This window comes from Abrus precatorius, unplaced genomic scaffold (assembly GCF_003935025.1).
Source record: "Abrus precatorius isolate BTA unplaced genomic scaffold, Abrus_2018 Scaffold10, whole genome shotgun sequence".
Classification (NCBI taxonomy): Eukaryota; Viridiplantae; Streptophyta; class Magnoliopsida; order Fabales; family Fabaceae; genus Abrus; species Abrus precatorius.
The window spans coordinates 7,775,438-7,843,908 of record NW_020874292.1 but is presented as its reverse complement, the minus strand read 5'-3'; the positions used below and the strand labels follow the sequence as shown (position 1 = coordinate 7,843,908).

At 32.1% G+C, this 68,471-nt stretch overlaps 9 protein-coding genes across 31 annotated transcripts; 3 read left to right on the top strand and 6 right to left on the bottom strand.

Moving 5' to 3' along the window:
• Window positions 1-6,698: 6,698 nt before the first annotated feature.
• On the top strand, window positions 6,699-11,257 carry LOC113872008 (protein ABIL2-like). Of its 6 annotated transcripts, none has more exons than XM_027509170.1 (10): window positions 6,699-6,834; window positions 7,902-8,036; window positions 8,239-8,321; window positions 8,431-8,581; window positions 9,807-9,906; window positions 10,049-10,141; window positions 10,238-10,280; window positions 10,370-10,455; window positions 10,609-10,754; window positions 10,844-11,255. In XM_027509170.1, exons 2-10 carry the CDS (start codon window positions 7,929-7,931, stop codon window positions 11,012-11,014), a joined length of 981 nt encoding a protein of 326 aa, XP_027364971.1. In that variant the 5' UTR covers window positions 6,699-6,834; window positions 7,902-7,928; the 3' UTR covers window positions 11,015-11,255. The 6 variants fall into 6 exon arrangements, with proteins under 6 accessions (XP_027364971.1, XP_027364962.1, XP_027364996.1 ...); XM_027509161.1 differs by having other exon boundaries at window positions 6,772-7,184; window positions 10,844-11,257; XM_027509195.1 differs by lacking the exon at window positions 6,699-6,834 and adding an exon at window positions 6,860-7,184 and having other exon boundaries at window positions 10,373-10,455; window positions 10,844-11,218.
• A 1,747-nt stretch (window positions 11,258-13,004) lies between these two features.
• Window positions 13,005-16,990, bottom strand: LOC113871991. 4 transcript variants are annotated; one of them, XM_027509126.1, is made up of 3 exons: window positions 16,887-16,990; window positions 14,824-15,792; window positions 13,005-13,557 (listed from the first exon to the last, which is right to left on the bottom strand). In XM_027509126.1, the coding sequence occupies exons 2-3, from the start codon at window positions 15,726-15,728 to the stop codon at window positions 13,083-13,085; spliced, it is 1,380 nt and encodes a 459-aa protein (XP_027364927.1). In that variant the 5' UTR covers window positions 15,729-15,792; window positions 16,887-16,990; the 3' UTR covers window positions 13,005-13,082. The 4 variants fall into 4 exon arrangements, with proteins under 4 accessions (XP_027364927.1, XP_027364953.1, XP_027364937.1 ...); XM_027509152.1 differs by having other exon boundaries at window positions 14,824-15,781; window positions 16,887-16,987; XM_027509136.1 differs by lacking the exon at window positions 16,887-16,990 and adding an exon at window positions 16,766-16,861.
• Window positions 16,991-18,304: 1,314 nt separating this feature from the next.
• On the bottom strand, window positions 18,305-23,281 carry LOC113852595 (nephrocystin-3). Of its 2 annotated transcripts, none has more exons than XM_027482910.1 (9): window positions 23,117-23,281; window positions 22,116-22,349; window positions 21,664-21,895; window positions 20,718-20,868; window positions 20,221-20,443; window positions 20,035-20,126; window positions 19,551-19,686; window positions 18,952-19,283; window positions 18,305-18,749 (listed from the first exon to the last, which is right to left on the bottom strand). In XM_027482910.1, the coding sequence occupies exons 1-9, from the start codon at window positions 23,161-23,163 to the stop codon at window positions 18,499-18,501; spliced, it is 1,698 nt and encodes a 565-aa protein (XP_027338711.1). In that variant the 5' UTR covers window positions 23,164-23,281; the 3' UTR covers window positions 18,305-18,498. The 2 variants fall into 2 exon arrangements, with proteins under 2 accessions (XP_027338711.1, XP_027338710.1); XM_027482909.1 differs by having other exon boundaries at window positions 21,664-21,939; window positions 22,115-22,349; window positions 23,117-23,238.
• Window positions 23,282-25,188: 1,907 nt separating this feature from the next.
• On the bottom strand, window positions 25,189-30,645 carry LOC113872693 (RNA-binding KH domain-containing protein RCF3). 5 transcript variants are annotated; one of them, XM_027510453.1, is made up of 8 exons: window positions 29,689-30,631; window positions 28,439-28,912; window positions 27,975-28,193; window positions 27,261-27,479; window positions 26,714-26,793; window positions 26,429-26,537; window positions 25,891-26,017; window positions 25,189-25,702 (listed from the first exon to the last, which is right to left on the bottom strand). In XM_027510453.1, exons 1-8 carry the CDS (start codon window positions 30,376-30,378, stop codon window positions 25,683-25,685), a joined length of 1,938 nt encoding a protein of 645 aa, XP_027366254.1. In that variant the 5' UTR covers window positions 30,379-30,631; the 3' UTR covers window positions 25,189-25,682. The 5 variants fall into 5 exon arrangements, 4 of the variants coding, with proteins under 4 accessions (XP_027366254.1, XP_027366246.1, XP_027366275.1 ...); XM_027510445.1 differs by having other exon boundaries at window positions 25,370-25,702; window positions 27,975-28,223; window positions 29,689-30,645; XR_003505908.1 differs by lacking the exons at window positions 25,189-25,702; window positions 25,891-26,017; window positions 26,429-26,537; window positions 26,714-26,793 and adding an exon at window positions 27,652-27,746 and having other exon boundaries at window positions 27,353-27,479; window positions 27,975-28,223.
• Window positions 30,646-33,046: 2,401 nt separating this feature from the next.
• Window positions 33,047-34,893, top strand: LOC113852596 (protein PLASTID TRANSCRIPTIONALLY ACTIVE 7). Its single transcript, XM_027482911.1, has 4 exons — window positions 33,047-33,170; window positions 33,300-33,356; window positions 33,424-33,483; window positions 34,394-34,893. Exons 1-4 carry the CDS (start codon window positions 33,126-33,128, stop codon window positions 34,727-34,729), a joined length of 498 nt encoding a protein of 165 aa, XP_027338712.1. The 5' UTR covers window positions 33,047-33,125; the 3' UTR covers window positions 34,730-34,893.
• An 800-nt stretch (window positions 34,894-35,693) lies between these two features.
• On the top strand, window positions 35,694-40,629 carry LOC113853236 (protein phosphatase 2C 57). 8 transcript variants are annotated; one of them, XR_003502490.1, is made up of 12 exons: window positions 35,833-36,263; window positions 37,043-37,183; window positions 37,310-37,412; window positions 37,609-37,719; window positions 38,286-38,365; window positions 38,496-38,549; window positions 39,164-39,280; window positions 39,361-39,415; window positions 39,507-39,535; window positions 39,617-39,663; window positions 40,054-40,152; window positions 40,445-40,570. XR_003502490.1 is itself a non-coding variant. In XM_027483752.1 (12 exons), the coding sequence occupies exons 1-12, from the start codon at window positions 35,956-35,958 to the stop codon at window positions 40,455-40,457; spliced, it is 1,149 nt and encodes a 382-aa protein (XP_027339553.1). In that variant the 5' UTR covers window positions 35,833-35,955; the 3' UTR covers window positions 40,458-40,629. The 8 variants fall into 8 exon arrangements, 7 of the variants coding, with proteins under 7 accessions (XP_027339549.1, XP_027339553.1, XP_027339548.1 ...); XM_027483752.1 differs by having other exon boundaries at window positions 37,055-37,183; window positions 39,503-39,535; window positions 40,445-40,629; XM_027483747.1 differs by having other exon boundaries at window positions 39,503-39,535; window positions 40,432-40,625.
• Window positions 40,630-43,598: 2,969 nt separating this feature from the next.
• LOC113853269 lies at window positions 43,599-44,408 on the bottom strand. The gene is made up of 3 exons (XM_027483819.1): window positions 44,264-44,408; window positions 44,129-44,184; window positions 43,599-43,725 (listed from the first exon to the last, which is right to left on the bottom strand). Exons 1-3 carry the CDS (start codon window positions 44,325-44,327, stop codon window positions 43,615-43,617), a joined length of 231 nt encoding a protein of 76 aa, XP_027339620.1. The 5' UTR covers window positions 44,328-44,408; the 3' UTR covers window positions 43,599-43,614.
• A 5,846-nt stretch (window positions 44,409-50,254) lies between these two features.
• Window positions 50,255-55,086, bottom strand: LOC113872115 (importin subunit beta-1-like). Of its 2 annotated transcripts, none has more exons than XM_027509397.1 (3): window positions 54,937-55,086; window positions 51,772-54,198; window positions 50,255-51,683 (listed from the first exon to the last, which is right to left on the bottom strand). In XM_027509397.1, the coding sequence occupies exons 2-3, from the start codon at window positions 54,186-54,188 to the stop codon at window positions 51,485-51,487; spliced, it is 2,616 nt and encodes an 871-aa protein (XP_027365198.1). In that variant the 5' UTR covers window positions 54,189-54,198; window positions 54,937-55,086; the 3' UTR covers window positions 50,255-51,484. The 2 variants fall into 2 exon arrangements, with proteins under 2 accessions (XP_027365198.1, XP_027365207.1); XM_027509406.1 differs by having other exon boundaries at window positions 50,305-51,683; window positions 51,772-54,221; window positions 54,937-55,043.
• Window positions 55,087-56,920: 1,834 nt separating this feature from the next.
• LOC113846811 (acyl-CoA-binding domain-containing protein 1) lies at window positions 56,921-62,938 on the bottom strand. 2 transcript variants are annotated; one of them, XM_027475470.1, is made up of 6 exons: window positions 62,217-62,938; window positions 61,649-61,754; window positions 61,376-61,479; window positions 59,902-59,993; window positions 57,761-57,858; window positions 56,921-57,343 (listed from the first exon to the last, which is right to left on the bottom strand). In XM_027475470.1, the coding sequence occupies exons 1-6, from the start codon at window positions 62,684-62,686 to the stop codon at window positions 57,167-57,169; spliced, it is 1,047 nt and encodes a 348-aa protein (XP_027331271.1). In that variant the 5' UTR covers window positions 62,687-62,938; the 3' UTR covers window positions 56,921-57,166. The 2 variants fall into 2 exon arrangements, with proteins under 2 accessions (XP_027331271.1, XP_027331281.1); XM_027475480.1 differs by having other exon boundaries at window positions 57,028-57,343; window positions 61,376-61,493; window positions 61,645-61,754.
• Window positions 62,939-68,471: the final 5,533 nt, after the last annotated feature.

The window sequence follows — 68,471 nt, the reverse complement described above, 5'->3', positions numbered from 1 at the left end:
TACTCATCGAAAATGGTACATAAATATTAAATACACTTCATTGAATAATTTATTTTTTAAAATTAATAAATATTTTTATTATATTTAGGATTTTACTAATTAGATTTTTTTCATCAAATAACTAATTAAAAATAATTAATACAAAATAATATAAATCACAGTTGAGAATGCATTAAAAATCAGACAAAAATTATCACATTTTCTAAAAAAATTTACTTTCAATTTATACTTTTATTATCCTTTGTAAAAACAGTTGAGTTTAAGCAAATAATAATATCATATTTTTAAATTAATTACATTTTTTTTCTATACCTCAACCTAAATGCAATATTAAGTCCTGCTAAATTTAATTAATTGTATTTAGCCTTCTATTTTTTTTAATTATTTTAATTAATTTTATCACCCTATGATTTTATTTAATAATTAACAAAAATTATTAAAAATGTGGCATATTATTATTTATATAAATTAGTAAAAATAATTAAGTTATTTAAATAATCAGATTAAATAAAATATATAAAATATAATTATTTTGTATATTTTTATTTATTAGTTGATATAAATCAATGATATATCACATGTTCGTGAAACTCTTATTAATTATTGAATAACATTTTAAAATAAAAAACTTAATTTGAACAATCGATAAATTATAAAGATTAAATATAAATAATTAAAATTTAAAAAACAAAAATAATGCATAAGCTAAATTATGGAACTGATAATGCGTTGAGCCTGTGTTTTTATTGATCAACAAATGTTACATTTTTATATCTCTAACATAATAAGTAGTTTATTTTATTTTAATATATTTTTTAAAGTATTTTTAGAATGTTTAATCTCGGTTCTAAAATCGTAATATTATTAGTTATATAGATCTAAATCTTCTCATTTTGTTGAATAACACGACATTTTATGTTCAAAGGAGAAAAAACTATTTAAAAGAGAGATACAAATTGTTATTTTTAATATTTATAAAACAAAATATAATTAAGCATATTTTTAACTTCTTATCAAATGCTCATGAAACTTATTATTAAAATATGTTAATTTATTATATTATATCTCTCTTTCCTCTCTTCTTTTTCTGTCTACTCTTTATTTTTATATATTTTAAAAATAAAAATATATTAAATTATTTATATATTAAAAATAAATAACTTATATAAAATTAAAAAATAAAATTTAATTTAATAAATACAAATAAAATGATATACTTATTATTTTTTTGCATATTTATATTATATATTTATTAAATTCATATTAAATATTAAATATGATAAAACTTGTATTTTTATTTTTTTTGTTCTCATAAACAGAGCTCAAAGGGTCAAACATACAACAATCCTTAGACTACAGTTTTAGGTTAGAAAGTGTTCCTTCTTGGGAAACAACTGTCTTCAAACCTCTGATCAGGAGTCCTTCTAATGATTGGCGGATAGGGAGAATACCTGCAAAAGGCACTCCGATGATAAAGTCAGGATTCGGTTCTGAGCAATAAATGTTATTTAATGATGGGAAGTCAACCCCTTACCTGTATTTCTTACCTTCTTTTTATAGACATTCTATTGGGCTAATGGGCTTGAGTCAGCTTTTATACTGTGGCCCATAGTATTTTGACTATTATCTTTAATTGGATTATTTACCTTTTAATTCTGACGAGGGATACCCGGTCTAGTATGCCGAGTATGTATTTGGTTTCTTTTTCCTGAGGGTAGAACCGAGTTGATTCCTTTCCTAGTACAAAAAGAACTAAAAAAAATTAAGCCTTAACAAATGTTTTAAAGATGAGGGAGTTCTATCAAAATTGCAAGAAAGTTCCTTCATCTTAGACCTATACTTAGCCAACTAATTCACATATTGGTTGACTTTACATAGTAAAATATGATTAAATTTAACAAATGTAATTTTTTGAAATAACAATTTAATTTCATTATTATAAAATATAAAATATGCTGACAACTCTGAATATTAATAATCAAAGAAATTACTTTTTTAGAATGAAATTCTACTCAAATAATATAAATATTATTATGAATAACAAGTATTCTTATTTTATTCTACTCTTTTCCTATCCATTTTATTCTATTTTAGTTATCAAATAACCATTAGAGTATAATATTATAACAAACTTAAACCGAAAACTTTGAAAGCATATTTGATGAGTTTAGCTGCGGATTATAAAAGTATGAAAGGTAAATGTGAACATACTTACAACATTAGACGCGAAAAAGCAGTGTAAATAGGACTACGAAAGATTTAAAAAAAAAAATAATCAAATTTTATTCCGAGGAAGTTTACAAGACGGAGAGATTTTAGGTTGCTAAATTTCAACTCTTCTTACTACACACTCGCATAAATATGAGAAATTAAAACAATTAATTGTCAAGTGGAATGAAGAAAAATAAATATTACTCAAGAAATTATCAATTGCTACGATTCAAAATTGGTGGAAGTGCTCTTTTATGCATTAATCAAAATGAATAATTCAAATAAACTAAAAATATCTCATAAATAAATATTTGGACGAGTAGGTACATGTAAGCAATAGAAAAATGTTGGATATGGATCCTCTCATGTTCTGGCGGGAACATGACCCTCCTGTCGTCATTCGCTTAAGCGAATTTAAGTGAATTTTCGCTTAAGCGGCAGAATTATGGGATCCAAGTTTTAAAGCAAGTCCAAGCGAGGTTGATGAATCATCGCTTAAGCGAAAATTCATGGCTTAAGCAAATATAAAATCACTCTGCTCAGTCCAAGCAAATATATTTAATCTTAAGCAAATTTTGGATAGAGGATCAGAATTTTCAGGCAACTTTATCGCTTAAGTCATTTTAAAATTGCTCAAGCAAAATGTTATTAGCTTGAAGCGGAAGCAAGCGAATTTAGGACAAAGAGCACTGATGCACAGGCCTTAAATTAACACAAACTAGAAATAACTCTAATGAACTTAAAGTTAAGAAAGAAAGGAACTAAATGTAGTAAAATAAAGAATTATAAAGTAAATGATAAAATAAAAAATAATTAAGTAAAAATTATCTGATAAATAAAACTTCACTGAGAAGTTTTAATATAGTGGTTTTTAAAATATATAAAGTGTTTTATTTTTAGAGATTTTATAAAAAGTAGAAGTAACTTTTTGTTTGGTTATAAAGTAGTTTTTATTTTAGTGATAGTTATAATTTTAACTTTTTCCCATAAATTTTTCAAAACAACTTTTCTAAAAAGTTAAAATCGAACTATTTTTAACTTCTGATGTTTGTCATTATTTCAACCAAATAGTGTAAAAAAATTAAAAAAATAGTTAACATTTTTATTCAAAAAGGACTTAAACAAACGACCTCTAACTACCAACTAAAGTAAAAACAACTAAATAAAAAGTAATTGTTAATATTTATAAATTTTTAAAATGAATAATTCAAATAAACCAAAAATATCTCATGAATAAATATTTGGACGAGTAGGTACATGTAAGCAATAGAAAAATGTTGGATATGGATTCTCTCATGTTCTGGCGCGAACATGACCCTCTTGTCGTTATTCGCTTAAGCGAATTTAAGTGAATTTTTGCTTAAGTGGTGATTTATGGCTTAAGCGGCAGAATTATGGGATCCAGGTTTCAAAGCGAGTCCAAGCGAGGTTGGTGAATCCTTGCTTAAGCAAAAATTCATGGCTTAAGCGAATATAAAATCACTCCGCTCAGCCCAAACGAATATATTTAATCTTAAGCGAATTTTGGACAGAGGATTAGGATTTTCAGGCAACTTTATCGCTTAAGCCATTTTAAAATCGCTCAAGCAAAATGTTATTAGCTTGAAGCGGAAGCAAGCGAATTTAGGACAGAGAGCACTGATGCACAGGCCTTGAATTCGCTTAAGCTAATATGTATTCGCTTAAACTAAATGCGAATGGCTTGAGCCTATTTTTGGATGGTTAAGTGAAATGTGAATGACTTAAGCGAAAATAAGGACTTAAGCGAATTATGCAGAGAAAAGAAAAATTATGCAGAAACTAACAGCATATTATGAAAAGAGTAAAATTGCTCAAGCAAAATGTTATTAGCTTGAAGCGGAAGTAAGCGAATTTATTTAAAATGAAACAAGTTTGGAACAGAGAGTACTGATGCACAGGCCTTGAATTAACACAAACTAAAAATAACTCCAATGAACTTAAAGTTAAGAAAGAAAGGAACTAAATGTAGTAAAATAAAGAATTATAAAGTAAATGATAAAATAAAAAATAATTAAGTAAAAAAATTAATAAAAAAAATCTGATAAATAAAAATTCACTGAGAAGTTTTAATATAGTGGTTTTTAAAATATATAAAGTGTTTTATTTTTAGAGATTTTATAAAAAGTAGAAGTAACTTTTTGTTTGGTTATAAAGTAGTTTTTATTTTAGTGATAGTTATAATTTTAACTTTTTCCCATAAATTTTTCAAAACAACTTTTCTAAAAAGTTAAAATCGAACTATTTTTAACTTCTGATGTTTGTCATTATTTCAACCAAATAGTGTAAAAAAATTAAAAAAATAGTTAACATTTTTATTCAAAAAGGACTTAAACAAACTACCTCTAACTACCAACTAAAGTAAAAACAACTAAATAAAAAGTAATTGTTAATATTTATAAATTTTTAAAAAATAAATCACTTCTTATACATCCTAAAAATAATTTTTTCAAAAGTCGAAACAAGCGGCTCTATAACGTGTTAAATAACGCTACCGAATTTCGAGTAGCACACTATATAATGATATGTTCTTATTTTATTTTATAATAAAAGGTAAAATATTTCATCGAAAGAAATAATAAAATTTAATGAACACGAATCTAACAAACCTGGGCTACAGAAAAACGTCGTAAGAATCATGGGCCCTCTAATTGAAGGAAACCAAATCAAGGCAAGATTGGGCTTCTGTTTTGGATTGGGCTCATATCCCATAGCATCCGCTGAAACTTAACTGACAACAAAAATAAAAATAAAAAAGAAAAAAGTGTTTTTGTGAAGGACCCACCATAATTCCTTAAATCGCGCCGCTGATTATCACATCTCATAAAGATCATCTACTAAACTATTTTTTAATTATCATAATGCTGTCGCTAAGATCGTGAATACGATGAATTGGAAAAGTTCGTGGCATAATTATTTTGTATCATAAGAGAAGCGAGAGAGACCATGAATTCGAGGTTATATCTATATATGTTAATGTATTTAAATAAATTATAATTTGTTTTGTATATATATGCATTTTATCATACATTAAAAGTTAACTTTTCATCAATAATTTATGTCATTATATTAGAATTACTTTTAAAATAAATATTTTACAAATAAAATTAAAGAAAATGTAAAACTCTATTTTGATTAGATGAAAATAAAAAACCCAAGTTGTGTTGCTGAACAGCTTTATCTTTGCATGGGTTGGAACCATGAAATTGAATTGGAGCTTTTGTTGTTGCTGTGTACTGCACGACAAAACGACCAGAAGCTGCACTCTCTTGTCCTTTTGGTTGCCCACTCGTCCACCACCGCCGTACGCACCCCGCTCCAACACCTTTTCTATACCATTACTACTTCTCTTTAACTTCGTTTTTTGGTACATCCTCGTTTCTTTTAAAATAAAATATATATATATATATATATATATATATATAGTTTTTACAAGGAGATTTTAAATATTTTAAAATAACATTCATTTTTTTTATTTTTTTAACTTCAACTCTAAAAACATTGGTTAGAATTTTTTTGTTTATCTCTACTTTAACAAGTTCGGTAATGGAAATTGGAGGAGATCTATTAAATTACTAATTATGAAGAGACTCTGGATCAGTGAGCAAAATAAAATTACTCGACTTTCAAGTTTAGAAATTATAATAAGTGCTTTTACCCTGTTATATGCTATAAAAAATCAAATTAGAGAATTGTATCAAAAAATTATTATATAAAAAGGACAAATATCATTTATCAATTATATCTTAGCTTAAGCGATAAACTTTAGCAAGCACTGCGCTGCAGCATGTGGCAGTGGGCTAAGTTTATGGGAGGGCGTGGCGGTGGAGCGGTGAACTGTGCTGGGAGGTTCCGTTCGGAACGCCTGCTTCCGCCGTAAAATACAAAATTATAAATAGCGATCTTTTTCCTTTGTTTTTTTTTTTTACTTTTAAATATAAAAATTAATTTATTTTTAAAAGTTTTCTTACGAAAAATGAAAATAATAAAATGTTGATGGATAATTTTAAAATTTAACTAAAGAATTTTTTTAAAAAAATATGAAAAAGGATCAGACAAATGCACAAGGCTGATGGTTAGTAAATTAAAAGTGAAATATTAATGTACCTAATTATAATTTTTATTTGTAATAAGATTCAAAGGGTAAACATCCCTGATGACTAGCAGAAGGAAGTGGGTGTGTGTGAAAAACTCAGAAAAAATATTAAATCATATTTGAAATTGTAAGATGAGAGTTTTATTTATCATTAAGATAATAATTGAAATTTAGAGTGGGAGACACATTACATTAAAAAAAAAAAAAAAAGTTTTGGAAGAACAGTAGAAATTGCATGTGGAATAATAGTATATTTAAAAATCTGCATTATTCCTGTCAGTCTCACCTCATCCGCTTTGGAGAAATACAAGTCAGAACGCCCCAAGAGAGATAAAAGTAAAACCTTGTGTGTACTTGTTACTCCTTTTTGAAAAATCAAACATGCAATTCCAAATTCAAATTAAAAAAATACCAAATAAAAATTAAAAATAGAGCCATGAGATGACAATCATGAGAGGTGGGCTTTTCCTGGTCACCACCACTCACTCTGTTTCAGCTTCCCAAAACGGGTAACACATTTTTTTTTAATTTTATTTGTGAATTTATTATATATTTAAAGAAGAAGCAAATAAAAAAATTCTCCGGATTCCTCTGGCAAAGTTCCGACGTGCTGTCTTCTCCCTCTCTTCTACACTCTCCAACTGTACACGTTGCAAAACTTGACCTGTCCCTTTCCTTTGCGTTGGTCAAAAACCCATCACCTAACTGTTTTGGTGAGTGCTGGAGTGAAGGCACACCACACAGTGTGATTTTCTTCACATTTTGTTTGCAATTGGAACTCGGTTTTCACACTTTCAGCTCCTATATTTCCTACTTCTCTCTCCTCACTACCCAGAAACGGCTTCAAAAGGATCACCAGGTTCGTTTCTGCGTTTTTCCTTGTATACCGATTACTCATTTTGTTATCTTAACTGCTTAAAGGAGGCAACTTGGTTTCTTGGAACTGGTTTTTGGGAGCTTTTTTTTTGGAGAAGGGTTAATTGGTGGAGCCATGGAAAAAACCGCCTTCACTTACCCGTGTTTACTTCCTTGTTGTTTTACATTTGTTTGTTGAAAATTTCTCAACTTTTGATGTTTTTAAGGATTGGGTCGGGTTTGATTTAGAGGGTTAGTTTGGATTTTAATACAATGTGAGTATTGGTGAAGATTAAGCAAAAATTGTGGAGTTTTACTTTTTCGTTTAATTTTTTGTCTTCTGAGGTTGTAGGATTGTCTCCGAGTAGTTTATTTTATATGCAGCTGATTTTCTTAAAGCACTATATGTATGCTGATATATACTATTTCAGACAACTATGCTTTTTAAGATAATTAGCTTTCGGTATCTTATTAGTTGTTAGTGAAGAGGCTGTCTCCTTCTTTATCTGTCTTCTTAACTTCGGTTGTTGTCATTGTATGTTTTGTTAAGAGCTTTTAGTTTTCACTATCTTGGTCTAAAAGGGGGTACTGATTCTGGTTTTGATCTATTTCTTTTTCTTGGGCAACACTTTTTTTTACCCTCTTCACTGTCGCAACTTGAATTTGAATTAACTAACAATTTTTTTTTTTTATTTTTATAATTTGTGCTTTTATGAATAAGGTGGTCCTTCTTCCTTTACTTTCATTCATGGGGAAGATCACAACTTCTGCAACCCCCCAGCCTGTATCTCAACAAGCTTCCAATTATGATGAGGTTTTTATGCAGCAAAGCTTGCTCTTTGATGATAGTCTGAAGGTACTTATGGTCTTGTACTTGCTGTCTGGTTGGGGGTATTTGTTTCTTTTTAGACTATAACTCTCCTGATTCGAGAACCCTTGCTTTCACTGTTAAGATCACTGTCTAATGCATTTGTGACTTTAGTTTAGAATAGAATTCTTAATTAATTACGCCCTGTTATTGGAAGTGTTGTGATTTTTTAATTCATCTCTGTTCCTAGGATTTGAAAAATCTGAGAACACAATTATATTCAGCGGCCGAATATTTTGAACTCTCGTACAACAATGATGACCAAAAACAAATGTGAGTTGCTGTGCTAAAATGGCTCTATATTTATGCTGACATTGTGATATCTCATATCCTTTATATCCTCTCTTTATTGTTGCTTTCTCTTTCTATGTTATGTCTGCAGAGTTGTAGAAACATTGAAGGATTATGCTATCAAAGCTCTTGTAAATACAGTGGACCATTTAGGTTCTGTGACCTATAAAGTAAGTGACTTGTTAGATGAGAAGGTTGTTGAAGTTTCTATAGCAGAGCTACGAGTTTCTTGTATTGAACAGGTATACCTAAGAGCTTCAGATAAAGAATGTCCACCGAAGTAATGCTGAAAGTAATTTCGAAGATGAAAAATTGATACTGCTATCATATATTAAATAATTAAAATGATTAACATGACTTGTTAGTGACATAATTTGCCGAGATAGGAAAAATAATCTTTATTGCTTGTCGAACTGAGAATTAATATTTTATAGGTGTGCTAAAAGTTATTTCATGTTTAGCTTTTTTTTTTCCTCTTTTTGACTCATAAGACTCCAGGAATTCATAAAATACTAGTTATCTAAATGTTTTTACTGCTCAATGTTTAGTGTAATCATCAAAGAAACTTATTTCAAGTGTTTTCTGCATTATATACAAACTCTTCGACCTTTTCATTCAATTACACAAAAATTGATAAATAAAAAGGTATGGAAAGTGCTAGCTTTTTAGAGACAACAATTTTAGGTCTTAACTGAGAGGCTCTTAAGAAGTTCCATTTGATATACTGTTTAATTTTATCATGACAGTATTGCTGAATGATCTTGATGGATATGTTTGATTTGCAGCATCCATAGATTTTTCTTGTGTAAAAGGTAAAAAGTATCCATAAATTTGGCTAAATCTCATCAACACCAATTGAGAACAACCAGTGAAGCCTAGTCAGGTTGTACCCAGTCCATTCAAAATTTTGCTTGTGTTGTGCATCAAACACCACACACCAAACAAACAAGTTATACTACAACCCAGCTTCTTGTACTGTTCCTCCTCAGTGTGCGTCACACTCACACTCTTTATAATCTAGACAAAGTACATTCTTGTTGTTTACCAAATAGCAAGTACAATAACAACTTGCAGAGTAGTTTGGTTTTATTACATCAGACTGGTTGTTGGTGAACGTCCCTTTGGAAAACTGTATTTTTCAAAAGTATAGTTGTATGAATACAAAAGATCAATGGAACTGTCATCCTTAGTTATTGTGGTTGTTGGCTGGTTGTGATGACCATTTGCCTGTCTAAGAATTACCTGTATTTTATTTACAAATTTTGAGTAAAAGACTCAATTTGTGTTCCTGTTTAGGGCTTCATTAAAATACCTGGCCCCACTCATTTGTAAGCAGGATTTTGCATCTCCAGCTATGGCTTTGAACACTATTCGTTCTTGATATTAGTGAAATTTAAATTATCATATTAGGGAAGAGAAATTTTATGAAGATCACTAAGGTTGTTTTTCTGTAATATGGTACATTAGAGAATAAAGACATGCCAAGAGTATATGGATCATGAGGGGCGTACCCAACAGTCATTGGTGATCAGTACTCCAAAATATCATAAGCGGTATATCTTGCCAGGCAAGTATCTTACATTTTTCTCTACTCCATATTTTTGTGGTGCTGCTTTCTTTTTCCATTTATATTATATTTTTTTCCCGTTACTACTAAAAAGTATGTTTACGGTGTTGAATGATCACATTCCTTGAATTCATAAGTTCAGTTGGGGAGACCATGCATGGTGCCAACCGCACAAAGTCAAAATATGTTGGTTGCAACCTAGATGACGAAGATGACTGGCCTCACTTTAGGAATGGTATCTCTTTCTATCCTAATTTTTTTAATTCCACCTATCTAGGGACTAAACTTAGATATAAACTTATATTCCTTTTATTATGTTTGTATTACAAAGCTGTTCGAGCTACAATTAGAGAAACGCCAACATCTATGCCAAGGTAACAAACTAACTCTACACATTATTTATATGATTAAGTTGGGCATTGTCTCAATGAGGATCTTGATGTAATTCTTTATTTTGATGCAGAAGAGGGCGTTCCCCATCACCTTCTTTACAACCTCAGAGACCTGGAGCTTTTTCATTCACTTCAACCATGCCTAAAAAGGATTTAGGTTGTATACACATCATAATATGATATCTCGAGTTTATTTGGTTATTACTAATGTCTTCCTTTTGGTACCTCATATTTCTTTACATTTTCACATAAGGATGAAGATATAGATCTCATTACATTTCTACTTACAATCTTCTTACATGTACTGAAGAGAGGCGATCAGTTTCACCTTACCGGTTCCCACTTTTACGCACTGGATCTCGGGCAAGTAGGTCTACAACACCTAAGACGAGCAGACCAACCACTCCGAATCCAAGTAGACCAATCACGCCGAATCTTTCTAATGCAAGACAAAGGGTGAGTCATACAAATCTTGGTTGTATTCTCAGCATTTCACCAATAAATTCTGTATTTTCTTAACTGCATTCCATTTATGTTTCTACCAGTACCCTTCTGAACCGCGTAAATCATCTTCAATGCGACTATCTGCTGAGAGAGACAACGGCAAGGACGTAGAACAATACCCCAGTAAAAGTAAACGTCTCTTGAAGGCCTTACTAAGCAGGCGCAAGTCAAAGAAGGATGACATGCTATACACATACTTGGACGAATACTGATACAGTAGAACCTGTAGAAAGCAAGGGAAAGATGTCATAGAATCTTGGAAACAAGTAAATTTTGCTTGCTAGTTTGATAGGTTGCACTTCTTTGTCATTTAAAATGAACATTTATACGGTAATTTTCCTTGTTCCGTATTTCGATTAATGTAAGCAACAAAATTATTTTGTGTGATAGTGTTATAGTTCAAGCTTTATTTTTAACGATGGATCAAGCTGTTATATAATCAAGTAAATTTGGCTACATTTGTCTTTCTTTTTGTGCTATGACTAGATAAAGCAGGCTCAAATTCAGGTTTTTGAACCACGTATTAAACCTTGTTTAAGCTGTTTGATTGTTCCCTACAATTATTTTGGCCAAAGTGACCAAAACATTAAACAAAACAAAGCCAGGACACAGCAAAATGAATGGAAACATGGTTTCATATGCGTTGTTTTTATAATTTTTATTCTCACCCTTCAAAATATGGTAGTAGGATTTACACAAGTAATAAGTAGCGAGTTGTTCTACAAGAAAATTTGTGAGCTTTTGAAGAATACTACACTGACAGTTCTTAAGGAAAATGTGATGTTATATAATAAAATTAGTCATAATTTGAGCAAGTTTAAGATAAGATGAAAAAAAAAATTGTCACTACGTCCTTGTCAATGCTCATAATTTCTCGCACCTAAAGTCGATGGGCATCAATTCTAAGTCATAACCTATAGCCAACTACTTAAACCTACTATCATTTTCTTTCGAAATAAATGCATCTAGAAGCGATCATAATTTTTTTAAAATAATTTTCAACGCTTCTCTGTCTTTTACCAACCTATATTTCACAACTTTTATCTAGGTCACTTATAAGTAAAATCTAAATACTGTTTATAAGTTGGATCTATTACCCTTAAAAAAAACAGCCAATACTACTTGAGATTCTTTTCTTGGATTATAGTATTTTCAATATTATACTTAACTAGACTCTGGATCACAAAATGAAATAAAATTGGGCACATGATGAGTTATCACAAATTTGAAGTGGATTATACAAAAGATTTTAACTACTACACTACTCTAATCATCTTAAATATATGAAACATTTTTACTTTCTGGAATCCCCATTTTTACTTAAATATAATTGACTATCCTTAATGTTTCAAGTTGTTAAGTCAAGGCAAAGACTGATTTTGTAACTCTAAGACTGACATTCTGCATTGTTAAATAAGATCAAAGGGTAGAAAAGAGGAAGAACATAGAAAAGTACACTTGAAAATTTTCAACATGTGAGGGATTGGACGATTAGAGTTATGCAATTCATTTCTCACGTGTTTTAACGTCACAAGTCACAGCAAAGAGATATTCCTGGAAAAGCACCGAGTTGGTGAATAAAAGAAGACGGTAATCAAACTTTTCAGTTTTGATTAACAAACAGCACGAATACCCTTAAACCTGAAACGTAGAAAATCTATACACCAAGATTTCATGCTTGACAGAATTAGCAGAAAACAACAAAAACACATGATGAGCTAAAAAAAATCTATTTTTTCAGATGAACATGATAATAACCTGAAATGTCAAGGCTAAGGATAATAAAGGCATAGTTGAAAGAAGAATATAAAGCGTCTTCTATGGCAATGGAAGCCATCTCTGAACCATATACCTTATATTGCAACAAATCCTAATGACTATGGCCTTTTACACATGACATATTGGAAGAAGCTAAGTACATTTGATATTTAGAGCAAACATTATACTTGTCCCTACCAATTACCTTATTTTTGTACTTCAACAACAACTTTGGAAACACATTAAAATGCCTGTAAATTTTAGAAGTTATAACCAGTAACGTGGATCTATATACATGCTAATGCAAAACCAAACACGCTATTAGTGGATCTTTCTACACTATTTATTCTTAAATATATACAACTAACAGATCTCGAATGTAAGTAGGAATATTTACATATGATGGAATTGGAAACCATGGATACCATCATATATACATTCTTGCAAATCTTATCAGCACAACTGAATTCAAATTCCAGAAGAGCATAGAATTGTTAGTCAACATCTGAACCAAGATATTGTTTATAATGGAGGAAACATCCATCCCATGGTCCAACCAAGAAGCAAACCAGCACCTGCAAGGCCTAAACCCATAGCAAAAGCAATGGCACATTTTCTAATTCCGCATCTTCTTCTATTAATCTTCTTAGCTCTGCTACGAGCCTTCTTAAGCAGCATTCCACTGCAAGGGTTCCATGGTAAGTATGCTGGAAAGAGATTTAGCAATGGCTGGTTTTTGTTTCTGAGTTGAAGGCAAAGGTTCTCAAGCTGCAGCACGTGGAACCACTGCTTGTAAGCAAAGAGTTGTGCCGCCTGTCTAAAAAAGAGACTAAGGATGTGCTCCTTCTCACTGTAAGCTCGCTGTGCTGCTTTCTCAGCCTCCCTGGCTCTTGTTTGAGAATGACACAGTGCTTTCAACAGCTCAGCCATGCTACTGTTCTCAGAATTTATTTGCCAACCTTTGTTGCTTGAACTAGAATCTTTGCTCTCGTCAGAACTGTACATATGGAGCATAGTTTGGTAATGACTTGATCATGGAATAATCAAGAAATTTCAACTCACCAGTGTAAAAGTTGTCAAACTCTTTAAAAAAAAAAAACTCCCCAAGGAAGTGTTTGGTATGCATCATAAATTCCTACTTAATTAAAAATATTGTCTCATATGCCAGAAATTTAATAATCTAGTACAACAATTAAATTCTATCATTGTATCTTAAATTTCCAAGAATGTGTAGCATCTAAGCAACCACAGAATTATCTACAAAATGTTTTACAATAATATGCATGTCTAAAATATCATAGAATCTATGCACTTCATTTAAGATGATGGCATACAAAATAAAACAAATGGTTTGTAACTCAAATCAGGGTGATGTCAGAAAACTGTGGTTAAAAATCAGCAAGTGCAATGCAAAGAGTAAAAAAGGGGGATGACAAGTCAGAAGCAAAAACATATCCTTCAAACAATTTTAATCTTAGCTTGAAAAGATTGTAGGAAGCATCAGCATATATTTCTAAAAGCTTTAAAAAATCATCACATGTTGGTAGCTTCATACATCTATACAACTTAATCAATCATAGCTACTAAAGAAGGTTTAAATTCAGTTAAATAAGTAAGTCATCAACTTCCTTGTTAGCATGAGATGGATAACCAAAACTACTTTTAGAAAATCTGAAAAGGGCAAGCAGTCAGAGCCAAAAGTCTGTCAAATAAAGTGGGATGGATCTAGAATGAAGTGGGTCTAGGAACCCTTCCCACTTGGTGGTGCATGGTATAAAAATTACGATAATACTACTCTGATCAAGGTATCACGGGAATTCACCGACACATTACAACTAGCAAAGTGATGGAAAGAACCATCATCACAAATCACAACTCCAATAATCCTGGAGTTATAAAGAAAATAAAATAACTTTGGAATCTGTGCAAGTTAACAATAATGAAGAGGTATCCTCGTGATACTCGAACACTGCAATTCATTTGCGTTTAAACTAATGGATACAGAATCATCTGAGTTATAAAAGAATGTATACTATCTCAGACAGAAATAAACGGAGGTTTTGACACTGATCACTGTAAACAACATACATATAAGGTATCATAATGTTGTTAGCATCTATAAATAACAACCCTTAATCCTAGTAAAAAGATTTGACTTGGAAGTTCAATACTTCAAACATGACGAGATTACAATTAATAAATGATGGCAAAGACCGCAGAAAACATTTAATAAAAGTTGTAAAGTATCCCTCTATGGCGATACCTTAAATGCTTATTTGCATCCTGAAATGAACAGCCAGAAAAGGATGTGCTAGATGGATAACCATCCCCAAGGGAAGAACCAGTCTTGGTTTTGTGGTTGAAAGATGATGGTTGAGTCTTATCATTATCAACACCCTTTGGGTAGGGGGGTCTCTGTCTAATGTGCTTAGTCTGGGGATGAGGGAGATCACAATTCTCTATATGCTCAAGCGATTTCTGAGCAACCAAGGAAGCTAACTCATCTTTTCCAGCAGTGCGCCACCAAGGCTCAATTTTCTCATCTTCCATCAAATGTGATTTTAGATCAGATGATGTCATTTTACCTAGTTCAGAGATCAAGAAACCTGAAATATCGCAATCCATAAAATGACTATCTGAAAAACATAATTCCCCCTGATCTTTCTTCTTAGGAGTAAAATGTAAATCTGTATTCAGTGAAGTTTCAATTTTTGGCATTCTGGTATTGTTGTTTTTCATACACGTAGGAGAGGCATGCCATGGCTGCTCAACAGATAAATTAGCACTTTCAAAATTAGAAAGAGCATCAAAGTCTTTGACAGATTGATCTCCCCTACTCTTAACATTTTCATCAAGAAATTCAGTAGAGATTGCACCAAGCTCAGACTCGTAGGAATTCAGATGTTGAGATGTATAATTTACCTCACCCCCCAATTCACTTTTCACATGTAGCCACCATTTCATGTTTGGTAGCTTATCAGAATTTAAATTATGTAGTTTGCTAACTGAATTGGCATGAATTTGATCGCTAATAGAATTACCAGAAGCCAAATCAGATACTAATTTTTTTGAAACTGATGATGGATGATCCAGAGAATTCAGGGGAATCCGGCAATCTTGAGTAAAACAATTAGCTGTATAGGGTGTCCTCTTTTCTGCTGATGCCATTACTAATTGGTATCAGAGTGATGACCTATTTTAAGAAGCAACTTTTGATGGACCTGGCAAGCATCTGTTGAATTAGTAAAACATAAATTAAGAACATCGCATGCAACCTATGCATATTGCAAACAATATAAATGGAAGTGTTAATCCCAAATCTCTAGCAAATAAACATAGTAGAAGCAAACTGTTACCAGACCAACAAATTTCCAATCCTCAAATTTACCTGAAAAAGCATGAAAGCTAAAGGAATACAGGAAAAGTAGGGCCACCAGGTCCAACAGTTGTTACCAGAGTCGTCTCAAAAATCATTGTAGAATGTCAAACCTTAACCATATTTCTTTTTCCCAATCAATCAATCAATCAATCAATCCATGGGAAAAAAAGTTATCTTTTCTCATTATTAAAAACATTTTTTCCACATACCCCCTTCCCAAACACAAGGAACATTCATCTTCAAACATGAATCATGCAGAAGTGCAAGATCAAAAGGACAATAGTTATATTTCTTATGAATAAGATAGAAGATCACGAATCCATTAAGAGCAAACTTCTTTGCCTTTTTTTCCCAGAGAGATCAAGTTGCAAGTAACTTATGTGTGTTAAGAAACATTGAAAGACTTATAAACATGAATCCAACGCAAAAGTTACGTATTGAAGTAAACGTGGATCTATGCCAATTTAAACTTGAATCAAAACACGTACTTAGTGAGAAAAATTAATGTCAACGCATCATGGAGTCATGAAAACCCAAGATAAATAAACAGCCTTTGATGAGTCAATATAGCAAATGCAATAGCCAAAATAAAAACTTCGGGTGTCCATATGCAAGAAAAGGAACATAACATGTCCATTCTGGGGGTGCAAAATTTCCATATAGAAATTCACATTGTTGTTTGGAAGAAGTGAGTGTGTGAGAACAAATATCCCAGCGAAGTCAACTTTCTTAATTTCTCTTGACAGTTACACGACCAACAGAAAAGGAATGCAGAGAAGAGCACTATTTTGGCAACGAAAAAGTTAACAGAGAAACTTGATAGTACAGAAGTTGTTCAGGCTCAGCACCATCATTCAACAATTGAACAAGAAAGAGACATGAGATCACAAAGAAGCAGGGAAGGACAAGAATATTCAGAGAGAGAGAGAGAGAGAGAGAGAACTTGCCTTGCTTATCATCTGAACTTCATTCCCTCTAACTCTGAAACATGTCAGGGATTTGTTTGTACACCTGTCCAAGAGAATAATAGAGTGCGTTGTGTTGCTATTGCTAGGACTTGTGTAAAAGCATGGTCGTTGTTATGACACCCATGTCAAATAAATAAATAAATAAATAAAATAAGGAAAATGTTACCATACTCATAAAGAACTGATAATAAAAATAATTAAATTTTATTTAAAAAATATTATTATACTTTTATAACTTTAATATAATTTTTTTCTATACAAAATTTTACTTATAAATGTTTAAATTCAACCTAAAAGTTGAAGTTAACGAAACCTAATAAATAATTATGTTGCGCTGATATGCCAAAAAAAAACTATCTAGTCCCATGCTTTCTGAGTTATAATTTCCTGTATTTTATTCTTTGCCTTTTTAATTTTTGGTCAATATATTTTATTCTTTGTCTAAGACAAGTCGTTGTCGTCCCAAAAAAATATCTACTTTTTTTTTCTTATCTTCATCTCACTATAATTATGATGTTACAAGTCATATTGTTATTATATGAGAATTAACGTAATGAGTTTAACTATAAATTTATTAAAAAAATATAAGAAAAAGCTTATAAAAGGCAAACATTATTTTTATAAATTTTACATGAACTCTACTAAACGTCCTTATTTATTCATTTAGCATATGTTTAATTTTTTTGTTGGGATAAAGTATAAAAACTTTGCCATAAAATAACTAATAATGATTCTCTTCCGTGTCCTACTGTCCCAATTCTCGGGAGGTTTGTGTCGTCATCGCTCTAATGAGGCCTTGAAAGGAAAGGGACTAATGGTGACACCATGGCAATCTCTTTGTGACTCGTTTTTTCAACACTTTCTTTTTTTATTAAATAATAATTTACTCATTACTTGTTTTCTTAATTCTGTCCAGTGTTGGCTGTGAGAGAAGTGCACGGTTTGATTCCCTTTGGTCGTGTAATATATAATTAATTAGCCATCCTTTTTCCCTATTAGAAAGAAAACGACACTTAAATTTGCTTCCAAAGCATCCATTTATTTAGTTAGTTACTTGCAAGTCACTCTCATACAAGTAATAAATAACTTTCACTCATCACTTCTCACCTACTTGCATGGAAGCAATAATTTGAGAGGATGGGTCACAGCCTTAATATATTTAGTGCATGTTTAATAATATTTATGTTTGAAGAAATAAATTTTTTAAGCTCTCTTGAAAATGCTTTTGAAATATTATTGTTTAGAAAATTTTTAAGATATGGTGTAATAACTTCATCTGGGATGATTATCCACGCTAATGCAATTGATACACCAAATTTCCTCCATTTTTTATTTTTATTTGAGTATATTACTAATTAAGAAAAAAGTTAAAACATTCCCCAATTCGTCTAGTTATTATGAACCTGAAATTCCTCGTTATCATTTTACGATAGTTCTAATTGGCACCCCCATATACTAATGTGAACGCAAAGAAATAGTCATAGCCTCTCACTGGGAAGTAACACAAGGAAACATTTGGAGAAATGCTTAAAAAAAGCATGAAGGAAGGATAAAGATCACAAACATCATAATGATATATTATGATACCCCTTTAGTGATGAACCATCTGCTTATATTTCTTCCTAAGCAGAGACAACCTTCTCTGTAGGGGAAGCTTTTCATCTTTTCTCCCTAATTTATCCAAGTAGTATACAATTTTGTTCAGGGTAACCAAAACCTCCTCACTCTCATATCCAAATTCTTTCTCTTGGATATTCAGGATCCTTCTAAGCAGCTTGAGTAACTCATTGTCATCCTTACCAAGTCTGGTTTGTATAGACACCAAACAGTCCAAAGCCTCTCCTGCCATGCATACTATATATCAATTTTCATCCCAAAGAGAAATAAATGAAAAAGTTGGGCTCACGGTATTTCCCTTCCGTATAAGAATTTGATTACTGCTCATCAGTGAAATGCAACTCAATTGAATTGACAGAATAATGACTATCTAGATCATATTAAGTTGAGCCAGACTATATTTTCAAGGAAGAAAGGGAAATCTTACCAACAGGAAGAGAATCTTCTCCAAATGCCTTCTCACGGAGGTGCAAAACTTCCAGAGCAAATTTCTCAGCTTCTTCATCTTGTTTCAAATGGTAGAGTGTAACTGCAAGGTGCAACATAGGAAAGCTGATGGACGGGTCATCAGTTCCCTTATGCTTTATCATAATTTGCAAACTTCTTCTCAGCAAGTGCTCAGCCTCCGCATAATTCTTTGACCGTGAATATGAAGTTGCAAGATTTACCATGTGTGTCACTAAACTGGGGTGCTCCTTTCCTTTGTACCTCTCAGTGATCAATAAGCACTCCTCTAAAAGCTCTCTGCCTTCTTTCCCTCTTGAAGTAAAGCAATAGAAACCGATCACAGTAAGTATTGAGTTACCAACTTACCATATACAAAGCTTCAATTCAATAACCTTCAGTTTTTTAATCTTGGTTTCCTTTATTTTTGGTTCTTCCATCCTTATTTTTGGACCATTAGGTTGTCTAAATATACAAAAATTCAGCAAAAAAATTATTTTAAGTTGCAATCCTTCATTCTTAAATGACAAAAGATACTTAAAATTTTCATTCCAAATAGTGAGGTTGCATGGAAAAGCTTACCTCCCCACAGCATGAAGTAAATCAGCTAGATCTACCCTCATCTTTTCCAATATACTGTCATCTGGTGGCAAGTAATTTGAATCCTTCATGACCTGAAGAGCGTGTTTAAACAAATGAATTGCTTCATCTGATTTCCCTGCAAAATATAATGCAAATCAATACATACCCAGACTTTGTAACCCACAAAAAAAAGAAAGGAAAGGAGAAACCAGGGCCCAGTAATTGGAGACCATTTAAAGAAAAGAACGAAAAAAATCACTGAAGTAATTTCCATATATGACAAAAGACCAAACAACAATTTGGATAGAAATAGATGTTTATTCCACCATTCTTCTGAATGACACAAAATCTATCATACATTAAAGAACTTCTAATCAATATTCACATTAACTGTGCAACCAGGAAAGAAAGAAAGAATAAAGGGTATAAAATGAAACATGAAACAACAAGAGAAACTGCATGAGCAAGATTATTATAAAGTTACCTTGAGCACACTTCACTTGGGCTAAGGAACTCATAGCCATTCCAATCTTTCCATCATTTTGTCCATACAATTTGGTGTATATATTTAGAACCCTGGAAAACAAAAATAAATAAAAGTATTATTGAAGAAATCAAAGTATAACATGCATGGAATACGGAAGGAGAAAACAAAAATAGGAAGCTTAACCTAGTAAAATGACTTTCGGCGTCATTGGCTCTTTTTTCTTTCAGTAAAAGATTGCCAAGACTAAGTAAAGGTACGACCAAATCCTTACTTTCAGCACCTCTTCTTGATTCCAAGAGAGTGATTACACGCTGGTATATATCTATTGCTGTTGTTGCTTTTCCAATGGAACCAAGAACTTTTGCCATACCCAAACAGGGTGTAACAAGAAAAGTGCTATCCTTACCTAGAAGAAGAAATTATGTTGAGAATATCAAAATTTTGAAAAAGGAACACAGCAATTAAAAGCTAAGATGGCTTCACCAAGGATCATTTTGTGAAGGAATATGGAGATTGAAAACAGTTAAAAGTAGCTTCTAATTAGACATGACAATTGAAAAATAGCTCCAATTTTCTAATCAAACAGATAAGCTATCCAACATAATGACAGCCATTCACCATAGGTAAATAAGATTAAATATTAAATAAAACTAACGTTACTAACTGAAAAATGCACTCACCATATGTCCTCTCCATAATGTAGACAGCCCTTTGATATGTGTCCAATGATTTTTCAAACTTGCTCAATGTTGCATACATACTTCCCATGTGCATAAGTATTGAATCTAGATGTGGTGCATCATCCTTCAAATTGTCAACAACTTCTTTCATCTGGCATTAATGAAAATATAAGAATGCACTCCAAGAGAAAAGGGAGTGAATCACTAAATTTTAGCAGGAACAACAGCAGAAAGAGGTGTGCATTTGACTTCAGCATTTCAACAGACTTGCAGCACATATAATAATTTGCAATTATTAGTTACATGTATACATGTGATACTAATAGAAAGTCACTGACCCCTAACCAGACAGATGGAAACACTCAGCTCATGCAAGAAAATGTGTGTAGTCAAGACTAGAGTGAGCAGATAATTTGACAGCATCCATTTTTGGTGGCCATTTAGGGTGCATTTGGGTAAGCAACCTCATTAAGCATTTAATCAATAAGCTTTTTTCACATGAGGACTTATAGCATCAATTTGATCATGAAACTTATTTGAATAAGCTAAAAAGAGCTTATTTTGATAAGCTATACCAAGAAGGTTATTTAAATAAGTCATAAGCTCTTCCAAACGGCTCCTTGTTCATTCTAACCTCACAACCATGACAAATTTGTGGATTCATGATAAAAAACAAAAATAAAACTGACATTTGATTTCCTCATTGTACTCCAATCTCATTATAGTAATTAGTGAAAGCTGGTGCCAGTATCATCTCGTAAATTGATACTCCTACATCTTAATCTAGACAGTAAAAGAGGCATGCAAATTCTGAGAGTTCAACAAATGACATACCATGCACACATAAATTTAAGTTACTCTGAATCCAGAGAATCTCAACTTTAATTGTACAAGATCTCAAAATGATCGAAGAATTCACAAGAGTGGAAGGAGAAGGGTAAATTACCATATTCAACAGAGAATCAACAAATTTTAAGTCTCCAACAGCCATGTAACCCAGTGCTATGATGTCCAAAATAGCAGCTTCTTCTATGCCTTTAGTGCCTGTGTTCAGTCGCTCTTTTACCACTTCATAATTTGCATTAAGCAGATCTATTGCATCATTTTTGTTTCCCATCCTAATCATTCTTTTCACTTCATCAAATAATTCTTCCAACTCTCTCTCAAAATCTCTGATTCTGTGCAATGTGTCACTTGCAGAGTCAAGGGACATTGTAAATCCAAGATTAACAATTTAAGTTATAATGATGATACAAAGATGCTTTACCTATAGAGGATAAAATTATAATGCAATGGTCAGAAAATTTAAGTGCAAAATTGAAATTCAGAATACTTCAAAAAACAACAGGCACAAGCAGTGGAAGAAAAGAAGTCAATATCATTTGAACCAATTCCCACCTCTGATGGTCATTTGAAGCTGAAAATCCTGAATAAGCATTGCTAGGCGGACCTGTCCCACCAAATTCTAACGACCCAACTGAAGATCTTGCGATGCAAAGCCGAGCACAAACAGTCCTAATGGGTATAATGTACATCTTTCGATTGTAATCTTGCTTTTGACTACAAACTGAGAAGCATGTTATGCTTTTCAACTCAAACAGTGATGGCATATGGAGAAGCTCTTTGCTTGTCCTAACAATAGACGACAAAAGACATTAGGCCAATCCATCACAAAATGTTCTGATCAGATGTGTAAATTAAAATAAAGACTAGACGACTGAAAACACAATAGGAATCCCCAGAAGCAATTATTTGCACTCACAGATTAAACATGTTTCTTAATCAAAGACTTGCACAATTGCAGCTAAATTATTAAAAGAATTTAGGCACTTCACCATATGCATTAAGTGCCAGTGTCCAGTTCTTGTCAAATATAATCTGATGATTCAATCCACAAACAAGGCGGTTAATTTTCCACAATACGGTAAAAGCATCACAAGAACTCACGTTAACTCAAATCCATAGAATCCGAATTTAGAACATAATATAGGTAGAGATGGTTTCTCACAGTGATGAACATAACTTCATTTCCATACTTGCACCAAATATTGTCTGCCCAAGTCTCAGAAAACGACAGCCAAACCCACCCAAATTAACAAATTTCTTTGGTACATTGCTACTTCATCCATGAAGCAAATTTTAATGGTTTTTTATCAACTCCTTTTCAACTATTCAATACTTAAAAAACAAAATAAAATCAAATAGGACGAGGTGAGTTATAAATGTCATTCCGAATTCCGAAAAGGTATAAATACCACCAAATATGAGCGTTAGTAAAGCACATAAGTTTCAATTAAGTTAATAAAGTTGCTATTACTATCCTAAGGTGATTGCAGCGAACAAAGCATTAATGCAAAGTAAGCACTAAGCATAGTTCGGAGAAAGAGAAGAAAAAGAACCTGAAAGCAGTGAAAGAGGGAGAGGGAAGAACAAACGGAGCTTCCATTATATTGTGCACACAAACCTCGTCTTCTTCTTAGGATCAAACCTTAGCAATAGAGCAAAACAAAAGCAGAGAAACGGATAAAGCGCGGGTTTATGTTGGGCTTAGTTGACTCTGTTATGGCGTTTTGGGCCTCTGCTACGATTCTAACCCAAACCTCAGACCAAAAACAAAACCCAAACCGACAACGTTATTTTTTGGGGTGTTTGAGGTTTTTCATGTATATGAATCTGTCCACGTTATGTGTAGGGAGGGTATCAGACTCAAGAACCAATAACCATAAGACACGTAGCAACATAGAATGGCCTTAATCACACGTTACCGAAGATTCCGACCTCCCAACCTATTAGCAATCTTCTTCCATTTATCGTCCACCATTTCAAACTGAAAAATAATACAAGTTTTAAACAAGTTATTGCTTTGTTAATTCCAGTTTTGAAAGAGATTTGTTTATAAATATTAAACATTATATACTTTTTAATAAAAAAATATTATTTATAAATATTTAAACTCAGTTCTTAGCACTGAATATAAGTGATGATTTTCTTTAAAGAAACTAATTATTATCTCGAAAATAAAAAATATAATAAATGTTACATTTTGAATAAAAGTGTACTATTTATAGATATTTAAAGTCAATCCTTAAAAAAAATATTTAAATAACTAAAATTTAAGCATAAGCAAATAAAAATAATAAATTTTTATTAAAAATATAAAAGTATAATAAATATTATATTTAAGTAAAAAATATTATTTATAAATACTTAAAACGAAAATAATTAAATACATTTATTACTTTTACTAAAAAAAAGCTCTCTTAAGGCCATATCAATACATTAATTAAACAAAACGGGACATCAAAATAAATAATCTATAATTTATAACATGCTATATTTTCGATTTAACTGTCTTTGAATTGTTCTGAATTTGATATTTTCTTATTCTAAATTTAAAAATAAATTCCTCTCTAAATTGTAAACGACTTTTTTTTGTTCTTTCAACAACATATCTTTTGAAGGATGAAATTAAAAAAAGAAGATAATAATTTAAATTTCTACATTTGATCTTTAAACAAATATTGAATCCCATGTGGTGATATTGGTGGTCTCACATTTATAAACATTTTAGGCTATTTGAATTCACATTTATTTTATTGGTGGAACTACATTTATTAGACAGTATCAAGAATAGTTTTTATATTTTAAACGCTTGTAAAATAAATGTGACAGGTATCTAGAGAGATACTTTAACTTCAAATCAAGCGTACAACTTGCTTTTTACTTCAGAATTGTGAGATGAAATGCGATTGAATGGCCATTGGAACTAACAAATATTGAATGTGCATAATAAAGAATGAAAACGAGTGAAACCGTTTGTTAGAGATTTCTAGCTTAGTTCAAACGAAGCTTATTTATTGAATATATCAGGTTTAAATATTTTCAAAACTTTATTTAATTGAAAACATTGGATAACTATTATTATTATTATTATTATTATTCATCTACATGCAATGAATAAGCTTATTTGAGCATAATTTTAGTTTTTTTTCTTGAAAAGATGAAATAGTTAATTCCTCAAAAAATAAATTATTCAAATTAAGTCATTCACTTTAAAATCTCATAAATTAATAAAAATATATCAAATGTGGAATATTATTAATTTGTATAAATTAGTAAAAAAAAAACATGTACAAAATATTTAAATAAAAATGATAAAATCTTTTTTATTTGAGTTTTATATCCATACTTTTTTTTACAAATTTATATAAATCAATGATATATTATATTATTGTTATATTCTTACTAATTATTCAATAAAAAATTAAAATTAAAAAATTTACTTTAAAAAATTGAAGATTATAAAAACTAAATATATGAATATTTAAAAATTTAGATTAAAATCACTAATAAATTAGATCATGAAATTAAATTGCGACTAAGTCTTATTATTATTTTAAAGTTGTACTTATTTTATTTAAAAACTTAAGCATAATTATTTACATATAAGTTTAAATTCAAGAACCTATGTAAGGATAATTTTTTAATTTATTTAAAAGATTTTGTTACAATGTAAACTTTTAAATAAGTTTAATGATCGGGCCATAATAATAGCCTAAATCAATTTAAAGTCAACCAAACTTAAGCCTTGCAAAGCATAAGTTAGTCGTCTAGCCTATTTTAAACCTATGCATAATGGAAACCACGTAATGGAAACATATTTTCAACCCTTTTGGCTTTCTGTTTCAGTGTTGGGAAAAAGCTTTTGATTAATAGGTATGAGATCTAGTAAAACACCATCCAGGGTAGCCAACAAATGCTCCCACGCACTTGCTTATAAAACTACAAAGAAGCTCTCAATACAACATTTACAGGAGGGTGCTTCTCTCACATTGAAAATTCCAACTCTGGGTGACAGCAATGTTCCAAACATGGAAACCAATCAGTGCATGGAACAAAATGCCTCAGACGCTAAATCAATGGTACTATCCTTTAGTCTAAACCAGCTTCCGGAATGCCAAGAACTTAAGGGCCGTCTTCTTGTGCTGTAAAAACAAAAATAAATATCGTTTCAATTTACAGGACATGGGTGTTTACTCTTTACGAACCAAGACCATGACTAATGCATGCATGAGTTGACCCCACCCCCCCCCCCCCACCCCCAAAAAAAAAAGACTAATAATGCATGCATGAGAATAAAAATAGCCACACCCCAGAGACATTGACAACTTACTGCTCAAAATAAATCCCTGGAGCAAGCTCTGGGCCCTTTCTGCCTGCTCTGGAGTACCAGATATCTGAATAATCTTCTGCGTTACGTCTGGTCTATCCTCTACAAGGGTTACATTGGCTCCTGATAACTGTTGCCATGAAAACATAAGTGAACATGAATGGCTTTCATTGAGAGTAAAAGTAGTAATATAAGGATAATAATTTCCAGAATATAAATCTAACTCCAAGGAAAAAAACAAGAAATATAAATACATTGAAGTACAATATAACGATACAATCCGGGAAGTCCAGCAATATAAAGAAATACCCATCGATCATTTAAGAAAAAAAGTTATGTCATTCTTGTTCTTAGAGTTATTACATCGCTCACAGAATTGAGCTTTTGGGGGGTGGGGAGCTCCTCAATGATGTCCGAGGGAAGATAATAAAAGTAAGCATGGCATTTAAGGTTCTAAGTATAACTACTTGGAATGCCAGTTCTAGCAATTTTTTTACAATTTAAATATGAAAGGGACTGAAGATATAATAATCACACACACCTCACTTATCTGTGCAAGCTTGCTTTTGGATTTTGCTATAAGCTTTGGTACGGCATACTCTGGTATAACAACTTCAAGTGTACTCCTTGTGACAAGAGGCACAGCAATCCTAACCACAAATACAGGTGGGAAAATAAAATATTAGAAAGGGGGAAAGGGAGAAAGAAAACAGCACTGCAGAAGTTGCACACCATTCTATTGATTACAAGGACATTTTTGGCAAGTCACTCCACAGTCCACACTAGAATACCACATCCTATCATGAGATGAGGCAGGGTCAGTTACCTATTTAAAGCGCTAGGCATCTCATCACGGCGATCACTTTCTTTCTGTTTTCCTGTCTCAATGCTTGATCCTCCAGTTTCCTTCCAAAGAGAAAGGAAAAAAAATCATTTTTTCTCAATTAAAAATTCAATATTCTCTATAAAGTGGCCCAAGCCATCACTTCAGAACACCTGAGATTGTAAATTACACTTGGATAGCCAATGCACAAAATATATCTTATTTTTAAAAAAATAAAAAATAACTTGATCAGTGGATAATAATCTATGGGTTCATTTGATGACTTGCTTCGTCAACAGGTTTATGACACACTCAATATGGACAGAAATATATACCACCCCCACGCCCCCTCAGAAAAGAAAAGAAAAGGTTAGCCCACACATTAAAAAATCACTGGCAAGACAAAAGTTTCCAATGTAGTGTTGACTCAAATTTCAGGGGAAACAAGATATATATACTAAAGATGGCTAACAAATCTCCCAAATGCCGATCATTTAGATAACAGATACATAAAGATAACATGGCATTTCTTGTCGCATCAAATGAATACCTTCAACGGAAGGGTTGCCCCCACAGTCTGCATATTCTCATAGGTTGTGGAAGTTTCAGTAACTGGAGCTATATTATTGGAAGAAGATGCCTCCACACCAGGTAAGAGAGCTGCTGGTGCTACTGTCTCCCTTTGAAAGAAATCCCTATACAAATAACTTCTTAGTCTTGATGTCACCTCAACAACAGCATCTCGGGCTGCTTTGATCTCTCCCACAATCTGTATGAGCAATAGAGAAGCAATTGAGAAATGAAAATAAAAGCAGAATTTGAATAGTCTTTGTTTTAGCCTCGTAGAAGGTAGGGTTTCAGATCCTCTCTAATCTCTATACCCCAGTGCACAAGGCTCTCATTTAGTGGGGTTTGGGGAGGGTAGATGCATGTAGCCTTACCCCGACAGGTGGAGAGGCTATTTCCTGGATTTGAACCTGTGATCTTTAGGTCACAAGGCAACAAGTTTATTGTTGCACCAAGACTTGTCCTCATCCTGTCTACATTTAATGTAATTTTTTTCAAATAAACAAAGCCAACGAGAACTATGCACTCTTTGGTTTGTAAAATTAATGGCAGAGCAATGGGGTACATATGCACCCAGTATGATGCTTTGAGGAATAAGATCTATCATCGTTATTAAGGTCAACATTTATCATTAACTCCTTCAGACTCCAAGGGAATCTAATAAAATATTTGTGCAAGTGGTGGTCAAATGACAAACCTGTATCAGTTCATCAGCTTTTGCAACACAAAGAGGTAGTTCTTCTCTAGGCAAAATTTGAACATTAGCACCAGTCAACCTCCTTATTTCCAATAGTGAAGCATCTTTTCCATCCAAGCATTCAATATCACTAGATGGGACAACAAGCCTGGTGGTTATATCATTGTCTTTATCTGGAACAAGATCGACAATGCGACTTTGTATATGTAACAAAGCTTCCTGAGCTGGGAACAGCTCATCATCAGGACCCTTTAAGAACGCAATAATGGCAGTTAAAACTTAGAACGTTAAACATGACGTATATTATATCTACATGAAAAACATGTCAAATTGCACTAAAGAAGAGTTGAAGTTATGCAGGAAAAGCACTGTTCCAAGAACTGAACTAGAGACTTAAATGATTTCTACTAGTAGTACACAATACACGACAAACAAAGAAACAGAAAGAGAGAGAAGGAAGGTACCTCCTCTGAAGTAATCATAATTATCTGTTCATCTGAACCACCAACAGGATCAATGACCTTTACATCGACGCCAACTTCATTCTGAAGGAACTCTACAATTCCATCTGATTCCCCAATAACACGATCAACTTTCTCAACTGGACAAAGTAAACGGAAAACAAGTTCCTCCCCATAGAAGGGCTGTGCATCATCAGTAACAGGAGCAGCCCCAGGCTCCATTGCATAACCTAATGTTGGGTGGTTATTGTTCCTGGTATTTGTGGTAGATACTCGTGATCCAAAAGCAGCCCCATCCATAGATGATCTACGAGATCCACTAGTCACATGAGGAATATAATCATCGTCAGGAGAGAAAAAACGCTCTGGCGAATGTACACGTCCATGAAAATGACTGCGGTCACGGTGCTGGCTCTCCCTCAATCGTGATGATATAATTACTAGAGCATTCTTCACAGCATTTACATCACCTACAACCTGCAGAGAATATCATATAATTAATGGACTTGGTTTAAATATTTTTTGAACAGCTAAATTTGCAGATAAATCAAATCAGATTATAAACCACCATGCACCTCCATACTTCCAATATCTGTATAATCGTTTAAAATTCAGTATAAAAGATAAACGCAAAGAAGTTATCCTCAAATTAGCATGCCACAGCCAACTTTTTGTCTCAATTTTCAGAGTAAATTCAAGGAAAAATCGATCAACAGATACATACTTGATCAAGCTAAGTTCAACCAGATCACTAAAGAAGCACATGATCCACCACTAAATCTAAAGAAGTTTATTAAAAACTTGGGTAACGAAGCACAAATCAATGATCCAACATAATATGTATTCCGAAGCAAGCAATCTTGATTTGGAACTGAACATCTTTCCTCCTTTCAGTTCTTTAGCCGAAAGTAATGTTAATAAAGGAGAGCTTCAAATGGCATTCATGCCACAGCCAAAATCAGTTACGATGGAAGCTTTATTACATTATTAGTTTATAAGAAGCTGACCATTTAATGGATGAGAAAGAAGCAAAGAGTAGAGTGAAACGTGAAAAACCCATTAATATCTTCAGTTCTGCAATTTTATTAGTACCCTCCAAAAGCAAAAATGAAGCACCACGAGTGACACTCCAAAGTCCATATAGTCCAAAACCGATGTTCAACAAAATCAATGAAGGGGGGTATTGTTTTGAGCATGCATGCAATATAAGGTATCAGATGAAAAAAGTTCCAAGCTTGTTATTGTTGAGGAACCTGTACAATCTCTTCAGACATGGAAACACAACGGGGAAGGTTGAGATCTCTAGGGAGTATCCTAATTTGTGTCTTCGTATCCATCCTCATTTGTTCAATAATCTTCCCTCCTTTCCCCAACAAACACCCAACATGCACTCTTGACACCACCAACCTTGTCGCCACGCGGTTGCTCCCACTGCCGCCGCCTCCTCCTCCTCTTCCACCGCCGACGTACTCCTCTTCCTCCTCCGCCACCCCAAACGCCGCATCGCTCTCAAGAATCCTCTCGTGGATCAGCAGCAGAGCCTCCTGCGCCGGCGAGAACGACGGCATTCTCCCCTCAGGGTCGCGGCGGCGTGTGTCGGAAATCTCGATGATTCGCTCCTCATCTCCCGGTATAAGCTCGTGCACGTTGATCCACGCGCCGGTGTGCTGCCTTATAGACTTTATAATGCTGCCGGACTTGCCAATCACGCCCCCGGCCTTCATGTCGTGGCACAGAATGCGGTAACTTGTGGTTACCGTTAACGGCGAGTCCTGCGCCTTAGGATGACGGCCACCACCTCCACCGCCGCCGCCAGCGCCGCCGCGATGGCGATGAGCGCTGGTGCTGTAGTGGTGGTTATAGCGTGGCCTTGTCTTAGCCAAGGTCTCAGAATCATAGTCTTGGTCATAGTAGTAGTTCCTCTTAGATCTAGACCTTTCCATCGAGGAACCAAACTTGGATTAGGTTTTTTGGTGTTCGAAACTAGAAATTGAATGTTTCCGTCAATAATCCCAATGAATACAATACAATGGAGTTAGCATTTGTTGTCAAGGGAATGAACCAGATTTTACTACAAGTTTTGTTGACTTGGTTCTGCAATCAATCTGAGTCCATTGAATTCGAAACCCTAGAAACAAGTTCCAAGTATCTTTTGTTTGCAGAGTTGAGCAGCAAGATGAGCCCAAGCCAAGTGTGTCACTGCTTTTATTATTTTTTTCGTGTTAACAATATGTATCTATTTATACTGTTACCAGCCCATCGCAGCCACTCAACAGTCAAGGTCTAACTTCTGCTGCGATAGATAGATATATTAGATAAATAGGTGAATACATTATTTTTTTAGATATTGTGGTAACTTTTTCACATTTCACATCGAATTTATTTGTCTATGACTTTGTGTAATATTAAAATGATTTTGACATTTACCATGATACATTAATGAGAAATAATGGTTATGTGCCTTTATTTCTAGGTGCTTTAAATTGTATTGATTTTGGGGAAAATAAAATAGAAGAAAATGAGAGATATCAATATTGGCATTGGGTTTACTTGTTGAGTTTATATTGTTAGATGAAAATAGAAAGTATGGAGGAGGAAAATTTTTGAAGTGGGATAAAAAAAATCAAATTTTTTTAGGTTATTCATATTTAGGCTCTCACTTATGAATATTGAAAAGGAGGTTTATGGAGGGTTGGGTTTGTGTGTAGATTGATGTTAGTTGTGAGTTGTGAGAGCTTGTGTTGGGTAACCACTGCGAATGGAGACAATCACTAAGTTGTTGGGAGAGAAGAGCTTTGAAAGTATGGCATGGTTTCATGTGGAAGGCAAATATTAAAGACTGGGTCTGAGTTGGGGTTGTGCTGTTCCAAGGGATATATTACCAACTCTGCTCAATGCGATCCAAATATCTTCACGTATAATATACATATTTTATTTTACTCTGTTTCAATTATTCACATAAATTTTAAACAATTTTTCTATTTTTTATTAATTTAAATATTTTTTTATTTCATTTTCATCTTATTTATCCCCCTCTTATGTGTCCAATAATAAAAAAAAAACACACACACACATGTATTTTATGAGTCCAACTAATGTTATCAAACTCACGTTTTTCTCATTGTATCCTAAATAAAGTATTGAGATTCTCGTTGATAATAGTTTTTATATGATGTTACGACGTTAATATTTTTGTTAATTTTTTTAAAATGAATTATATATTAGGCTTACAATTACTTATTTTCAAAAGTATATATATAATAGTCTGAACATTAGTTAATGAATTAGCCTGTAATTTTAAGTTTGAATCTTGCTAAATGAACTAGTATTAAATGTTCAGATATAATTTTGTATCCGGTGTGTATATATATATTTGTAATTAAAGAAAAGGTATATCTTTATTTTCATCACCTTTATTACAAGAGGAGAGAAAAAAAATAAGAACATGTTATATTAGCTTAAATATTATTTTTAAAACGAAAGAAATGTAAAAAAAAAAAAGTTAATATTTTTAAGAAAATATTTATGTTAACTTTAATATTAAAGTGTGTGTGTATATAAGTCCGTACATGACATTTTGTAGAGTACATATAATTATACTATGAAAAAAAAATGACAAACTTAAAAAAAAAAACCACACAGACACACACACAAAACATAACAAATGCGTACTTGAATGAAAAAGAAAAGAAAGGAATATATGTTTTGTAGATATGAAGGCTCCAATAAACCAAATAATGATAAAAAGAGTACAAAACACAATCCAAAAAAATTCATACATTTTAAGTATAACTCTCAAAGTAAAATAAATAAATAAATCATACATCACACTTTACAAAAGATATAATAAAGAAATACAGGATAAAAAATGAAAAAAAAAAATCAATTATTAAAAGAATGACAAAAGGAAAAATTATTGATTTAAGTGCTTTACATATCAACAAGTTCTTATCTTCAACCTTCTCGCAAAGAAGTTTAGGAATGGAACAAAACAAAAGTTGTTGCTCAAAAATGTTATAGTCAACATGAAAATATTAACACGAATCTTATTAACAACTGAAAGATTCACATTATTACCTGATGAAAAATTTCATCGTACATCTTATAAGAGAATATTAAATTGCTGTTACAATAAAAGAAGATGTTCATTCAACGAAGACAATGAGATTTTTTACTAAGAAAAGTAACAAATAAAAATATACATTAAAATACAATTGAAAGGTACATGAAATATTTCATTAAAAAAAACTATTTTTAAATGCAAAGTTTTAATAATAATATACTAAAATGGTTCAAATAATAGATTAATTTTTTATATAATTTCTAGACAGTTTAATAATTTTAAGCATTAACTGTGTATAAAAAGAAGATCAAACATATAATACACAAAAAAATTATATATATATATATATATGAAAAAAATTAAATTAATACAAATTTAAAAAATCTTATTTTTATTTAAATTTTTATTTAATTTATATTTAACAGTCAGTTAATTGAAAGAAATAGGAAGAAGGTAAAGATGATAAAATGGAATTACAAAGTTACACTCCTTTGTTTGATTAGAAAAAGGGTAAGAGATAGAATTGTTGAAATAAACAATGACTTTGATACTCGTTGCCCATATTTAAAAAACAAATATACAGTGATAAGAATAAGCGAATATCACAGAGCACGCGAAAACAAAGCTATGGCTATCCGCATCAACCCCCTCACTCTCTCTTTAGCTTTACCTGTACTCTCCTATTTCTTTTCCGACAAAATGCACACAATTACGATAACTATTTTCTTTTCAATTTTTTATTTTCCTGAAATTGTGAATTCAAGTTCCAACCATATTATAAAATTAATTTTTTTTTTGCAGAAGATAGAGTTAAAACGTGGAAATTCGGGGAGCCCGAATCTCCGGGTTAGCTCTCAGGTAGAAGAAATTCGAAAATTTTGAATCTTGCGTTTTATCCGAACTGAACTTGTTTTGGTTTTGCAAGATGATGCCCCAAATGCGCAAGGAGGGTCGTGGAAAACGAGTCTGGAGGCGAAGAACATTGGTACCCTTTGTGGATTTATACTCTTTTTCTCACGATTTTGGCTTTTGGGAGTTTTCTCATTTTTTCTTTACGCTTGTCTCTTGCCTGTTTGTCTAAACTCCCAAATTAAAGCAAATGAAAATAAAAATGAAAATGCTTGCTTTGGTTGCTGTACTTGTTGAGAAAGTTTACCGAGTGTAGCATATTTATTATGTTTACGTTAACAAGTTTTTTCTAGATGTGAAGTGCTAGTTGTGGGACTATTGTTGACTTGTGCAAAGTAGTAGTTAAGCTGTCAAGTGTTTGAACTTCTTTAGCTTTAGAGGTTAGGATTTTATATGAGGTAAGTGTATATTTGTTTGGTTGAAGCATTCCAAACTTTGTAAGGTATCGGAGAGTTGAGGTTAAAGAGCTTAATTAATGTCTTTGCTTCGTTTCTGTCATGGTTCCGTTGTATATCTCCCAATATTTGGTTTATAAGTCTCAATAGTCAATAGATACCCTTATCTTCTGCTTAATCTTTATGCACACAATGAAACACATGAAGATTGTTCAATGCTTTTTTTCTTCTTTTCTAGTTAATTGGGCAAAATGAATAATTTCAGAATGAATACAGAATGGTCATGCTGGTGAATGAATAATTATAGCTTGACATACACATTCTGGGTTTAGAGTGGGTGGAGGGAAGAGAGAGTAGGAAGTAGAGAAAAGAGTAAGAGAAAGAAAGTAAGATATTATTGATGATGTGATAAAAAAGGAAAAAAGGAGATAATATGAAAGAGAGGACGAAAAATGAATGTAAGAAAAAGTGGGTGTAAAAATATGAGTTATTGGTGAAAAATACAACATGTAATTCATGCTATTGGCACAGGCTCCTCTAACATCATTGGTTATTAACCCGAATATTTAAGGTAAAATGATTTTGTTGCAGGTAAAAAAGGATGAATATCTGCCCTATAAAATGGAGCGCCTTCCTTTCCTTGAGGAGCAGGTGAGGATGATAAGGGAACAGGGATCGCTCTTGGCAATGGACATAGAGAGGTTATTGTTATCAGAAGATAATAGGTTTGATTTTGTGAATGAGGTAGCAGCTGAGGCCAATTCTTATGTAGAGAGCAACAGGGATGAGTATGGAGGTGAGAAGAAGGCCATTCTTCATGTTTTGAGCAACCGAATGAATGATGCTGGAATTTACCGCCCAGAGGCATATTATGAGCCTGATCCCTTCAAGCCCGGGCCTCATTACTTGAGAGAAGAAGAGACATGAAGTCCAGAATTTTATTTATGTATTTATTTTTGCTGAGATCTTAAACTAGGGTTAGGAATTCATATCATCCATCTAAATTAGATGCTGTTGTGGGTAACTTCGTATGCAAATTAAAGTTATCTTCAAACCGGAAATAAAAATAAAAGGTATTTTTCTACTCATTGCAAAGAAGTTGAACATGGATCATAACTAGCATTGCATTTACTTTTTCAATCCATGCCCGCCTGCGTCGGACTAGCAAATTATGATTTTACTTTACCTTTTTATTTCTCTCTTCACTATATCATCTCTCCTCTAAACAAAGTCAAGATATTTCAATTATTGACCAAACTTGGTTTATTTCTAGGCTATTAAGTACTTTCAATGAATTTTAATTTCTTTTATGTAGGTAAAATGTACTTACATGTAGACTAATTTGGAGTAATACACTAGTTTAATCCTTAAAATTACGGGTATTAATTAAATTCCTAAAATTATAAAAATATTATTTAATCCTTAAAATTATTAAACATTATTTATTTTAATTTTTAAATGATTTTAGTCATTTTTCATAATTTTAAAACTAAAATAATTATAATTTTAAATTGACCAGCATTTATAATTAATGTGGTGATGTGCTGTATTGCCCGATTAATTTGCTAATTGAGCCACGGACCTTTTTTCTTCACTTTAAGTAAAGTCACGCAGAAAATTATTATCTCGACATGATCCTCTTTCCCATAAGAAATGAATGATCTATATTATAATAATAATAATTATACAAACTAAAATCATGAATTATTACAACCGAACATTTTTGGGCCACGTAAATGGTTTAATCTTGAATTGAAATATCAGCTAGTTTTGTTGAATTGAGTAGCAGCCTCACTTTATCTGATCTGAACCACAGCCATGCAGTTTGTAGAAAATCAGACATTGTAGTTTGACCACCAAAATTAATACTGGTGAGTTACATGATTATAGTAGAGACCATCCCCTAGGGTAGGGTCTAGGACCATGATTTTCCTCGTTCTTGTTTTGCCACGTCAGTTCTTGTTGTGGGTCCAATTTATTAACATTTTTTAAGGTTTATTATATGACTACAAGAGCTTGAGGAGAATCTCATCCCATCGGTGAATCCAATCCGTTAAAGCAGTTAGAGGCTTCTATTAAGTCACTTATCTATCTCCCCACCAAAACCAAAACCACAACAACATCAACAATTCTCTCAGCTTCAGCTTAATCTAATGGCCTTGCCAACACCACAAACACAAAGATTCCTCTTGAACAAGCTCCATGGCCGCTCCACCTCTAAGAACACACACAGAAACAGCTTTGCCAATACGAGCAGAAGCAGGTGCTGCTCTGCCATAGCCATTGATGCTCCATCTTCTTTCACTGAGGTGCCCGGTATAAGATGGGGATCCATTGCTTTGCAGGGTCTCCGTGAAGAGATGGAAGATGATGTTATTGTTCGAAATGATGCGCTTCATGGCTTCTCTTTTGCTGCTGTCTTTGATGGCCATGGAGGCTATTCTTCGGTCCAGTTCCTCAGGTCTTTGCAAAATTCAAGCTTTCCTATGTATCGTTCGATTTCCTTGTTCGCTTTGCTCATTTTATATCCATTTGTAATGCCATAATGGGGTGTGTTAAGTGTGAACTGATGATGGGTAGCCAAGCTTTTGGTTGTATTGGCATGAGATTACTTGAAAAGAGTTGAAAAGGTCCACAATAGAGTTTAACACGATTAGTTGCATTGAATTCAATGTTTAATGTCTATGAATTTCTGGAGAGTGGGTGGCAGTTTGTCTAGAGGAGTAGAGTAGGATGTCTTAAATTTTGGGCTAAAGCCTAACTCAACCCTAAGAGCTAGTTTGTAAGGTGAGGATTGCCTTAACCTATATAAGTTCTACTTTGGTCATATTGTACTCAATATGAAACTTCAGAGGGACTTCAATAGGATGGAATGGAACAAGTTAGCACTCTATTATTTGGATAGTTTTACGATGGAATGGATAAAAAAGGAAGGTATAAATTTTAGAGGGGATGAAAATGAGGGCTATGGGATAGAATGAGATAAAATGCATTTCATCATATTTTGCTCCATTACATTTTTTTTAAGCAATCCAAACAGTAAAACGTAATATCATTCCATTCTACTTCGTTCCTTTCCTTCAATCCAAACTATGCATTTCATATATGATGTGGTTCCTTTCCTTGCAATCATCGATCTTTGTGCTGTATGAATATGTGATTTCTTTTCGTTCTGAATTGATTCTGGTAAATGGATTATCACTTTTTGCACAATCTGAATCGTTGATTTCATGTGCCAAGTGCCAACCACAGGGATGAGCTGTACAAGGAGTGTCTTGAAGCTTTACAAGGAGGGTTACTGTTAGTTGAGAAAGATTTCAGAGCCATTGAAGGAGCATTACAGGAGGCATTTGTCAAAGCTGACATGAGGTTGCTAAAGTGGTAAGCTAGTACATTGTCTGCAATCGATGATCTCCATAAAATGTGTCTAATTTTATAGTTTTCATATGATTCTCGATTTGGTGGTATGATTGCATTGAAGGTTTAGACAGTATTTCATTTTTAAAGGCTTGAAATGAAAGGAGAGGAAGAACAATCAGGTGCTACAGCAACTGCAATATTCATAGGAGATGATAAGATGCTAATTTCACATATTGGTGACTCATCTGTTGTATGTATTATCCATCCTTAGACTACAGCTACTGATGAGAAAATGTACTTCTTTATTTACTTTTCTCTGTACAAGAATTATCAAGAAAAATATCTATCATGTGCACTATTCTGATACTCATCTTTAAATTAAGGTATCTAGGGGATGGAATATCTATGAAGTTACCTGCTTGTATTTAAGTTGTTTATTCTTGTAGGTTCTAAGCAGATCTGGAAAAGCAGAGGTGCTGACTAGTCCTCACCGACCATATGGGAGCAACAAGACTTCTCTAGAAGAAATTAAAAGAATCAGAGAAGCAGGTGGATGGGTGTGTTTTCCTTGTTCCTTCATTTTTTTACTTACATTTTGATAATCTTCCCTAGTCAATATTCTATATACATGAAAATTAATTCTGATTTGAAAGTTTTGACAACTTAGGATGTGAACTAACTTGTTTATGGGACATATAACAATTTTCTTTCTCTTTCCTGGCTTTATCATTTATATATTGTGGTTTTGTAGTTGGAGAAACTACAAGTAATATAATTTGTCTCCCAGAAGGGAAATAATATCATATAAACTTCCACAAGGCTCCTTCCTTCCGAAGCATATCATGTGATAGGAAATTGGTCACTTTTGAATTTTATCAATATTTAGGTTATCGTTTTTAGCCTTAATTTACAGTTCAAAATTTCAAATTACAATTTTATTGAAGATCATTGTTTCTGATTGAGATGGAATTTTTTTTCATAATTATTGATTTGTTTTCACCACAATGGCAGGAGCCTTGTGCACTGGAATACCCTTTTATTTTAATAAAAGTCATCACCATTCTTTAAAAATAAAAAAGCCAACTGAATGACTGATGATGACACAAATGTGTGTTGACTATAGATTGTCAATGGTAGAATCTGTGGAGACATTGCTGTATCTCGTGCATTTGGGGACATACGATTCAAAACAAAGAAGAATGAGTACAGTCCTTAACCTCTGCACTATTCCTCCTAGCCTAGTATAAAGGAATTTCTCCTAAAGTTTCTGTAAATGTTCTACCAGTATTGAATTGTTTGCTAAAGGTTATATCTACCTTTTGCATGTGAAAAGGATGCTGCAAAAAGGAGTTCAGGAAGGAAGATGGTCAGCAAAGTTTATTTCTCGGTAGGTTTAATCTAATGCGTCTTGATAGTTATCCCTTACATTCTCTCCAATGTGGGTTGTATTACATTAACATTTATAAAAAAGAAAGGATATCAGGATATGAATTATTTTGCTTTGATTTATATCTTGCTAAAACTTCAACTACTACAAAGACACCGAGAAAGTGTTAATTAGACTTTTTGTGTCCTAAAGAGGTCTGATTTCTTGAGGAAGAATGGTTCAAAATTTCATTGATTGTCACACACACAAATTATTAGGGTTGCCACTTGCCATCAGCTTCATTCTTTCACCACCAAGTGCGTGAATTAACTAGAGATTGTTCCAACTTAACCTATGATCTTGAAATCTAGTGTATGCAGTTGTGTTAAATATTTAGAGATTTTGTCACCCATAATGATCCTACATGACTTGAACATGATTACTTTTAGTGGAAGATACATGTAGTCTAAACTAAAAATAATTCTCTGTTAACTAAAATACATAATCAAAATCCAAAGCTCATATGAATTCATAGCATGATAGTTTTCGCCCTTTGTGTTACTGTGACATTCAAATTGACCTTTTAACTAATACTGAAAACTATAAATTTTAATGTGATGATGCCTTTGTGACAGTGTACAGCTCAACAATGACTTGGTTGTTGCATACCCTGATATTTCTCAAGTAGCTCTTGGCTCAGATGCAGAATTTATAGTATTAGCATCTGATGGCTTATGGGATTACATGAGCAGGTCTACTGCATGACCCTTTGATTCATTTCTGGTACCTTTCTTTTTCTGCTTCTACCTTCACATTCTTGCTACAATTTCAGCTCAGAAGCAGTTTCTTTAGTGAGGGATCAACTACGAAAACACGGAAACATTCAGGTATGCATAATACATATTTGAGGCCTTTACCGATATCAATAAGCCATCAAAGTTGTAGCAATAAATTTTTACTTGTTCTTATTTCAGTTAGCTTGTGAAGCGCTTGCGCAAGCTGCTTTGGTAAGTCTTAATGAATTATATTCACACTTACATTTTGATACTTCACAGTTTTAGTAATATTTATAATGTTATAATCTGCAGGACCGACGTACGCACGATAATGTTAGCATTGCAATTGCTGATTTAGGGTATGTATTTTCTCATGTATATATGATTTTGGACTTCAGTGTTTAAGGTCTTACTATTGGCCAGGCCTTGTTGTGAAGAACAAAACTGGGCTTGCATGTAGTAAAATTCATAATCTAGATATTCAAATAAATAATATATTAAGAATTTAGTTTTTATCAACTTCAATTGTGTTATATGATTTATGTACTCAACGTATCTAACAAAATAAAGCTATCAGCTATTATTCTTATGGTAAAGCATGATAAATGAGAAAATACATATGCACAAGTGCTATTGTGTTTTTTCTTTTTTTTTTCAAATATCAGCTACATAAAATAGGTCAATTCTTGTAAATCAAATATGATTTTTTTACCTTAATTATAGTGATGTCTTATTTTGAGTGCTTGCAGGCGTACAGACTGGCAGAATTTACCACAGCAGCGACAAAATGTTATATTGGAGATGGTCCAAGCTCTTGCCACCATTGGAATTGTGTCTATTGGAATCTGGTTTTCATCACAGCTTTCTTTATAGATTTAAAAAAATACCACTCATGTACATAAATCAAGCATATACTTCTAAACTTCCTGCCGGTATAATCTTAAATTGTACATGCTCACACCTTATAATCTACTGAGTTTAGGACAATAAATTATTTTAAAATTTAATTTTTTGAAGGGTACATTTTTCATATTCTGATTCTAAAATTCAGTTATTGTTTTGCAACATGTCGATGTCAACCACCTGCTTCTTCCATCGAAATTTGACTCTTCCACAATTTCTTCAAGGAGCTTTGAACAGTGGTCCACAATGACCAAGATTTAATTAGACTATCTAAAAAGGCAATAGACTCCTTCAAGTACACTGATAAAAGTGAACACTTTAGGCATGTTTTATATTTATTAATTATTATGCAAAATATCTTTTACATATTATGTATTTTTTTTTAACATTTACAATATTGCACAAAATAAGAAATTATATATAGTAATTATTCTTGAAAAATTATAACATTTAATATTATTAATATGTTAAATTATATTAAATTTTATAATTTTTGATAAAATTTATCATATATGACTTTTTTATGTTGCACAATATTGAACAAGTTAAAAAATTTCTTATTTGATTACACTCAAATGGTATATGACCAAAACCCTTACCTACAAAGCATGGCTATATTCCCGAAATCTGGATTTGGAATCTATTGTATTTTTAAATAGGTTCAATTCGATAAAAGGGTTGTTGTAATTTCACATATTTGGTTGCTCATACTTGAGTGAAATATTGAAGAAATTGGCATAGTTGCCAAATTCAAAGGGACTGTTTCTGGTTATCAAAATAAATTGGATTAGTGGCTTTCGACATCATGGGAAGTAGAACATATTAGCTTTTAAACTGAACTCTATTTGACCAAATTAAGGAAGAGGAAGTATGATGTCATTGTCAATTTTATAAAATGCATTTGTCAAACAGTGCATCCACCTACTCAATTAGAAACATCAGGAACCTAACTTTTTTTCCTCCTTAGTCTAAAAGTTCTTTACGAAACGGTATATCAGCTAGAGGAATTGGAAAGCCAAATTTAACATTCTTTGACGCTGATATATTAGTACAGATTGATAAATCGATCACAATTTTTTCACGTTAGCTTGTTTGATGGGCAACTCTACTAGATAACTAACAAGTTTATTTAAATGTAGACACATCTGCCTATAATTTGTTTGAAATATCTAATTGGAAAGTTTGCTATTAGTTAAAAAGTTTAGGCATTGAAAGGTTAGGAGCTGAACATTAAAAGTGGTAAGTCAATTAGTTGAATTGAAGGTGACTGAAAAATTAATTGATTAACTATTTGATATATTTAAAATGACATGTTAATGTAACTTTTGGTATAAATAATGCCTATTTTCTATATGAGATAATTCTAGCTGAGTAAGGATGAGTTTTTCCAACAAGAACTAAAACTTCGTTTTAAAAAAAAATTAATCGTGTATTATTTGAATTAACACACATTAAGAGTATATAGCATTAAAAAATTAATAAATTTATATATAAATTTATTATTAGTAGTAGGTAAAGTGTATTACATTAAAAATTTAAATAGCAAAATGACTAAGTATGCACATATAATTAGGAAAGAGTAAAATTTGTCATTTTTTAAATTAATAAGAATAAAATTTTAAAAAAATAGTACAACTGGTAAATTGTTAGTCATTTGATACTTCTATCAATGTATCAAATTAGAATTTTTAAGTTACTAACTTTTGTTTTTTAAAAAAGCTCCCTAACTAAACACCTTTAGAAAGTTTATTCATATTATTATTTATTAAATAAGCTAGTTGAGTAATTTATAAAGAGTTTTGTTAACTTCAATATTTAGGATTGAGTTTAAACATTTACAAATAAATTTTTTTAATAAAAAAATACACAATTATTATATTAAAGTTATAAAAATACAATAATTTTTTTAATAAAATTTTATTATTATTAGTTATCTATCCTGCTTTAAGAATTAAGGTTAACAAAACTCATTTATAAATTCTTCATTTCTCTCATTAAACATACTCTAGTCTATTTAACTCACCCGTATGATAAGTTTAAATTGTTAAAAAAAAAAAATTTAAAAATTATCAACATCAATTCTTAAGGTTGATTTTAGGTTCCTAAAAATGGTATGATTTTCTTAAATGAGGGTCAAGCTTGAGTTGGGGCAGGGAAACTCAATCCCCTCCAAAACTTGGCTGTGTGCCTTCAATTAATTTTCAAGTCCAAGCAAAATACATATTATTGGATCAGAAAAGTTTTAGAGCGATGAGATGAAAAGAACATTGTATAATATGTAGCTGTTCTCAATTCATTTTGTTATTTAATCAGCATCGGTTTAGGACAAATAATTGAGAGAAGATAAACTTAGCAGCCTGAGAAAATTTGTGTGTTCCATGGTTCCAATGCATTATAAGAGCAACTTTTCTCAGTTAAAAGCATAGGTATTAATGTTTTTCTGTACTTTTTACCTAGACTGTGAATAAGAAAGAGAAAAGAGTGACATAATGATCAAATATGACCTAATTAAGTAATTAATTAGCATTGAAGGATTTTTTGTTCATTGTAAAAAATTTAATTTATATCTTGCTACTATAAGTTAAAAAAATTAATTATCATGCTAGGTTAATTATTTATTTTTGTTCAGATATTGAAAATATATTTTTGTTCATTGTAAGTAATATTTTTTAATTTAAAAATTATAGTATAATTATTATTAATTCTGCAAATTTTACTGTTAAAATATTGTTAATGGTTGTTATAATACAGTAAAGAGCAGGGAACAGATTAAAAATTAATTTTTTTGTATAAAAATTGAAAATGAGACATTCTTCATATCCCTATAAGTAATTTTTTATTTGAAATTCATGATATTTTCAGTGTTATAAAGGAAATAAATAGCAAAAATTATGTTAAACAATTAAACTTATAGAAATTATATTAAAAACTTTTTAATATAAAAATGAAATTAAAATAAGTGTCGTATATAAAAATAAAAGTATATTTAAATCGATTTCGCTTCTACTTCTTTCTGTCCTTCCTTCCTTCTTGATTAGTCTCTTATGTTATTATATGAGATGAAACAAACTTCGTCTATTAATTCAGTCCAATACTCATACACAAGTTTTGATCCTATGAACAATAGAACTTTAATACATTATAATCAGTAATAGCATTGCTTATTGGAAAGTAAATGATAAGACTTCATTATCAATTTGATGGTTCATAGCCCATAGACATACATACGCATGTGGTGTACATAATAAAATATCATACTTATTGCTTCATAAGTCTCATAACACACACAAATAGTGGCTCCGATGAAGAAACTCGTTTATATGTCTCTTCATACACGAACAAAACATTTTGAGTGGGAAGAGAGATTATAGTATATAGGTTTATTTTATAGTTAGCTATAGTGTTATTCAAGGCCCCTTGCCAGGTTTCTTCGTATGCCTTGGGTTGGGTCCTGCTTCATCATAATCCAACATAAAATCATGGACAAATAGCTTCCTTGAGTTCACCTTGATACCATCCTTCATTCAAAACCAAAATGAAAAATACTTGTCAGATGAAAAAGGAGCCATATCTAGACATCAAATGTTGAAATAATACACAATATTTTCCAATTTTCTTACTGCAAATCGTTGTGGAAACTGTATGCCACATTACGAACCCAAGCAAGGCCTTAATGTAGCTCCATAAGAAGAGCAGTCATGACAACACATTATCTAGTATACTTTTGAATATTGGTTGAAATTTACAGTGAGACAGTGAAATTCATTAAGTTAAACATGAGATTTACATAATTTTTAAAGTTTTTATCAAAGAATGCTGTAAAAAAGTGTATTAATAACATTTTTCTTCTAACTATTTAGGGCTTAAACGTCCATTCTCTGTCATCTAATTAAAATAAAACAAACATATAGTATAGGATACCTTGTAAAGTAAGTTATGAGTAGGATGCATATTTTGCCTGAAGCCTTCAGCCAAACCTAAAAGGAAAAATTTTATGTTACATGGATCATGAGTTAATCGTTTGATTGTATTAAATTATATAAAGAACTTGCTCACCTGAAGATAAGGGAATGAGGATCAAGAGAAGAACTATAAGAAAAGACTTGATCTTGAGAGCCATGACAAGTATGAAGGTGTGTATATAGGTCCTCTTGTTATGAGCAACTAGCTAGATTGGAACAAAGAACATGACATATACGTGTCTTGGCAGGGAAGTGTAGGCAGGAGCATCCCCTTTTAAATATGGCAACTAGAGAGCTCTTCTCATGGTGTACCCCACCCAATAGCAACATAGTGATATGGTGAAATGCAATAACTTCTAGGCTTTAGCCCACAACACTTAAGTCAACTGTACTATTCTATGTGACTATATAATATTATTGCATCTAAGAAAAGACAAACATAGCAAAAATTGATTGCATGTGCACATTACCAACATTTCCTTGCATGGCTCAAAATCAGTTATCCCTTTAAGTTTGTCCACCTTTTCCCTATCAGTCAACCTACTTCAATTTTCTACTTTTTTTTGTTAATTTTTTGCCATGATCAATGAGTCGCACCACTGGCACACACTTTATTGTAGGTGCTTGTCTATTTTCAATTCCCTGTTAATATATGGTTCATGTTATAAGGACAATTTTAATTTGCTTTAATACCGAAAACCACATTCACATGAATTATAGGTAGTGAAAGCTGCTGAAACCTTCTCGTAGATTTCAATTTTTCCGTGGTACCAATCACCACCTTATAGTGGAATTTTGCTTATGGACCTCACATTTAGGCTTTCGTCACTTTTCTTAGTCAATGGATGGAGACAGACATCGAAAGTGGGCTACAGATAAATTCAAATAGAGAGCAAGAAGAGAGTTGAATGTGGAATGCCCTTAGTGGGTGCACTAGCAAAAAGGAGAGGGAACACCTAGCATTAATAGTTTAATCCTACATTAAAGCAAATAAATTGTTAACTTAATCATCCTTTGGGAGACCACCATAATATATGTTGGTAATGATATGGTTTCTAATGGAAAAATTAAACTTACTAAAAGTTTCTCTGTTTTTGACAAATATGGTATGTAATAAGTTGTAGGGAACAGAAGACTAGTAGGCCTTAAGTAACACTTGACATATTCCACGTACATATGTACCTTCTTACAAGTACTATACATTGAAAAGGTTCCTTTGGTGTTAGAACTTAAAAAAAGTGCCCAAAGTGCCATCAGCCCATCAATATGCACATAATATTCTCTGCCCATATGATGAAGATTTTTCCATGCACATGGATATCTTTTATTTTGCTTATATCTTTACGTGCATATCTAATCTTTACCCATAATATGCGATTGTGAATTCTAGATCTCTAGAATTCCTTATACGAATCACTGAGGAAAAAGGCAGCACTCTAATTTGTGTGGTTTAGCATTGCTCATACCAAAGATTAGAATAAACTATATATTGTTCCGAACAGGCAAAACCAAAAGCAATTAGATAATTAATATTAAACATAAGGATTCTCTCACTAAATTGGTTTAATTTTTTTAGAAGGGGTTTTGACTTCCATCTGAGAATTGTGAGCATCTAGTGTTGGCATATGCACAGCCCTTAATTGGAGTAAACATAGAAAGGTGCAATTTTTATCCACTCAAAGACAACATATATGTGAGGGACACTGTTATATGAAAACTGGAGCTGAAGAGCCAAGTAGAGATGAATACATTCAATCACTATATAGATGCTCAAAGTGGAGATGCTGTTCATTTTGGATGCTTACTGTGATTTCCTTTCAACATTTTACAAACTAAGATAGTTTTAGAAATGTATGTACACTTGTGTTCCTTCCAAAATGAGTGGCACTATATCATATAGTAGTCAAAGACACCAAATTCTAATTAGTAATTTGACTTGGAGGGTGGATTTAAAAAAACAAATTAAAATAGAAGGAAGGAACAAAATGAGAATGAAGAATCTCATTCACATCCAAACCACTGCTTTATGAGATATACATTGGTGGCAGTCAGATCAGAAAAGCTTACCAGCACTTTCTCTGAACTAATTTAAAAGTAAGAAAGTTACCTACATATGATCCCTTTCTTTTCTCCATTAAAACTCAAATTGTATAAGGCACGTTTGGTTCAACACCTTAGTATATGTGTTTGAATTTGCATTTAATTGAAAACAAAATCACATGTATTTTGATATTACTAATTATAGTGTGTTTAAAATCATGTTCGGCTTATAAAATATGTACGTTTAACATATGCTACACAATATAGTTTTTGCTTTAATGTGAAAAATTCTCATAGATGCAAAAACATGGGCAGCTATTTTTTTTACGTGAATCTAAAACACAGACATAAAAATAAACTTATATTTACTCTCAACGATATGAATAATTGTGGTGACTCAATCGTATCCCATGTTTTAACGCATATCCAAATACACTGTATAGAACATGGAAAAAACCAAACTTATCATTTTCTTCATTGAACTCGGCCACTTTTGGTACTTAGACAATACATATTAGTAAGATGGCTTTTCGGGGGACTCATGGGACAAAAATACATTTGGTCGATTAGTTACTGAACTTTTGAGGGTTCGGAATCAAAACCATATCATGGGAAAGCAAGCATTAAAATTTGACAGCATTGTCATTCTTTGGGTTTTGAGTGTTCATTTTCTCAGAATTAATGAGCAAATTATTAGAAATAACTTCTGATAGACTTTACAGAAAAATATTATCATTTCTTTAATCCTGTATTACTGTAATTTTATTACTATAACTTTAATACGACACATTTGTAATCATAAAAAAAGTTCTTTGCTAACTAATGTTTCATTATACTAGTTGAAAAATAAATAAATAAAATTTTATTAAAAACTGTATTGGAGTGCATTAGTCATGGTAAACAAATATTATAATAATAATAATATTCTTTAATAAATAAATAAAAACACTGTCGATTCCTTAAGTTAGCATTTCTATAAAAAGAAAAAACAAGGTTGTGATTAGTCCTACCTTAAATGTTATATTCACGATAATGTCCTTTAATTAATATTTTTAAAATTAGACTGATGATTGAACTAATGAAAATATTGATATGATATTTAATGATTTAATTATGATTGAACCAGTGATAATTAAATAACATATTAAGGTAAAATTCTAAAAAAATATATGTTAAATAAAATTTTAGATTAATATAGAAAGATAATATTATATGCTTTACGAGATAAAAAAAATTATGTTAAATAGTTAAATAATACCAATTCATATACACATATTGTATATATGAACCTTTATTTATCAGAAAAACGTTTTAGAACTAAACATTTGAAAAATAAAAAAGAGCAAAAAAATCATATTATAAGAAGATTGGTTCAAAAACAATTCATTGGTACTTCATAATAGCATTGATCAATTTTAGCCTGTTCTTGACTGATTTAACCTAATCTTAACCAATTTTTCAAATTTTACTGTTAAATAAAATTAATTTTAATAGAAATAGTTTTAAATCATTGAACGTAATTAAAATGCACATTAATCTCAACCACATATCTTATATTAAAACGTGTCATGTTGAGAAGAAATAGTTTTAAGTGTATGTGAAACAGACAAAAAGTATATCATAAGAAAACATTCAAATTAATTACTATGAAAAAAGAATGGTAAATATTACAAGTCATAATCAATATCGAACTTGAGTTCAAATAAAAATAAGTTTAGTATTGAACTTTTTGTGATGGTCAACTCACCTTAGACCACTTTTAATGGTGATTTTTGGCATGTTTCTTTAAAAAGGAAAGGAGACACATGGAGACATTGTTGGTTATAGAAGCAACAATATCAAACTTTTTTTGGTCAACCAGCAACAATATCAAACTTGAAAAAGAAAAGAAGCAAACTTAGTGAGTCCCATAGGAAAAGCAAGTAAGAGAGCGTGGTTTTGCTTATGGAATCGTTGCACCATTGAAGGTGCTCTTAAGACTTATTACTATTTGATGTGGGTTAAATTTTAAAACTCAAATTAAACTTAAGCCTACAAATTACCTAAATTAACGTACGTTTATCTAATGAAGTTAAAACTAATTTTCATGATTAAATAAATTAATTTGGATTATTGTTAAGCAGACTGAATCTGTTGGTTGGACCAGAATCTAACCAACTGACCTGTTTGGAATATCAACGAGTCAGAGAACTTAATCAGAATTAGATAAAAGTCAGTTACAGTGATTTGTTTAAACTTTGGATCAATATTTTTTTCTTTTGTTAAAGAATTATTTTGGTTTAAATTTAAAAAATAAATAGCATCTCATATTTACATATTGACCTTTCATTTAACTATATGTTGCAAATTTTTCATCTTATAAAATATGTAATATGATTCTTTTATCAGTTTATGTTAATTTAAAATTTTACATAATTTGTCTTATTTATAATTTTATTAGTTTATTACTTAATATATTATATAATATCAAGCATTTATCTTTAATTAAGACTTATTTAATGCAAATCAACAACAATTAACTCCAATAAATTATAAATTAATGTCTTCACCAAATCGATGAATGGTTTAGTTTTAAAAATGTTATTGATTTTCACTTTTATTGTTTTTCTATCTTATCTAACCAGATACATGAATATTTCCACGTAAAAGGAAAATCACAAGTTTACTCATTAGATACTAGTAGTCAATATAATAGACATGTATTTTATTTTAAAATAAATATATAAATTAATAATTAAATAAAAATTATTTTTTATAATAATTATTTATATATATATATATAATAAATTTATTTAAATCATTAAATTTTCAAAAATATAATCTAAAATTTATATAAAATAATAAGAGGAAATTAAGTAGCAACTTTAATTTCTAAAATTTAGAGCAAAATTAACAAAAAAAAAAGTTAGTAAAAATAAAATTATTACAATGAAAGAGATAATGTAATTTACACATAATTCTAAAAATAATTTAATCTTAAAAAGTACACATAAGAAACTCTAAAAAACTTCATTGAATATTTTACTTTGTAAAATGAGTATAGTTTATGATATTAAAGTTGATAGAAAAATATTCGCACTCTTTTATATATATATATATATATATACAAAGAGAAAAAAAATTAAAATAATATTAAAATTAAACACTTATACATATTAATAACTTTTTATAGAATATAAGATTGACCAATTTAATAGTTAAATAATCTCATATCATTTTGATGATCACGTAGATTAAATCTTATACAATTTATACATTTATAAGTATGTCATTCAAATTTGATATTTATTTATATTTTAAAAATATAATATTTATTAAAATAAAGTAATGTAATAAAATACTTATTAATTTTTTTTATATAAAATTAATTTACTTAATAAAAAAATTTAAACTAATAATTTATCAATTTTATCTTTTTAAAAAGGTTATTAAGTGGTGTAAATGTATCTTAATTTATATATTTATTTTGAAGAAATAAAAAAGAAATAGGAAGATATAACAAAAAAAAGAAATGAAATGCAAAGTTGTACAGAATGGTTATGAAGTTTAAGGCCTGAAAAAACAAAAGTTTACAAATCATTCACATGATTCTTTTAAGAATAATAAAGAAAAAAACGTATAAACGAAATCGGCATAATATATAATTAAAATAATATAAATGTAATTAACGCTCATGTGATTATTAACAGTAATAATAACTGCAACAGTGATGCTTTTTAGGTAGTATTTTCTACTGATGATCCTTATCCGAGCTACCAAGTTGCGGTGCTTTCTGGTCACAAGCAACGAATCAGAAGTTTCAAACAGGACCGATTAAAAAGTGACGTAAATGAACTGACTAAAATGATTGATGATCTTGATATGACTCGCAAAATATTTTATGAATCCTTTACCAAAAAAATACATTTTATGAATCATATCATCACTTGTACCAATAAATATATTCATTCCAGGTGACTCTTACGGTAGAGCAAAGTGCAAATATTTGAATAAAATGTAACTTCTAGCACCAGTGCACCACAAAATTAGTATGCGAATTATTTTCAAGATTATAATAATTAATTATCTAATTCTCAAAACAGACCGGTCAATTAAATATTGAAGCAATTATACATCGATGCATTGATTAATAGTGATCATTCAGGATGATGATCTCCATCGACAGTAAAAAATAAGGTGAAAAAATCCAATTTAGGAATTTGAAATCTGCCTATGAAAGTAGCCAAACAACATCATACAATTTTCAGAAACAAAAATATTCATTTCACCAAACCATAACGAGATATGTAGGAAACATGGCAAAATGCCCAAAGTCGCCAAAGTTCACAAACTTTTACACAAACAAGAAAAAGATAACACGAATGGCAGCTATACCCAGACGACTGTTTTCCAACAAGAGAAAGAGCAATCCACCACACACTGTAAGTTCTTTTGATAACATCACAGCGCATGACGAGCTTCTTTTGTATCCACAGGAATAGCCAATATATGATTTACAAATGCACTTCAAAACAAAGGAAATAAAGGTTGATGATTTCATGAATGCATGATGATTTTGACCTAAGAAACCAACTGACGGAAAAAAATGCATAATGCGAGTGGGATGTAATCTTTTACCATCCTGGGTAAACAATCACAATCGATCCCCAGCCTAGAAAAGCAAGTATGGAGGGAAAAAAAATTAATATGGATGACAAACAGCCTAGGGACAACTATACACAATAGGGTGAAAAAGAAATTCAAAAAGATGCAGGGTTAAAAGTTAAAAAAGGAAGAGATTCACTTGAAATAAAGCACTTTGGATGGTGTTGATGAAAACCAGTTCAACCTTGTGAATTGACGCATTCCAATAACCCATGACCTGTTCAGGAAAAAACCATTTTAGGGCTAGAATGAGCTTATCTTTTAATTATGTCAACTCCAAACTCAACATCCAAGTCCATCTAAGAGTAGCTTAGTTTCTGAATCAGGAATTAGTTGCCTCCCCTCAGCTACTCGACCAATTACATGTCTCAGAAAGACCTAAACCCACATTTGCAAACTCATTGCTACCTTCTTCCTCTTGACCGAACTGGACATAATGGTGCTCATGCAAAAGTCAGTGATGCATTGGTGATGATGCAAGAGTTAGTGACAACTTGAAGACCTTCAGACTGATACCTTCCGCTGTCTGACCATGGAGACAATTTGACACATGCAGTCCCAAGACCCACCTCGACACACCCAAATGCATGCAGATAGTTTATGACAAAGGATATGCTAACTCAGATGAACCTCAAACAGATATAGCACGATTGATAGCCAACTTGGCCCATTCAGCAGATTCTTTAATCAAATGATCTTCTGAGGTCAAACATTCATTTAAAAATTCTCTGCTTGACAAAGACTGCTGTATTAAAGAACCAGCATTGCTTCCAAGTGTATCTGCTAGATCTCCAAGGACTCCAATTGCAGTTTTCATAACCACTTCGTCCCTGTATTAAAAAAGGAAATGAAGTCACTACAAGTAATGATAACAAAGTAAAAAACTAAAAAGAAAAGGAACTTTTTCTCCTGTCTCACATGTCTTTTTCCATGTATATGCTATCCAAGAATTGGAGAATGTGAGGAGCATAAGGAATCAAGAGCTGTGTTTTTGATGAATTCTTAAACCCTTGGAAAATCCCAGAATATGCCTCTAATATCCCATTTCTCAAAGAATTAATGTACTCAGTCATTTCATCATCAAAACCTGATGTATGGGCATACATCTCTGCAGCAAGCTGTAGTGTGTTCATAGCATACATTAAGTATTTATTGAAGTTATCTCCTATTGCAAGAGCTATATCACCAATGCATGAAAATAACGGGGGCTTTACAGAGCGGTGCAAATTATCACTAGACAAATTCTTGAGAAGTTGTGTCATAATCCCATCGCAGTAAGGCAGTATTTTATCCTCCAATGCCCTGCATATGTCCCCTACAACACCAACAGTCACAGCACATACTTGGTACTCCTCAAAATTCTGAAGGCCCATCTCCAGAAACGGGTAAAATTCAGGCATGTACTTGGCAAAATCAGGGCCAATCACATAGGCAAGGGCTCCAATGGCTAGCATGGCCTCCTCATGTGCAGTGGCATTTCTACAAGCAAAGACCCTGAAGAATAGTCCCATTATCTGATCAGAATACTGCAAGAAGACATATTTGGTAGGTTCTGAAGATCCTAACTTCTGAATAATTACTTGCAAGCACCCACAAAGAAGACCTATCAATTCACTCTGCTTTTCTCTTTCTTCAGATGAAAGATTTTGTGCTTCAAGACATTTGTGCAGCTCCATCATGATGACAGAAACTAGTTGTAACACCAAAGGAGCTGTTTCATCTGTTGAACACCTTACTACTTCATTCAATGTTTCATATGCCGCAGTTCTCAAGCGTGATTCTGTAGCATCCTCTCTGTGGGTAACCGTGAGAAGGGATTGAACAATTTCCTGGAAAAAGGGAGTTAGAGGAGATGCTGGTCCAACATCCTCATAACCCTGGGCAAGAAAATACAGAGCACCACAAGCCTTCTCAGCAACATTTGGAACATCCTTCATGCTCTGAAGGAGAACTGTAATAATCTGTTGGCAATTTCCTTCATTAATAATGGGTGTACCTACAATTGAACTGTGAAGAAATTCAAACATCCGTCCCAAAGTCCAAGCAGTGGTGTCTTTCACATGGTTGTTTGGGTCCTTCACTAAAGCACTAAGCATAAATGGTAATGCATGATTAACAAGAGGAGCTAATTTGTCTGGGGAAGGCCCCTCCAAAATAGATCCAAAAGCATAAGAGGCTGCCTCCCTTTGTCTCCAATCCGGTTTTGTAATATTCTCCTCAATGAAGGGCATTACCAGTGGCACAATATCATCTCCAACAGTACGAGCAACTAAACCAAGGCACGTACCACCTGCCATTGCAATATTCCATGCACCTTCGTCCAGATCCTGATCCTCTTCTTGTTTGAGTAATGTTTCCAACAGCAGAGGTATAAGTGCAGGAAGAGCTTGCTTAATAAAATAAAAACAAGGTATTTCAGAGTCTCCACTGGAATCACCCACATATTCTTCCAAGATATCAGTCTCCTCATCACAAATTGTACTCCAAAATTCAATGGCTTGAAGAGCAACAGGTTCCTCATCACCCCTAACAGCCTTTGCAGTAATGTTATATATGTCCTGGATATAAGGAGCCAATTTCTCATAATACATGGCTGCAATTGAGACCAAACATTCAAAAGCTGCCTGTCTTATTTTCACTTCGGGGGACATAGTTGTCTCACAAACAACTCTCATGATATAATCACGCTCCATATCATTGCTAAAATTAGCCTGAGCAAACCCAAGAGCATTATATAATGCCCTAGTAGCAGCAAGCCTAACATCATTATTCCCTTCAGACCCATTCATACCCTGAACTACAGCAGTAAGTATTTTATTTACTTGGTCTTGATCAACAACCTGAGGAGATACTTCTTCACACAGATACCCCAGAGTTTCCAAAGTTGCTTGCTTGACATGAGTAGGTACTTGATGAATATTTGATAAAAGTGACCCTATCAGCTCAGGCCACTGTTTTTGAGGAAGCTCAATTCCAGCAATTTTAGCAATAACTTGTGTTGATGTAGACCGAGCATCAGGTACAAGAGACGACAGTGTTTGCAACAAGCATGACTTAATTTGGGTCTTTGCCACAGGATCCAGTGACAACCATCTTTGGACCAATTCCCGCTTTCTGTTTTCATCCTTGGCATCCAAAGCATTCTTGAGTATCAAACCTGCCAATTTTCGGCTATCAACTGGTTTATCTTCACTTGCTAGCTCCCCAGAAAGAGAGACCAAGAATCCAGGAAGGTTTTGCTCCTGAAATTGTCGCAGACTATCTTCAGCATGCTTCCTTACAGTCCCATCGATTGATTGAGCATTCAAAAGCACCTGCGTTACTTCCATTGACATGCTATTACACCTAATGGCACAAAACAACCAGCTCTTTTCCGATCAAGAATGAAAAGTTGTAAAAGAGAAAGGGGGAGGTGAGGGAGGGGGATGCAACAAGTCCACTAAAGAAGCAAATCCCAATCCAGATCCAGAAATCAACTAAATGATCAGCAAGTTGACAATCCATACAATAGCAATAATATTATACCAAGCAGTAAAATAAATCATTATAAAATCATGTAACTCTGGAACACAGCCTGAAAAGAAAGGCCTGCAAAAACCTACATTTAAATTAAATTTCTTAAAGCAGCAGTACAGGCGCCATATATTTTTTGATTAGTGGAAATGAGACACCTAGTTTAGAAGCCCTTTATTTATTAATTTATTTGATATCCTGTTAACATGTAACCAGAAAACCAATTAAATCAGTAATCAAGTGCATATGGAACACATATGTTATGGTCACAAGTCCAGTTGACTTCGGCAATTGCTTGCGTCGAATCTCACCCAAATATCCGAGTGAGAAGTTCTAGACTCAAACTGATGAGACAGAACCACAGATCGAATCCGAGTCAATAAAAAAAATTCAAATCAATCACAATTCAAACAAGCAACGAAACAATCGAATCGATGAACCCTAGTATGATTGAGACAAAAGGTAACGAAATCCTAAAACGCCCAAACGAAAATTCAAAATCAAAATTAATAATAGAAAAATCGAATCGGACAAAAAAGGAAAAAAGCGAGATCGGATTAACAAAATTACCTGTAATCGGAGAAGAGATCTGAGGGAACGAAACAAAGGAGAGTGAGTGAAAGAGTCAGAGAATAGTGAAGAAGAAGAAGAAGAAGAAGATGAAGAGGAAGCAACAGCGGTTACAATCACAAGAGCTGGATTCGAATTAATTTTAATAATAAAATAATAATAATAATAATAATAAATGTTATTATAAAAGCACACGCTAATTAAAAAAACAAAATGATTATTTATTATTAAGATAAGATTTATTAATATAATAATGATTTGGAGATTAATAATGGATTAGAGTTAGAGTGTGCTGTGTACAGCGCGTAAAGGCGGTGTCTTTTGCCCGGGCGACGGGCCCGCGTTTGAATTGAATAAAATTGTTGATTTTTAGTTTTTGGTGTCATCCATAACCATAATTGATGGAAACCCAATTAGGTATATAACTATTTCAATTATTTATGGGAGAAGAAGTCAACCATATCAACGACTATTATTCTCGTTCCACAAATTTGTTGACCCTCATCAACGACCTCAATTTCATTTTTCCGTTTATAAGTGGACCATCAACAAGAATTATGTACAACAACATTAATTTTGATACAAAATATTTTATGATTATAATCTTTTCAAGAGAATTTTTAAAAAACATATATATACTATTTTCCCTAGGAATTAAACAAAACCAAACATGCAACAAATATATAATAAGTCTAATTAAGTTTTAAGAAGATATTTTAATAGTATTCTAAAATATGTGTAATACTAACACTTCAAGATATAATCCAATAAAAATTGATATATTATTATATTGTTATTTAATATTTTATTTACAATTGTATGAAATAGCTATACTCACTTGTGTGAAATAATGATTGAAGCTAGTAGTTTTTCAATCAAAAAATTTTGATTACAGCTCTATTACTTTTAATAATTTTATTAACCTCAACTTTTAAAATTGAGTATAAGTCTACAAATAAAAAAAAATTATACAATTATTGTATTGAAATTATAAAAGTATAATAAATATTTTTTTAATTAAAATTTTATTATTATTAGCTGTTTATCTCCAGCCCACAAAACCCTACTTTTAAAGCTAAGAATTTTGAAATTTAACTGCCTCATAATTCTGTGTTTATGGAGGTTCATAAGTAGTTACCTGTTCATAGGGTTTTTAGCGTTGGTTGGAGTTTTCTCCCTATGTGAATGGTTCGATATTTTAGGATGGTTCTTCAGGGTGTGATGGAGTAGTGAGAGATGATTCAGGAACGTGGTCGGTTGATTTTGTTCACAATATTAACATTTCTTTGATTCTGACCGTTATGCTTAAATTAATGTGAAAACATTACTCTTCCAACAAAGACTAACCTCGACATCAAGATAACGTTTGATATATGCACCCAAAATATATTAAAAAAGCGTTTTTCTTTGTTTCTTTACCTTTAATTCCACATATTGTTTCATAAAATTAAAATATATTGTTCTAAATACATGCCATGCTCTATTCTATTTATAAAATGTATAAACAGAAAAAAAAATATATTATATTCTGTCCACTTCTAATACACCTTCCAAATATTTAAGCAAACTGGAATAATCGTTCCTAAACGAGAACACGTTAATAACGCATTTACGAACTGCGTAATCAAACTTATATAATTAACTTTTCTCCCCTCATCAAGTATATGTACGTGCCTGAATTAACTTGTTAAAAATATTTTTAATAAAAATTTGCTATAAAAAAATTCTTTAAACTATTATTTTCTTGAAAATGAAAATAGACACGAGGAAAAAGAAAGCAAGGCAAAACAAGACACCAGGTTCCACATACTTGCGACAGCATGACAAATCAATGATTTCCCAGCAACTCGGATTCCCATCTTTACACCACTTGCGCACCTAAACCCTGTAAATTCTATAGATATGGGGTTATAAAGGGGAGAAAGCGTTGGGAGGGGAAGGATATCATTTGATTATTCCCTTTCCTTTTCACTGTTTCTAGTTTCCCTGTATTTTTTTATCCATTAAATATAAAGAAACGAGGGCCAAAATTAAGAGTTGAGCAGAGGAAACAATAATAAAGTAATATACTTGATTTACCATTACCTAAACGGTGCATAGGCGTACACTACACTGAAAAGGGTGTATACACCAAGAGTAAGGGCAAAAAAATTGAGTCATATAGACAAGTACATCCTTGAAGGGATTTGGCTAAGGGTTATATTGGCCAAAAGTAGCAACAAGCAAACAATCAATTTACTTCCCCAACATGCTGCAAACACGGCCAGTTTGACTCACAGATGTCACGCGGGGAACTCCCATCATTATCCTTTGAATGTATGTCTGCATTATGCTTCACTAAATACTCAGCTATGGCTTCTCTCTCACAAGTAGCAGCATAATGCAATGGAGTTTGTCCGTCATTATCCTTACAAAGAAGAAAACAATATATATTAAAAAAGTGGCTAATTAGACATTAATATCAATAAGTAAAAATATATGCACGAAACCATCTCCAAAAGCCAAAGTTAAATTTTAAGACTATGCAACTTCTCATTAAGGAATAATGCCTTGTTCAAAATTCAATTAAGGTTCTGGTCTGTTCTCATTCTGAAGAGTTATTGCAATGCCAATTAAACAATATAGATAGCACATGACAATAACAAAAGATTTAGCTCCTTTTAAAGAAGATGGAGTAAAGTGAAAAAATAAGAGTATATTCACCATTGATTTAGCTCCTTTATGAGATATTTAATTCAAATTAACAGTACATAGACCTTTGCTTTCTCACATTACACATTTCATTTTAGAAGAGCCAAATTCGAAAACATAGATGGATGAATACCTTTGCATTTACATCAGCATTCTTGCCAACAAGCAACTCTGTGACATTAAGGTGGCCACGATCCACAGCCCAGTGTAATGGTGTCCGGCCCTCACTGTCTGCATTCATTTCAAAAGTGCATATTAATAGAGAAAAGCACAAATAATAATGCTAGTCAAAAGCAAATATTAAATTGACAACCCACACTGGCATGAGACAGCAATATCAATCACTATAAGAGCACTAGGGATCTTTTTAGGAATCATTGGCAGTCAAAAAACATTTTTCCTTACATCGCAATATCATGTTATGAACAATATTGCTCTATTCTGTACAGATAAAATAATTAAGAATTTCCCAATATTTATTCTCTCAATCCAAAATGGCCATTCAACTTCTATTTTCATATATAATTTTATCTCAAACGGTTGCTTTTTTACAAAATCAATTTCTAAGGAGCATGTTACAAAAGCAAAAAGCAATTATAGTATGATTATATATACTTCTCTTACAATCCACCTTCCTCTCATTTTATTTCATTCTTTCGTTTCCATCTTGCTCCAATTTCTCTCAACTCCACACATCATTCTAAAATTTCAAAGAAAATTTAGAGTCTCACCTACACTTTTCTAGTTTTAGGAATGGCAGTCTAAGGAGAAAGAAATGCTACCCACTTCATTGGAAATTACTTAGTTTAGCTCATAGGTATACTCGCAACCCAACAATTTGAGGGAAAATTTTTTTAGCATATTTTCATTTTATAGGTGTATTTTAATCTAAAGATTTTATCCTTAGATAGTTTTCTAAGCTTAGGTAAATATTTATTGGACTTTAGATTTGTAGAAATACCATCTAGCTGTCATGGAGTCCTTTGGAAAGTGATTAAATTGAGTTTTTATAAGTGAATAATGATCATGGTGACATGTTTTAATATTCTTATAACTACTATTTTAATTACTTTGTTATTTATTGGTTTTATTATTCTTTACTAAGGGAAACAAACTTTTGTATTTCATTTGATCACTCAAAAATTACCGCATTAAGGATTTTTTGGTTTAATGACATGATTATATTTGTGAGCTTCGAAAAGAGTAATAATTTGGATAATTATGAATAAAATTTTGTTATGATGTTGAATTTAAAAAATATGAGATTGAGATTTTCATCATTTGAAATGGATTTGGTAACTATGGGAATATTTTAGTGGTCTGTATTTTTTGAGATCCATGTTAGAATCTCATAGCTATTTGCGAGGGTAATGACCTGGATATAGCAGGTTATATATCCAAGGGGAAATGACTATCTATTAGATGAAGTCACTAGTGTATGTGACGGTTACCTATTAGATGAAGTTGTCTATGCACAAAGAAGACTATCAATAAATGGAGCTACCCTGGTAATATGAGATGATGTAATATGATATGACTAGTGACTACAGTTAAGAGAAGAAAGATTTCATTGTAAGATAGAGCTGCCCCTAGCAAAAAGGTCACCATTTAAGGTAAAGCCAAACTCATATTTTGGTTCTCTCAGGTGCAACCCCTCCTAGTTCATTCTGATTATTTTACCCTCCCTCAATCTATGTGACTCATCCCTCTCTTATTTCATTCAGATTATCAGGCAACCAAGTTGCAACCTACGAGGAGTAACAAGTCCTTCCTAGTAGATTGTTTCTCTGATAGGCCTGCATTTGTCCCTCTTGGCTTTATTTTGAAATTTTGGGCATTTTGCAGTTTTAGGAGACTAATCTTGAAAATGTTTTGAATTGTGTTAAATACTTTGTGATTGGAACAATATATATTTTGTGTCTTATGTTGCTGGACTGCATGATTATTTTTCAGATGTTCAAAATGCAAAGGAGGAAACTTTATTGATCACAGCTACACTTTTGGGTCATAACTCTCCACAAAAACATAGCACCTGCCATAGGTTTTAAAAAAAGTGAAGATGCATATACTAATGTTAGGCTTGTCATGCAATGCTACTAAAATTCAGGCAGATGTTGTCTTACTCAATCAGCAATTCTACTTCTTAATGCTGAGCATAAGCTGTTAAAAGGAGCTTGGTTCATTCCCAAGCAATAAAAGAAAATACTAACAATTCACAGCACACTCAAGAATAATGTATACACTTGGAAAAGGAAATGTATATAAATAACTCACCCTTCAAATTCACTGAAACACCATTTTCAATACACTTAAGCAGATTGGCCATATCTCCTTCTCTGGCAAATCCATGAATGGCTTCCATTTGCCTGTAAAGGAAGAAAATGAAACATCAATGTCTCCTTATTTAGTTATTTCCAGGAACTGTACCCTTTTGAAGATGAAGTTTACTTCTCTAAGTTTTATTGTTGTTCAAATGTTGTTATTCATCATAAAATATCATTGATATTTAGTATGCTAGTTTGATAATTTATAACTTAGAAAAGCCTTATGATCAGCTTGTAAAATCCTCTTCTAAAATGTCAATGGCTTAAGGAGCTTAGTATTAGGTGAGAATTGAACATGAGGGTAAAGGTAAGGTGATGTACAAGAAAGAGGACATGAGACATGAAAAGCAGACAAATTAAAAATAAACACTTGAAAAGGTTTTCTACTAGTGCAATAGAAACCCTTCCAACATTCTATGCTATCAAAATGCTTAGAAACTTCAATATTGTCAATATAGGAATACTTTATTAAGTTCAATCCTTGTTCCATCCACACAAAAACAAAATTGTATTACACAAGGATTCCAAAACCATATGCTACTTCCATTTTGTGAGAAATGATTGTTACAAAATAAAAGTAAATGTTAAACTTCCCAATTATTAATCATGACTCATAGGTAGATAAATTCTCTCTCGTCCATGCAAAGTAATTGTGTTAATTAGTTATAGAAAACAAAGTATCTAAACCATACAAGTCCAAAGTTTGATATATCCTCAGACAGAGGTGACTCTTCTAGGAGGTATACATTGGTAACTATGCCAATCAATGGCATAATATCCATATAATTCATTACATTTTAAATTGACCAGGCCTCTCATCTCAACACTTTGAGCAAATCCTAGAATATAATAAAACATAGTTAACAAATCAAAGAGAAACAATCGTAAGCAGTTATTCCCTTTTGAGAAGGGTTGGGGCAAACAACTAAAAACCAATTTTAGTTGAAGAAATGATAAAGAAACAGAAGCCTAGGAACCAAACGGTCTCAGGAAAAGAAGCAAAATGTAAATTCACATTACCAGAAAGCAGTCTGGTTTCTTTTTTTTTTTTAATCAATATTAAATTACAGATAACAAAATTATAGAATAAAAAAGACATAAGATGAGAGGTGCAAATTGCCCAAGATCAATTCAGAGCCTTCAAAAAAGATCTTTTCAACATAAACACAATTAAAGGAGGGGAGAGGAAGCCTATTACTCTTACTCCCTAATAGTGAGAGAAATTTTATAGGGCCAAAACAAATAGGTAAAGAAGCAAAAACAATTAGCATTACCCTTTCAAGATACCCATAATTCTAATTATAAGACAGAGTCATAAAGGAAACATAAATGTAATTAAATTTAGCATCACACATAAAGAACAAATTAGTGACATATTGCCATCTAGATACATCCTCATACAATTTTAGTTTTAGGAATCTTACGAGTCACTGCCATATTCCTCTTCATAAACGAAAGTGCTGAATACTGGTCCCATTGCTCCTCTAGCCTCTGAACTAGGACCACCACCTTCACCACTTTTATTCCTCTGTTGAAGAAACACTGGGAGTTAAGGAGAGCAATGTGAAAATAAACAAAAAAAAATGTAACTAAAAACTAAACATACTACTTTCATTTAAACTAAAATTTTTCTTCCTTTTGATGAAAGAAGTAGCGGTTCATCCTTCCAGAGCACAATAAACAGCTTATTAACTCACCAAAGATGAACCATCAAGCCAAGTAGGATATAACTCTGTCACAATGTCAATGTATTTCTGCATTGCATCTTCAGGAGGCATAGCACCCAATTTTTGCCACGCTTGCCTACAGAAGAGAGGGGGCAGGAGATCAGCAACAAAAGAACCTTATTTGACCGGTTGCATGCAATAGTCAGCAGTTGCACATAAGATATACCTCACATCATAAAGCTTCAAAATTAAACATTTCAATGTAACCAACACCTAAATACAAAGAAAAACCAAGAAGACGACGACGACGACGAAGAGGACTCACTGTTGCAGTATAAGAATCATTTTTAACAGTACGAATTACAAATACATCCAAAATAAACTCAATAATCGCAAATCCCACATTTCAATCATTGCTATTTGCAATTTAAAAGCACAAAATACCCTAAAATAAATACTATTAACCTTCCTCTAAAACACATTGGGTACACTTGAAGCTCTTCCCCTTTTCTTTCTCTTTCTCTCTACAGTATCACAACAAAACAACTCTAAAGAAAGCAAAGAAGCAAACAATGTGTACAAGAAAAGTGAACACTACCACTTGGCTCTAGCGGTCATTTTGAGCGGCGAAGGTTGTGGCGTGCTACAAGGACCTTCGGTGGCAATCTTGTACAAGCCATAAAGCTGGAGCTGCACGTCACTGGACACCTTCTGCGAGAGGCGATCGGCGGCGGCGGCGGCGACGAAAGCGGTGGCGGCGCTGAACGCTTCGTCTAATTCGGTGGTTTCCACTCCTTCCCAGTCGTCGTCGTCGTCGTCGTCGCCACCGTCCACGCTTTCGTTCCTGACGCTACCTTGCTCAGCCATGACCGACTCGGCCTCGAAGGGACGCGTGGCATCGGAAACGGCGTCGTCGTGTTTGGCATCATCGGGTTCTGCAGTGGCTGTGCGAGTGATGGTGAGGTTGTCGTCTTTGAACGAAACGACGATGGAGATGAGCTTGGCAACAAGGTAAGAGAAAATGACACCAAGGAAAATGGATTGCAAGAGGGACTGCCACTCGGCCATGGTCGACGTTGAAACCCTAGAAACTCAAGATTGTTTAGATTTTTGGGGATTTTTTTGGATTATGAATTTAAGCTAAAACCCTAACATGTGGTTCCAGTGAGGGAGTGAAAGACTAATGGGGTTGACGAAGAAATTGAGGAACATTGCGAAGGAATTTTCAGAAAGAAACCATGCATTGCAATGGGAGAGAGAGAGAGAGAGGGGGGGTCTGGAGCAGTTATCAGGTGCTTCAAGAATAACCTGTGGTTTTGCAGAACCACATTTAAATAACGACACGTGTCACGAGTTTTGAGTGATTAAAGAGTTGGCCACCGACGATCGTGATTCAAAGGGTTAAAGTGTACACGAAAAGAAAAAGAATCTTTGGAATTTTTGCCTTCTGCTGTGAGATGGACCACGTTGTTGAATGGACTTTGTTTCCAATTTTTATAATTTTAATTTTAGATAAAAATATGTTTTTAGTTTTAATAAAATTATTAAAATTTATTTTTGTTTTTATATTTTTAATTATTAGTTAATATAAAATAATTAAAAATGGTCTCCACCATTATTTAATCTTCACTGACTATTAATGTGACTAAAAAAATTTTACATTATCAAAGTTAATTTTGTTTTTAATACCCGTAAAATTGTCAAAAATTGTTTTTTAAGTCCTAAAAAAATAATTATTTTGATTTTATACATGTTCTTAGAAGTTTTGATTTAATTTGTCAGCATAATCTATTTTTCCATTTCTATCAATCTTTTATTCATGGTTGTACATAGTATACGCTTTTGAAAAAGTAAATAAGAGGCTAAAAGATGATTCTAAACTAAAATTTTATCAACAATTTGTTTCAATCCCTTTCCACTTCATGATATCATTGACTTACACATGCTCTCTTTATTAATGCTTACTATCATGTTTATTTTCGTGTTCATCGTAGTTCTTATGTTGTATTATTTCTCTCCAAACAATTTTTGACTTCACAATGTTAAAAATAGTTGTAACTCTCAACCTTATATTTATTATTCTTGCTATAGTCTTTAACTTTTTCAACAAAAACACTATTACTTAAATTCAAATCACATACACATAATTTTATAATTATTATTTACAAGAGAGAGAAAAGATTAATATTTAAGTCAAATAGCAGCAAATAGAGAAGCAAAATAATTTTACTTAATCTATCTTTGGAATAAATAAGAGAGTGAAGTTAGAATTGGTGGGGAAAAAAGTAAATTCTGATAATTTTAGAGTTTAAAAATAAATTTAACTTTTTAAATAGTAAAATGTTGTAAAGTTTTATAAGTCACGTCAATTATTAACAAAGATTGAATAACAGTAGAAATAATTTTGACGATTTATATTAATTAAGAATTAAAATAGAAAAAATTATAAAAACTAAAAATGAATTTTCAATAACTAAACACATATTTTACCATTTATTTTTTTTATCTTTTATTGTGTTATATATTTTAAATCATTAATTAAAAATTTAAATACATTTTATATTTTTTAAATAATAAGTATATTAATTTTAATATTTATTTATAAAATAACAAGAGAATAGTTTAAATTTATTTGCCTATATAAAACCAGATAAAAATAATTATAATTTTGTTTCTTTCAAGAGTATAAAACATTTTTTCTTGTGGATTTAATTTTAAATTTTTTATGCTATAACTAAATTATCGTTAATTTACTGGACAAATAAATCTCACCAAATGTAATATAATCTATGAGATACATACATAGGTAAAATAATTTAAATGTGGTAAAATATAAATAATATACATAAAATATGATGTTTTTAGCGAATTTACGTGAATATTGTGTTTTAAAAATGGCCATTGGCGAAATATTTGTAGAACTCAAACAAAAACCTGCAATCTGGAGACTGAATGACATGGACATCTGAAAAATTGCCACTGGCGATGTTTGACCAGGAAGCACCGTATCCATGTGAAGCAGTCGTTGAACACTGCAATGAATCTTTGAAAAATTGTCATTGGCGATGTTTGAACCATCAGAAATCTGCCACCATGCACTATTGCTTACCATGCTTGTCAGCTAAAGCAATTAAACGAGATTGACAATGCTTGACCCATTAGAAATCTGCCACCATACACTATTGCTTACCATGCTTGTCAACCAAAGCAATTAAACGAATATAAATCCCACTCTGGTGTAGCAAGAGAAGACATGGTGACGGAGAAAAAACGAAAGAAAAAGAAGGAGCATTGTGGGAGTTAGAATATAAAGGCCAGAGGGAGCATATTTATTCCTTATCTGAGCGAAGAATAAGAAAGGAAGCTATCTACGCCTTACAGTGACCTTTCCAATCGTGTTAAAAGGGAGCGAGCAGGAAGACTTTTATGTTTTTATAACATATAATAAGGATTGCCAACAAAGTCTTTTGGGTCCACGTCTTCTTTGTTTTGGACAAGAATGTCTAGTACGCAAGGGGAAATAGAATGCCCAAGGAAGATTAGTATAGGCAGAAAGAAGTGAGATTTTATTGGATTCCATTCTTAGCCACTCACGAAGTCCATGGTTAGGCTTCTTCAGATCAGAGGGGCAGCCAAAAAGTGAGATCACATGACTCCAACCCTTATGAGCATTTTGAAGGAGTGTTATGAGTGAATGAAAGAATATTTGAGTGAAAAATACTTAAATTTAGAAAAAAAAAATTTGAAAGATGGTTTGAGATAGTACATGTGATTCAAGTCAACATATTTCAGAAAACATCCATAATTTGAATGTAAGTGTTTTAAATTTTTATATTTTAATTAAAATTTAAATTTGATTACAAATTTATTATAATTATTTATGGTAATGTAATAATTAGTAAGTAAAAATTAGGTTGCTAAATATACATTTATGGTATTATAATTAATTGTTATTATTGTATTTATGTTGATAAATAAATCTGGGAAAGAAAATAATGTTAAGTAATAATTGAAAATATTTAATATAAAAAATAGAAAAGTTTGAAAAAGAAATTTTTTTAAAATCAGAAATAATTAAATTTGTACTAAATTAATTTATATTAAAATTTTTTTTTGTCATTTATTAACATATTGTAATTCATATTAAAGTGTTATCAATTTTTTTCAATATAAATTTTAGAACATTTGAGATAATTATGTTAGTAAATATAATAAATTACAATATGTGTATCGACCAGTACAATGACAGCAAAGTATGAAGTTGTATCTCAAGGAATATTCTCACTAGGTGATGAATGGTCTTTGCCATTAATGTCATGTGATGTTACACAACAAGATAGCACATTTAGTCAAACATCTGGTCATGAAGAGGAACAGAGGCAGGATTAAGAGCATGAGCAGGAGGAAAAGCAGGGTGTGGGTGATGATGTAGATACAGGAGGAAGACGTAGGGGATTTTTTTCACGTCTGTTACGTCCCTTTGTTCAACCTCCTGATAGATATAGTGCGTCACTAATCAAGAAGAAAAAGGGCAAATGAGGATAGTCATGAAGTTATTGTTTGATTACTTTATTATGTAATGTAAGAGTCATGTTGTTATCTGTTGTTTTATTTTATTTGATTAGTTCACGTCGTTATGTAATGGGATTTTTAATCAGTTATTTTAATTTGTTTGGTTATATTTATTATAATTGTTATTAATTTAAATTTTAATTAATCCATGAAATTAAAATATAATAAGAACAAAAAAATTACTAACTCAAACAACGACATTTATTATAATATCACAAGACATAACAAGACATAAGTAAATATTTTGAACAACTACAAACACCATGAAATTAAAAACAATTACATCAAAATAGGTGGTTCAACACAATTTATTATCACAACTACACATCATGAACTTGGTCATGGAGCATGAGGACATTGCCTTCGACTATGGTTTTCTACTCGACAAAGACTACATCATTTTGGTCTTCTCATTTCATGCATATTCATTTCATTAAGAAAGCGAGTTGATTTGGAATGACCTTTAACTGTGCGCTTTAAGCTGGGATTAGGACAGAGTTTTGGTCCTCTATAATGACGCCATGTGCTTTCTTTCCCAATTGCTGCAAACTCCTTCTTATAAACCTTGCAAACTTCCTTGATTGTGTAGACATTATCAACATAGCCACGCCAATCAATGTTTTTACTACAACATGCAGCAATTACGTGACGACATGGATATCTATCAGTATGAATATCACCACAGTCACAGTATCTTCGTCTAAGATCAACTCTATATTCTTGGCTATTTGATAACTCTTGAACACCAAAACTCTCAGATCGTCTATCAAATTGAGTTACATGCAAGTTTCTTGCACCTAACTCATTTGATTGTAATCGAGTTGTCACGTATTCAGAGAAAATATGTCTAGCCTTTCTCCGTGCATATGCTTCATTCCCTTTACGAGCAAATAACTCAGTCAATCGAAAGTAAGTTGCTCTTAATAGTTATGTGATTAGAAGATTTCGAGCACCTTTTAACACTGGATTAATGCACTCAACTAGATTTGTGGTCATGTGGCCCCACCTATGCCCTCTGTCAAATGCTAGAACTCACTTCTCTCAAAAAATTTCATCAACCCAGTTAGAGTATACCTCCCTACGTTCCCGTAATTTGTCATAATGAATATGGAATTCGCGTTCAGTTCTTGAATAACCTGCAAAAATTGACACGATTCATATTAGTTAATTTAAAATATATATTAATTCATATAACATTTTTATTTAAAATACATCAACATCGTGATACATACCCATGCGAACGACAAGTTTATGCAAGTATGGAGCCTTGAATCTTCGTAAAAAATTTGCTGCAATATGCCGAATACAATACATGTGAAAGGCTCTCGGTGGTTCTCACTCTCCATTGCTTCTTCTTAGTGCTGCATTAATTGACTCGTGTCGATCTGAAATTATACCAACATCATCTTGTGTGACAACGTGTCTGCGTAAATGATCAAGGAAAAAGAACCAGGCATCTAAAGTCTCCCCCTCAACAATAGTAAAAGCAATTGACAAAATATTCTGATTACTATCTTGTGCAACAGCCACTAACAGAGCTTGTATTTTCCATATAAATGTATCCCATCAACTTGCACAAATGGTTTGCAGTGTCTAAATGCTCTAATACAAGGACTAAAAGTCCAGAACACTCGACAAAATATTTTAACATTGGAAACTAACTCATCCGCACGATAGGCATTGACAGCATCTAACTGAACAACGGAACCTCGAATATTGTCACATATCGCTAAACACCATTGCGATAAGGCTTCAAATGAGGCTTCCCATTGTCCATAAAATTTTTCAATTGCCTTTTGTTTTCCCACCCATGCTTTCCGATATGTTGTTGTATAGTCATATCGAGACTGAATTTCACTAATAACGAGTTTTATCTTAAAGGAAGAATTAGACTCAACCGTTGACTTTATACATTCTGCAATTGTGTCTGAATCTGATTTAGTATGATCCTGAGAAATCCTTCCTCTTGTACATGTGTGCGGACTGTTATACCTTCTGATCTCCCAAATAAACTCGTTCCTTCTAAAACTAGCACGATGAAGCCATCCACAATCTATTCCATACCTCACACATTTAAAATAAAATGTATTTGGTTCTGACTCAACCACTTTGTAGTCCACTCCATTTACTATACTATAATACTTAATTGTTCGTATAATAATCTCTCTATCATTAAATTGCTTTCCAACATACAAGTCTCCATCTACATCAGAAAAATCTATGAAATGCAAACACAAATATAACAAATTAAAAAACTATAATTTAATTCATCAACAACATT

Excerpts from the sequence above, each read along its gene's own strand:
- LOC113872008 (XM_027509178.1), top strand. The coding sequence starts at position 7,893 with ATGAATAAGGTGGTCCTTCTTCCTTTACTTTCATTCATGGGGAAGATC. Across the intron at positions 8,037-8,238 it reads TCTTTGATGATAGTCTGAAG|GATTTGAAAAATCTGAGAAC; the intron begins GTACTTATGGTC and ends CTCTGTTCCTAG. Across the intron at positions 9,907-10,048 it reads TAAGCGGTATATCTTGCCAG|TTGGGGAGACCATGCATGGT; the intron begins GCAAGTATCTTA and ends TCATAAGTTCAG.
- LOC113871991 (XM_027509126.1), bottom strand. The coding sequence starts at position 15,728 with ATGGCATCAGCAGAAAAGAGGACACCCTATACAGCTAATTGTTTTACT. Across the intron at positions 13,558-14,823 it reads GATGCAAATAAGCATTTAAG|TTCTGACGAGAGCAAAGATT; the intron begins GTATCGCCATAG and ends CCATATGTACAG.
- LOC113852595 (XM_027482909.1), bottom strand. The coding sequence starts at position 23,163 with ATGGAAGCTCCGTTTGTTCTTCCCTCTCCCTCTTTCACTGCTTTCAG. Across the intron at positions 22,350-23,116 it reads CCCTCTTTCACTGCTTTCAG|GACAAGCAAAGAGCTTCTCC; the intron begins GTTCTTTTTCTT and ends GTCTATTGTTAG. Across the intron at positions 21,940-22,114 it reads CTTCAAATGACCATCAGAGG|GGATTTACAATGTCCCTTGA; the intron begins TGGGAATTGGTT and ends ATTGTTAATCTT.
- LOC113872693 (XM_027510445.1), bottom strand. The coding sequence starts at position 30,378 with ATGGAAAGGTCTAGATCTAAGAGGAACTACTACTATGACCAAGACTAT. Across the intron at positions 27,480-27,974 it reads AAGCTGATGAACTGATACAG|ATTGTGGGAGAGATCAAAGC; the intron begins GTTTGTCATTTG and ends TTGCTCATACAG. Across the intron at positions 26,794-27,260 it reads GGGCAACCCTTCCGTTGAAG|GAAACTGGAGGATCAAGCAT; the intron begins GTATTCATTTGA and ends TCTCTTTGGAAG.
- LOC113852596 (XM_027482911.1), top strand. The coding sequence starts at position 33,126 with ATGGCTATCCGCATCAACCCCCTCACTCTCTCTTTAGCTTTACCT. Across the intron at positions 33,171-33,299 it reads CTCTCTCTTTAGCTTTACCT|AAGATAGAGTTAAAACGTGG; the intron begins GTACTCTCCTAT and ends TTTTTTTTGCAG. Across the intron at positions 33,357-33,423 it reads ATCTCCGGGTTAGCTCTCAG|ATGATGCCCCAAATGCGCAA; the intron begins GTAGAAGAAATT and ends TGGTTTTGCAAG.
- LOC113853236 (XM_027483746.1), top strand. The coding sequence starts at position 35,956 with ATGGCCTTGCCAACACCACAAACACAAAGATTCCTCTTGAACAAGCTC. Across the intron at positions 37,413-37,608 it reads ATATTGGTGACTCATCTGTT|GTTCTAAGCAGATCTGGAAA; the intron begins GTATGTATTATC and ends TTATTCTTGTAG. Across the intron at positions 37,720-38,285 it reads TCAGAGAAGCAGGTGGATGG|ATTGTCAATGGTAGAATCTG; the intron begins GTGTGTTTTCCT and ends TGTTGACTATAG.
- LOC113853269 (XM_027483819.1), bottom strand. The coding sequence starts at position 44,327 with ATGGCTCTCAAGATCAAGTCTTTTCTTATAGTTCTTCTCTTGATCCTC. Across the intron at positions 44,185-44,263 it reads CCTCATTCCCTTATCTTCAG|GTTTGGCTGAAGGCTTCAGG; the intron begins GTGAGCAAGTTC and ends TTTTCCTTTTAG. Across the intron at positions 43,726-44,128 it reads CTCATAACTTACTTTACAAG|GATGGTATCAAGGTGAACTC; the intron begins GTATCCTATACT and ends TTTTGAATGAAG.
- LOC113872115 (XM_027509397.1), bottom strand. The coding sequence starts at position 54,188 with ATGTCAATGGAAGTAACGCAGGTGCTTTTGAATGCTCAATCAATCGAT. Across the intron at positions 51,684-51,771 it reads ATATACATGGAAAAAGACAT|GGACGAAGTGGTTATGAAAA; the intron begins GTGAGACAGGAG and ends TTTTTAATACAG.
- LOC113846811 (XM_027475480.1), bottom strand. The coding sequence starts at position 62,686 with ATGGCCGAGTGGCAGTCCCTCTTGCAATCCATTTTCCTTGGTGTCATT. Across the intron at positions 61,494-61,644 it reads TGATGGTTCATCTTTGGTGA|TGTTTCTTCAACAGAGGAAT; the intron begins GTTAATAAGCTG and ends CTTAACTCCCAG. Across the intron at positions 59,994-61,375 it reads GAGGAATATGGCAGTGACTC|GCAAATGGAAGCCATTCATG; the intron begins GTAAGATTCCTA and ends CTTCCTTTACAG.